The sequence below is a fragment of the Nicotiana tabacum genome, unplaced genomic scaffold (assembly GCF_000715075.1).
Source record: "Nicotiana tabacum cultivar K326 unplaced genomic scaffold, ASM71507v2 Un00125, whole genome shotgun sequence".
Lineage (NCBI taxonomy): Eukaryota > Viridiplantae > Streptophyta > Magnoliopsida > Solanales > Solanaceae > Nicotiana > Nicotiana tabacum.
The window spans coordinates 83,249-155,337 of NW_027438363.1; the positions used below are offsets into that span (position 1 = coordinate 83,249).

General features: G+C 36.1%; 7 protein-coding genes across 16 annotated transcripts; 2 read left to right on the top strand and 5 right to left on the bottom strand.

The window, feature by feature from the left end:
• Window positions 1–4,187: 4,187 nt before the first annotated feature.
• LOC107773318 (cyclic dof factor 4-like) lies at window positions 4,188–4,906 on the top strand. The gene has a single exon (XM_016592750.2). The coding sequence runs from the start codon at window positions 4,312–4,314 to the stop codon at window positions 4,831–4,833; it is 522 nt and encodes a 173-aa protein (XP_016448236.1). The 5' UTR covers window positions 4,188–4,311; the 3' UTR covers window positions 4,834–4,906.
• An 829-nt stretch (window positions 4,907–5,735) lies between these two features.
• Window positions 5,736–7,365, bottom strand: LOC107773370 (pollen allergen Sal k 5.0101-like). Its single transcript, XM_016592794.2, has 2 exons — window positions 7,107–7,365; window positions 5,736–6,348 (listed from the first exon to the last, which is right to left on the bottom strand). The coding sequence occupies exons 1-2, from the start codon at window positions 7,270–7,272 to the stop codon at window positions 5,999–6,001; spliced, it is 516 nt and encodes a 171-aa protein (XP_016448280.1). The 5' UTR covers window positions 7,273–7,365; the 3' UTR covers window positions 5,736–5,998.
• Window positions 7,366–10,187: 2,822 nt separating this feature from the next.
• LOC142178982 (plant-specific TFIIB-related protein PTF2-like) lies at window positions 10,188–16,658 on the bottom strand. 10 transcript variants are annotated; one of them, XR_012707134.1, is made up of 4 exons: window positions 14,982–16,657; window positions 12,482–12,619; window positions 11,049–11,099; window positions 10,188–10,963 (listed from the first exon to the last, which is right to left on the bottom strand). XR_012707134.1 is itself a non-coding variant. In XM_075248799.1 (2 exons), the coding sequence occupies exon 1, from the start codon at window positions 16,532–16,534 to the stop codon at window positions 14,993–14,995; it is 1,542 nt and encodes a 513-aa protein (XP_075104900.1). In that variant the 5' UTR covers window positions 16,535–16,658; the 3' UTR covers window positions 10,188–11,099; window positions 14,982–14,992. The 10 variants fall into 10 exon arrangements, 5 of the variants coding, with proteins under 5 accessions (XP_075104900.1, XP_075104902.1, XP_075104899.1 ...); XR_012707135.1 differs by lacking the exon at window positions 12,482–12,619; XR_012707136.1 differs by lacking the exon at window positions 11,049–11,099.
• A 5,800-nt stretch (window positions 16,659–22,458) lies between these two features.
• On the bottom strand, window positions 22,459–25,496 carry LOC107807477 (cytochrome P450 CYP736A12). The gene is made up of 2 exons (XM_016631890.2): window positions 24,666–25,496; window positions 22,459–23,422 (listed from the first exon to the last, which is right to left on the bottom strand). The coding sequence occupies exons 1-2, from the start codon at window positions 25,356–25,358 to the stop codon at window positions 22,610–22,612; spliced, it is 1,506 nt and encodes a 501-aa protein (XP_016487376.1). The 5' UTR covers window positions 25,359–25,496; the 3' UTR covers window positions 22,459–22,609.
• A 3,192-nt stretch (window positions 25,497–28,688) lies between these two features.
• Window positions 28,689–30,578, bottom strand: LOC107807487 (plant-specific TFIIB-related protein PTF2). Its single transcript, XM_016631899.2, has one exon. The coding sequence runs from the start codon at window positions 30,444–30,446 to the stop codon at window positions 28,905–28,907; it is 1,542 nt and encodes a 513-aa protein (XP_016487385.2). The 5' UTR covers window positions 30,447–30,578; the 3' UTR covers window positions 28,689–28,904.
• A 23,788-nt stretch (window positions 30,579–54,366) lies between these two features.
• LOC107772536 (senescence-specific cysteine protease SAG39-like) lies at window positions 54,367–56,338 on the top strand. Its single transcript, XM_075248803.1, has 2 exons — window positions 54,367–54,981; window positions 55,593–56,338. Exons 1-2 carry the CDS (start codon window positions 54,552–54,554, stop codon window positions 56,180–56,182), a joined length of 1,020 nt encoding a protein of 339 aa, XP_075104904.1. The 5' UTR covers window positions 54,367–54,551; the 3' UTR covers window positions 56,183–56,338.
• Window positions 56,339–57,123: 785 nt separating this feature from the next.
• Window positions 57,124–59,849, bottom strand: LOC107774021 (senescence-specific cysteine protease SAG39-like). Its single transcript, XM_016593465.2, has 2 exons — window positions 59,361–59,849; window positions 57,124–58,210 (listed from the first exon to the last, which is right to left on the bottom strand). The coding sequence occupies exons 1-2, from the start codon at window positions 59,800–59,802 to the stop codon at window positions 57,630–57,632; spliced, it is 1,023 nt and encodes a 340-aa protein (XP_016448951.1). The 5' UTR covers window positions 59,803–59,849; the 3' UTR covers window positions 57,124–57,629.
• Window positions 59,850–72,089: the final 12,240 nt, after the last annotated feature.

The window sequence follows — 72,089 nt, forward strand, 5'->3', positions numbered from 1 at the left end:
CCACTGATTCTCCATCCTTCATTTGAAATAGCTCGTAGTCTCGAACGAAAAGATTGATCCTTTTTTCTTTTACTTTGTTGGTTCCTTCGTACGTGACCTCCAGTTTGTCTCATATTTCTTTGGTTGTTTCACAACTTGATATATTTTTATACTCTTCTCCACTGATAGCATTGTACAGTAGATTTTTTACTTTGGCATTTACAGTTATGACAGCAGCTTGTCCATCAGTGTAGTCATCTAAGTCAAGAGGATCAGTTGATATGATGACTTGACCATTTGCATCCTTCTTTGGTAGGATTGAAAGATTTTTCTTTTTTATCACACGCCAAACTTTAATGTCATATGACATCGTGTATGTTTCCATACGCACTTTCCAATGAGAAAAATATTGTCCGTTGAAATAAGGAGGTCGAACCTGAGAGGTTCCTTCTTAAAATAGTGCACCAATAACAGTGTTAAATCCCATGATCTTTCTCTCACCAGCTGTTACGCAGAGATTGTGAGCCTTACTCCGATACCAATTGAAGGTACAAGAGAGGGGTGGATTGTGGTCTATTAAAAAAATAGTCGACTAACGATGATTTTAGTTGACTAAATTAAGAGCAGAATATAAGATAATAGTAAATGTAGAGAGAATAACACACAGCGATTTTATACTGGTTCGGTATCGGTGTGGTACTTACATCCAATTTTTCTTGGATCACAAGGGTTCCCTTTAGATCTTGAAAGTATTACAATACAGATGGTTTTGATTCGTTCACCACCAACGAAGTATAGCAACAATAAATTTTGAATAATGACACAACTCTCTTTTGTATTCTAATTTTTCCTATCTTTTGAGACATTGATAAATTGAGGATTACAGTGTTTGGGCGAAGAAGTAGAGAGATTTAGAAAATAATGTGTGTAGTTGCGCAAATCTTCCATTTGATCTTAGCAGACTTCTTATAGGAGAGAAGAGAGCCATTGAGCCTTGACTGAAAATAGGGGCACGAAATCTTCAAAGGGATTTGACCCAAGGGGTGCCTTTTCGAATCCTGCTCTTGGGAGGGACCAGATTCGATCGTGACTTTCCTTGTCACATGCTTACATTGAGGAGACATTCAAGCCTACGATTGAGCTTAATTAAGGATATTGAATATTTGTTGGCAATAGCTCCTTGATTTGTAATCTGATTTCCTTTGATTGAGGCCGAATGGATGTGCTAAAATTTGATTCCTTCTTCTTGTCCATTAATTCAGCAATCACATCTTTTGACAGCTTCTCATTAGTATTCTTTCCTTTTGATGATTTCGATTCCTGTAAACTAAGGTAAGTGAACATTGTCATCATTGAAACTTTAGAATATAACTTAACATGTTCGACTACTTACTAACTTTTCTCGAGAAAAAGAACCTTTCTCTTTATTAAGAGAGAAAAACCTTTCTCTATATGGTTTTCTCTAACTCCAGTTATCTTATTGATTTTCACAGGTGAAGGTAAACTCAAGATTTATTTTATTTTCTTTTAAGGAACAAAAAAAATAGGACTGGTTTTATTAAAGTATGCATGTAAATATTTTTTACACTTTTAATTCATTTAAAAGCTAATTGCGCGTAATTGTTTGTAGTAAGAATTGAGTGCGTTGATAACTTGAAAAAGACAATAAGAAGCCTGTTATACAACTAATTAAAGGGATTTTTACCTAGCTATACTATAATAGAAACTTATTTATCACCTTTATTTAGGTTCCTTGTTAATTACTTTATATATCTATATTTACAAGTTATATACAAAATCATAAAAAAGAAAAAAAAATCAAGATCCCTTAAATTTAGCCTATCATTTACATGACACCCGCCCCCATTTCCGATAATCCCTACATTTAAGATTATGTTCCTTTTCCAAAGGATTTAAAAAATATTTTCTCTCTTAATAATCACCCAAAATCTCTCTTAATTTCTTATATCCACTGTTATCCCCCAAAATTATCGATTCTTTCCCTTTTCCCCTTTCCAAAGCTTTTCAAACCCAATTTTTCTCTTTCTTACTAATCACCCAAAATTTCTCTTTCTTATTGATACATTGCAGACGAAATTCAGAATACTTCTCTAGAATCAAGTTGTGGGTAAGTTTTGAATCTTGTTTTCTTTCTTTCGAAAATCTTTATTGTATGTGACTTGTATATGATACATCAATACCCAAAATAATACTTGATATAATACTAATATAATTATAGTATGATTCTATTAGATTTTTAGTGTAGAGTTGTGATTGAAACTTGAAGAATATAAAGAACATAATTGTATCACAATTTTTCAGAAATGTATCACGAATATATTATAATTGTATATGTATCATAATTGTTGAATGAATTGTATTATAAATGTATGATATTTGTATATTCATTGTATATTGTTACGAGCAGTTATGAGTTCGTGACGAATTTCACAATTTGTAACACAAATATATATTAATTTATTAGTATTGTATCGGGTATTATTTTGGGTATTAATGTGTCATATACAAGTCAGATACAATTGTGAGACAAATATGATACAATTATGTTTTAGGCATTGATGTATCTGATATAATTCAAATACAATTATGATACAGTTATCATACAATTATTATACAATTCCTGAATATTTCTTCATTTTCAGTGTTATCCAATCTCCTAGCAAAAGAACGATACAATTGATGATTTTTTTAATAATATAAAGTTATCGGCAATGGTGGAAAAATGAAGATGGAGATTCTAAGCATAAATTAAGGGATTTTGATGTAAAAAGGAAAAGGAGAGAGAAGAGGAGAGGGGAAAAAAAGAAAATGATGTAATTGAATATCTTAATTGAAGACACTAATAATGGGGTGGGAGCATTTTAAGGAGCAATCTACATAATTTGTAAGAAAAACCTAAATACTTATTAAAAACTACAAAATATAGAGAAGATAGGTAATTAAGTTTCTAATATAGTATAATTGGGTAAAAACACTGAATAGTTTAAATGCATTTTTATATTGTCAGTATACAATAAATCTCACGTACATATAGTAATAAGGAGTTCAAATTTTATGTAAATGTGTATTTTTATATTGCAAGTAAATTTCTGCATCACCTACAAAGAAGATGGCTAACATAATAAACTGGTTAAATTAAATTAATTATGCCATTTTTTAAAAGTATTTTTTCTTATTTTTCTTCGTGTCGAGGGTCTACTGGAAACAAACTCTCTACATTTACTATAGGAGTAAGGTTTGCGTACTATCTTCCTTTCCTAAACCCTACTTGTGAGACTATATTGGATTTGTTATTGTTGTTATTGTAATAATTTAAAGCATCGGTGCGTAAAACTTAAATTAGTTAATACTCCCTCCGTTTCAAATTAGATGAGGTACTTTTCTTTTTAATCTGTTCCACAATAAATGACACATTTAAATAATTCAATTTTAAACTCTTCATTTTACCAATTTTATCCTTAATAAGAATCTTTTATAACCACACAAATATCATGACCCCACAAAATTTTTACCCCTTAAACTTTTAAGACCACAAGTTTCAAAAATCTTCTTATTTTTTCTTAAATTCCGTATCGAGTCAAACTATTTCATCTAAATTGAAATGGAGGGAGTACTAATTTTGGAGCTTCCCTCTTGAGGATTAAGATATTAAAACTATGATGTGTAAAGTTTATCAACATAATCTCAGTCCTCGTGAAATCTTTAGATTAAAGCTAATTAATTTGATTTGATATTAAAACAAAATATTTCCTTCATCCCTTATCTTTATGATAGCTTATTAGCCACTTTTGGAAAAATATACTATTGAGTAGGCAACCTACCTCTTTCTGGGCCCACTACAAGGAGAGACTTTAGTGCAACAAGATGACGTGGAGTAATGATGTGGACAAAAAGTTCAGCTTCAACATTTTATGCCAATTACTGTTTATCTGAATTACTAGTATTTTTTATGTATAATATAAATTTACATATAAAATTTTATCAAAATTATAATAAATACTATATATAGATTTATAATAATTGCTCAAACTTCTTTTGCAATTTTTTTTCGTGGTGGTGCGTATATAACGCCATAACCTTTCCCATATATATATATATATATATATATATATATATATATAAAAACAAAAAGAAATTAATTTAGGGAAACTGGCTGAAGTTCAAGAAAGTCCTAACCCACACCTATATTTCTTTTCTAAGCGCAAACTTTGTTCCTCAGCAAAGCGTTCACTTCTTTTTTTGTGGATTTTGAGTGTATTTGAATTCAGCCTCTCGTTAAGTCTTTACGGAAAGTTTGTCCTGTTTTCTCTTATGGTAATAAGGACGCCGGGCATCAAGTTGTTTGGAACAACAATAGAAGTGAAAGAAAAAGAAGAAGAAAATGATCAAATATCAAGCAAAAATGATGATGATTATGATCAACTTGAGAATAAAAGGCCAGACAAGATTATTCCTTGCCCTAGATGTAAAAGTATAGAAACCAAGTTTTGTTATTTCAATAACTATAATGTTAACCAACCAAGACAGTTTTGCAAAGGTTGTCAAAGATATTGGACGGCCGGTGGTGCCCTCCGGAACGTCGACGTCGGTGCTGGCCGCCGGAAAAATAAGCTGCCGCCGCCGCCTAGCGGTGGTGCGGCCGGGATATTAGGGTTATCGGGTAGTTGCTTCTTTGAAACTAATTCTAATAATTATGGGATTCATGAGCTTGACTTTGATGATAGCCGGATGTTGGCCGTGAAGGAGTGGCATGCGGCGGAGCAAGATGAATTCCGGCATCTTTTTCCGGCCAAGAGGAGGAGGAACGTCACCTCCGATAGTCAATCTTCTTGATTACTATTTGTCATGTAGACTGTAGTGCATGCGAATTAATTAATTTATTTGGAAATTAAAAAAATTTAGTTGAAAGAAGAAATATTTGCATGCTGACTTCTCTTTGTAGATTGTACGTATGTATCTATAGACTGTCTTGTTATCCATATTTCAATTTTCCCCGTCTCTTAAGAAAGATATTTATTTTTTTCTGAAAAATCCCTAGGATTCTTCGGTTGCGAACTGGATAACTTGTTCACTGTGCAATATCTCACAGACTACATAAAAGATGTAAATCGTGCTAGGCAAACCCTGTGCAACGAGTTCTAACCGAGAAGACTGCCGGTCATGAGGAGAATTGAAAGAAAGAAAATTTAAGAAAGATATTTAATAGTGTCAATCATGAGAATATTTATCTAGACAATCTTTTTATCTCCTGTAGACATCTCACTTAATTAATATTCACTTAATTAATTTCTATTAGTGTAGTGCTTATGCTTTCCTGAGCCGAGGGTCTATTGGAAATAGCCTCTCTATCCTTACAAGGTAGGGGTAAGGTCTGCGTACACACTACCCTTCCCAGACTCCACGGTGTGGGATAAGACTGGGTATGTTGTTGTTGTTGTTAATTGAAGTTAAAGAGAATTTGAAAAAAAAAATGTTTCTTGTTTTTCATAAACTTTAATCTTTTTGTTAACACATTTATTTTGTCAAAATCATTATTATTTGACATGGAATAGGAAATAATTAATCTACTTATAAATTATTCATAATGTCCCATGATTATATCCTAATCAATCATGTGGATCGCAAGCTTAAGATGTAGTAGAAATAATTGTATCAGTCAAAATGATAGATGTAGTAGATCGAACATAAACCAATCCAATGTATTTTGTGTTTTAAAAAAAACTAATATTACAACATTTAAAAGGGAAGTTAACATACAAAATTTTATTATTTCGTTTGCTTTTGTATTACATAAATTGAGATCTCTACACATTAAAGCTCTCAATCTACAATGTTAAGGCATATAACTCCGGATCCAAATTGACATTAAAACAACATATACTAAAATCTTCTCTTAGAACGTGCATATGTGCAAGTCCTAGAAATAATTTATATGTTATATTAACAATTACATTAAAAAAAAATTAACATGGGGAAATTGTTAATTAATTCAGTAAACTTAAGCTTGATCAATTTCTTCAGGCAACAATTCAAGTTCTTTAAAGACTTCAGCACACTCAGGGGCAGCTTCTTTCTTCACAAAAAATAAAGGGTTAGCGTGACGAATCGTCTCAGCCATGCCATTATTGCTAGTGATAGTAATTCTTGCAGATTCTTTTGCATGGCCTTCATTTGGGATCTCAGAGCAATCTTCCTTGCTGCTCTTCATTAATATCATCTCGCAGATCTCGTCCTCGTGGTCGCGTTCCACGAGGAGGCTGTAGACGCCGTTCTTGTCGGTTTGACCCTCAACCGTCAAGGTGACACTGTCGTCTGTGCTGTTTCTGCATTGCAACCGCACCTCCGCGCCTGCATACATGCATGTAAATACTTTTACAAGATTCAAGATTTAATCTTTATGGATTTAATCTTTTAAGTTTTTATTATTGAACTCGTTACACTTTTAAAATTTTGAAATAAATTAGTGTTGCTGAATATTAGTAAATTTTTACATATATATATCTATAGTCTGCGTTTAAAATATATGTTAGAATTTAGCTGAGCTCATTAAATTCATGCTCCATCCGCCTCTTTTAGCCACTTACTAATTAACGTCACAAATTATGAGATGATTTGATCGATGACCCTACCTTATTAATGGCAACTTCTGTATCTATTACTTTCTCATGTCCACAATAAGTGATTTTTTGGCTCTTTTCACACAGATTAAGAAATTCACTTTTTAACATTAATTAGCTCTTTTCACTATTTACTCCAAGGACAATGTGGGAAAAAAATAATTAATTCATTCTTGAAATCTGAAAAAAATCATTTATTTTGGACCACAAAAAAAGAGCCAAAAAATCACTTATTGTGGAGCGGAGGGAGTATTATTTTATTGTTGTTCTGTCTCCAGGTTCGAAATTTTATTTTATTTTTTCCTTTTAGATGCATAATAATAAGCTTGATTCTAAAAAAATCCTCCTATCTAAGTTGCACTATAAAATTAAAAACAAAAAAAAACAAAGAATAAAACATCATTCTTTTTTTATTTTATTATTTTCAGTTTTCATAACTTTTAAAAAACTGTTTACATATAAAATGGAAAAAAGAAAAATAATAAATACCTGGCATTGGCTTACTGAGCCGGTTTTCGAAGAGAGCACGGCAAAAATCACAATAAACTTTTCCTTCCACATGAAACTGAGCCTGAGCTTGAGCCTGAGTTATCCCAATAAGGGAAAACAAACAAATAGCACTGGCAATTAGAATAATTGCACCTGATTTTGTCATTTTTCTTTTTTCTTGCTGTAGATTGCAAATGATAAAAGTTAATAAAATCTACAAGGAGAGTTCCTGTATTTTTATTTAGAGGAAAGTGATGAAATTTGTAATTGAGAGGATGGTTTATATTTTGCATTTTCAGTTATTATTGTGAGGTTATCTTGTTCTTTTGGTATTTCTGTGGTTACATTTTTCTTTTTTTTAATTTTTACTTAATTGATAAAATTAATCCTTTTATTTTCTTTTTGTTTAATGGAAAAGAAATAGAAGTTCCTCCTATTTTCACTCATCTATAGAAAAATCAAGGGTATATTAGTGGAATCTTACTAAAGTTTAGCTCGGACGCTCAATTTCTTTTCCAAATAAATTCAACAACAAAAATAAATTTTGATGAAACAATAGCACAATTAAGGGTCACCAATAATCGTATCAGCATTTACGGAAACAGAAAATTCATCAAAGAGATTAAAAATAAAAAAATTAAAGACCTGAAGAAACCAAGAAGATTCAACATCTAATAACCTAAGTCTTTATTCTCTATTTTTCCACATACGTTATATAAGTTGTTTAAAAGGTCGAAAGGTGTCAAAATGGATAATTTGGTCAAGATTGACTATAGTCTTGTCCCACGTCGTCCAAACTTTATTTTGGTCAAATGTGATTGGTTAAATATGTTAAATGGAAAATCACAATCAATTCAAGACTTCTTAAAACTTTTTTTTGGGGGTGGTTACAATTGGATCAATGAAAAGTTTTTTTTATCTGTCTATTTCATTTTTATTTTAGTTAGAAAATTGAGTAAAATATTGCGTAAAACTTAACATGAGCTTATTCGCTTCAGCTACTAAAATAACTACCCTCTATAGCCCCTCAAAATTTTAATAACCCATGTTTTTTTTTACTTACACGAAATGGCCCTTCGGCCCAAACATATTACATCTAATAGCACGAAATGTCTATTTTATATATTTTTTGTATAGTGACAGTCTATTTTGTATAATGACAGTCTATTTAGTATATATTTTGTATGGTGACAGTCTATTTTGTATATATTTTGTATAATGACAATGTAGTGTATATAAATTGGATAGTAGCAGTCTATTTAGTATATTTTTGTATAGTGACAGTCTATTGTATATAAATTGTATAGTGACAGTCTATTTTAGTATATTTTTTGTATAGTGGCAGTCTATTTCGTATATACATTGCATAACATTTGTATATAGAGTGTATTCTTGCAATGTATCCATAATATATCATTAATGTATCCCGAACGCTTTTGTATATCCAAAGTGTATAGACCGTTCTACAATGTACAAATTTTGTATATATAAAGTGAACCTGGCTGACGGATTTGTTGTTATTTCTGCATTAAAACAGATGCAGATATGAAAACAACTCATACAACAAGCTCGCGCATAATTGTTCACTTCCCAAAATGCTGAAATATATTGAAGTATTGAACTCTCTACCGGTTGTTCTCTTTTAATTTTGATTTTTCTAAATTCTACATGTAGAAGTTAAATGATTTCCATGACCAGTGACCACAAAATGTAGAAATTAAAAGGCCATTAAAGTCTCAGACCAACAAACAACTATATATGTTGCCGAGGTAAGACTTAAAGTAGTAAAAGTTTCAAATATACAGACCATGAACATAGATAAGTGAGGCTTGCTCAATTGGTAAAAGTACCTCTACCTACGACCGTTAGGTCTTGGGTTCGAGTCACAGTAGAGGGGAAGTGTGGAAACACTATAGATTCTCCTAATTTGGGAGGGGTTTAAAAAAAACAATATAGACCATGAACATGAAAATCATTGCCAGCTGAAATAAAATGTCTGGTTTCCAGCTAGAGAGGTGAGAGTGTGACCACATATGAAACTTGCATTCTTGGTGTAAGCTTGTGGTCCATTTTAGAAAATTCCAGATTGGTTTGACTTCCATTTTTTTGGATCTCAACCAAGACCTGAATATATATCATCATATAAGATGTATGAATTAGTGGACCTTTTTCTACTAACTGAAAGTGCAGCCCTAGAATGTTACTGAAGCAAATTCAAGCTTTTAACTAATTTATTGTTGTTGGCTATAAACGGATTGATCTGTGGGTTTAAGTTATATTCGGGAGATTTGATTGATTCTGAATCAATATTATAGAAAAATGGAGGATAGGTACCGGGAGAGTTCCTCTAATCTCATATTTAGGCTAGTCATTATAATTTGTTTGGGGTTATAAATTGTATAGATCAACTCATGACTAGGAGATGATAATAGTTTGCACCGACCGGCTACAAATGATATTTGCTCAAAATTAATGCTAATGAAAGACCATAATTCTTAATAAGTCATTATATTGGTTATCAGAGATAAATTCAAGATGTGATTCTAAATTACGTCTCATAGGCTGCAAATGTTTTTGGTAATATTGCTATTACAAACTTGAGTCGTATCACCCTTTTTAAATTCCCTCCCCCTCTTCCCCCCTCAAATTAACTAATTCTAACTAACCAACATGACATTAATATTTAAGTTGGGTATACTATTTTTCTCCTTAATGACAATAATGTCTGGACCATCTTGCATACACCTCAATTATTCCACCCGGTATCTACTACCTCCCACCAGCATATATAGCAAGTAACTCTGCTTACCAAGGTTTAGGCAAATGAGAAAAAATCACCTAACATTTTTTTCTTCCTCTAAAATTTAAACCCGAGACCTCATGATACTGCTCCTACTTTATTGACCAATGGGCCCCACCCTTAAGTGGGGGGTCTACTTTTATAATCCAAGGGACCCTTAATTTTCATGGTTTAACTATGTCACAAATCCATGAACAAACCTATATAAATTGAACTGGAATTGGCATCTTATTCTTGGAACAATGCACCGGCAAGAAGTAAAAACCAGCAGCTTTGGTGGCTAATACAATGTTCATATCTTTGATTTCTCCATTAAGTTTTGTCTCTTACATACAATCACCATTTTATAAATTCAGTTTTCCCTCAAACAGATAACCAAAAACAGCAAGAAAAATCAATTCCTAAAGAACTTAAAAGTGAGGAAATCCATGGCAGAAAAGGAAGGAGCAATTGTGAAGAAGGGTCATGAGGAAGGTTTGAAAATGGCGCTTTCCCTTCTTGAAGAATATGAACTTCCAGCAGGGCTTCTCCCTCTAGCTGAAGTAATCGAAGTCGGATTCGCTAAAACCACCGGATACATGTGGATCCTGCAGCAGAAAAAAGTTGAGCATAACTTCAAGATGATAAGTAAACTGGTGAGTTATGGTACCGAAATAACAGGATACGTTGAGAAGAAGCGGATCAAGAAACTCAAGGGAGTTAAGGCTAAGGAGCTGATGCTATGGCCGCCAGTCGGTGACATCACAGTGGATACTCCTACTGGCAAGATTCACTTCAAGAGTCTCGCTGGAATCACGAAAACTTTCCCAGTTGAGGCTTTTGCCGCTGGACAGTAAGGGGAGAAAGCCTATCTTCTGATCCACCAACAACCTGGCATATCTTTAGATTTATATGTTTTTCTGTAATGTTTGCTTCCTTCCTACGCCTGAACCTGTTTGTCGGTCAGCTCCACGTTGAGCCAAATAAGAATTTGTCTTTAGATGCTTTTTCAAGAAAGGAATGATGAAAGAGACATCCTGTATTACCATGCAACATTCATTTCTGTCCAGTCTTTGAGCTGAAAATCACATAAAGTTACACAAAGTGAAAGAAGAATTCTAGATATAAACAGAAAGTAACGAATTATTTCAGCATAAGGTAACCTTGCTAAAAGGAGGAAGAGATATTCTTATCGTTCATTCTCGTCATGCATCCTGCCGTTGACAAACAATTTGTCAAACTAAAATCGTGCTTGCTGAATAACTAAAGCTAAAAAAATAACTGGTGTTGATCATTGCAGATGCTTCAAACACTTGATAACAGAAATAATCATACTACAGCTAAGGATTAAATCAGCATAATTAATCATACTACAGCTATGAATTAAAACAAGAAACCAAAATCTGTTATCCTATAAAAATCTATTTGATAATGATCTCTCATCTTATCGAAATCAAGAAAAACCAAAATATCTCATGCTACAGCCTACAGAAAAGTGATCGGTAAGAAAACACTTACTTTGTCATTATCTCCACAGAAACTGTCGTATTCTAGCAAATGCCGCCCATTTTTTTTTTGGGGGATAAAAAGCAAATGCCGCCCATTTTAAATCTAATAAAGCAAATTACAGAAACAAATAGATACTAGTTCTCTGCTATGCCAAAGTATGTGTCACCAACTCAGCGGAAAAAATTTCATATCAATCAGCAAGAGAACTTCAAATGAAAAGTGAAACACTAGAACCAAAACTGGCTTTGACTAGCTTATCTAGAGAAACTATAATGAGACTCGAGAGAAATAAAAATACAGGGTCTCAAAACGAACATAATGGCAGCACAGAGGCTTAAAAATCAACATATTATATGCAACATAGCGTATGGAACAGTCAATCTCTCCTGAAATGAACAACGAAAGATGAGAGCATACATAAGATATTTACTCCAGAAACTTAGGACTAACAAGAATTTACTCTCTTTTTTCCCGATTTCCACCCAGGCTCCGAACGCTTAGGTTAACCTTCTATTGATAATAAAAATAAAGATTAAAATGAATAATTGCAACTCGACAACAAAAATCTATTCTTATGCATGCTTCCAAATCCTATGACAAAACTCAGAAATTTGAAGGACATGACTGTATATTGAAAGTGAGATACTTCTTCCTTTTCTTTATTTTTTGTTTTTTGGATAATTGAGAAATCACCGGGAGCTAGTGGCGCACCGGTTCAAAACCAGGCAGACAATGAACTCGCCCCTCTACCCTTCTCCACTTAAATACCAGGCTATCTACGGCAGGGTTGGAACCCATGATATGCGCCTAACCCATACATCACATGATGCGCTCTTACCACTAGACCAAAGCCCTAAGGGCATGTTGACTACGCGATACTTTTCTTTCTTTTCTTTTCTTTTCTTTTTTTTGATAACCTGTTGACTGTGAGATACTTATCTTGCCGATACTCAGGTTAAGACATACTGGCAAGTGGAAGGTTAGTTCAGAGCTAGCAACAGATTAAGGATCGACTAAATACAAATTCATGGCAGTGGGAGCTTTAAACAGATTTTGACACTAAGAAATTTTGCATGAAAATCAATACCTATGCACTGGTTATTGCAGGTGCTTGAAGCAACCAGTTATAGTAAGAGATCTTTTTCACGATCAAATAGTGGCTTCTATTTAGTAGAGGCATAAGCTTATGGAAAAAACTGCTCCGAATAAGGCAGGAGAATGGCTGCTACAGACAAATAAAATAGACCAAATCATTTTGAGATATGATAAAACCTAATTATCTTTACTCATGTAAAAAACAGTGGAAAACAGCAAGCTCAACAGAAATTACAAAAGCAACACTAATATATATGAAGTTTAATAGTGCAACAGGCACAGCTACAGTTCATACCCTAACAGGTCCTAGGAAGTACTTTCGGGAAGTGAGTGAGTCTATAACAATAAGTACCTCAGTCACTTTGAAGATATCAAGAGATTTATCATCCACAACTTTTCAAATAAGAATAAAACATATATATTACCATCCCTTCCAAACAGTGGCTTTGAATTTTCATTGTAAAGTTCTTGATGTGGGCTTCTCTAGCTAGCTGCATTACCTATCTTGAATGAGGGCATTGATGTCTGAGAAACATGAGCGGTGCTCATAGCTTATTATGGGTGTGTCGACAAAGCTAACACTAGAAAACGCAAAACAAAACAAAACAAAAGAGAATGTAAAATCTGTTTATTTTTTCACAATGATGGGACTCTAGCTTCACAATCGTGGTATCGATAAATTTGCTGATCAAACGAATGAGTTTTAAGCTTGTCATGACGGAAATACAGCCCCGCCTTATTAAAATTCATAAACATCAACATCATTCAAGTACAGAAATGGTACTGTAGTTTTTATAACACCGGTTGGAGGAGAAACAGAACAGTAATGCAATTTAAGACAGATATGCTGTATTTTAGCAAGAAAAGAATCTCTCATTTAACTTAGCTACTTTTACCTTTACCAAAATCTAACTAAATGTGTATATTCTCTAACTCCATAACTAACTCTTTCAAAAACAGTAGCATCTTGTTGGGCATGTTCAACTGTGGGACTATGGAAGGAATAAACCAAATCACAACTGGCAAGCCAAGCTCATTATCAGAGTAAAGACTTGGACTGATGATGTATTTACATTCACAGTTTAGAATAATGGAGGAGTCAACTCATGCTGCTAAGGTTACATGGTATGAAGATGTCATGTCCCAGCATAGAGCGAGTCAGGTCTGCTAAAAGCTGGTGTTAAACAACCAGTATACACAACGATTTATGTGAGTGGAGTCACATTTCAATTCTATGTGATACCAGACTCTGTTATGCAGGGAATTCTACCTCCAGTTTAGAACTACTTTATCGCAATTCCTTACACGTTGCATCATCCTGATGCCTGGTATCCCCTTGCTCTACATCTCAGCACTCAGGAAGTAATACGAATTTGATATACCTTGAGAATTTAATCAGGATGACCATGAATCAGCGCAAGTATACATGACATATCACATATTCTGAGGCAAGGAGAATACATAGCAATGTTTTGATGTAACAGATACTCATTTCAAACACACAATGAGTATTCAATCTTTTCATATTTTTAATTAATTGACTATTAGGAAGTAAGCTGATTCAAGAGAAGAAAATGTATTGAGGTTGTTTAAGAAAATATACTTGCTTAAAACTAACTTTAAATATAATTTGAGCAAAGTTGCTATTCATGTCAAGGTTGTGACAAGAAAACAAAAGAAAATGACTCAAAATCTATACACTTAATAATGAAATTTTAAACTACCTCCTCCTCAAACCCTTCCTGGTTTTAATATTTCCAACTATATCAAGTTTTATTTTTTTTTAATTTAAAATCTTAACAAAAAGAATAACTGGAGTAAACTTATTTCTTAGTTATCAAAAGTGCCAGTCAATTATTTGACAATTTCCCAAATCAAAGTAGGAAAGATGGTTTCAACCATCAATCAGAACTAGCTCAAGCTTTAGATAATTCAAGTATTGACACATTTATTCAATGCTGCACAAGTTAGTCGGAAGATACTTATATATACACGAACTAGGGTGGGGTGTATAAAAACTCAGCATATAGTGATGAACAATTCAGCATTTGCTTCCTTTAGTAAATCAAAGATCCCCTTCTTAGCTCTTTCTCTTATAGAAGCATTAAAAAGCCAAGACTGTCTTTATACAAATGTCCAATGGTTTACTGGGAGAAACAGAACTTCTCTTCCCAGAAAAGAAAGGAAAAGCCAGAGTTATTAAAGTCAGAACATATACAGAGAATACAAAGAAAATATACGGCATAGATGACATGATGGAGTTAAGAGAGCAGAAAATCAAGATAGACACAGAAGAAACATAATTTGTTCATTTATATTCAACTACTATACTTCCCCCTTTTATATCAAATTATGGAATTCATGCAAATTTACAGAGCGAAAAGTTTAACAAAAATAGCTCCTATTCTCTCGCGGAATCAGTCAAAAAGAAAGGTCAAGTTTTTTGTCTGTGAATGTTGTTTACATAAATCAAAATTATGGTCTAAACTGACCAGTTATATCTTCAATAGTTGAAAACATGCAAGTCCAACAGCGCTTTATAATACCCCTTCTCTATCTCCTCTTCTTCTACCTGATGAAGGAGAAGGGTTTCAATAATGAAATCTTCCCAATCAACATCAACTTTCATTTTCCTTCTCCTTTTCTTTCCACCATTTACATGTTCAACGGGACATTGTTCAATCTTATCAATCGAACCAGCATCCGAAGGATACATTGTCTTATGGATTCGACACTTTGCAGCCTTTATTTTTGCTTTTCTCCTTTCATTTGCCGAGCAACCTCTATCAAACGAAGGAGGCGTAGTACTCAATCCCACATCCTTCTCCAGTATTTGCTTCACTAAAAGCTTTTTGCTCATTTCCGATTCGCCCTGCCACCAGTCATAGGTACTCTTCGTTTCCCTTTCTTTACTATATCTGCTATTTGCAGACTCCAGTACAGAAACTTGATTCTTAATCTTTGTATAAATCATCGCCAAACACTCTTGGGAAATCTGGAATCTATTCGGACTTTCAATACTCAAACTCGGGTCCATCTGAAAATATTGCGAATCACTTTTTATGTCAACAACATTTCCGTTGCTCAAAAAATCATCAATCAAGTAATCAAGATCAACTCCAACATCCTTAAAACTCTTCCTTTTATCACTATTCTTCGACATTGACTTCAACTCCATGTATTGAATAACAAACGGTGCATGCTTCATAATATTCTTAACCGTAACATCCTCACCCCACGGCAAACCTCGAGCAACCTTCACAAGCCTTTCCAAAAGCTCCTTATACCTCAACTTACAAGTAACAACCGCCACTTGTAACTCCTCCGCGACATCCTCAATCGTCAAGTCAACTTGATTCAACTGCGCAGCAAACACCAAAACCGCTGCCACTACGGGCAACGGTCTCCTCCCCGTCGTCACGTACCACTTAACCAAACATTGCACCAAAAACACACCTTGTTTCAACATCCTTCCTTTAATATCCTCCTCAACCCCACTAAAAATCGGGGCTTCTTTAATATAATGCTCGAAAGAATTAATAATATCAAATTCAGGCAACTTTATATCAAGAAAATCGACAACCCTATAAACCATTCGACCTAATTCATAAATATCACATTTCACTATCTCAGCAACTTTAACAATACTAATAGGCTTACTATCTTTCCTCATTAAAACATAAGCACATGCACCAATACATACTTCAAACCATCTACCTTGACCGAATTCACCTTCAGTAATCTCATACAACATTCCTCTAACATCACTGGATTTATTGGACAATCCTAATTGGGACATTAAATCATCAATTAAAATTTTGGCATGATAATCTTTGGATTCTTTGTAATTATAAACAGAACCTGAACCAGCAGATCCGTGACGTACGTAAGTTCCAACTGCACCAGTTATTCCACCAATTTGAGGGTCGTAATTATCGAAATCTTGGACTATTCCACATGATTTGCAGACGAGATTCCATGTTTCTTCATCTTTAGCTATAGTCCTCTTGTGACAATTTTTGCAGGGACGAGAACTCTCACTCATCTGAATAATTTAGCTTTGTTTGAGGATGGAAAATTGTGGCTGAATCGTGAGATTTAGAAGACGATTTTAGCGTTTTTTGTTGCCTAGGGTTTTTTGATAAATAATAAACGAATTCGTTGTCTTCTGTTTTACAACTAGATGATGTACCCGTGTGATGCACGGGCCCAATTATTTTTTATCATTCTTCTTGTTTTCTTCTTTTTAATATTTCTTGGTCTATTACTAATTACACACTTTCTGCGCCTTTAGGAAAAGAACAAAGAGAATAGGCTTTTGTGTAATAACTAATAGAACCACGATTACCTCTATTATTATTTATCTTTTACATTATATACATTTTAATTTTTATGAAATCATATTACTATACCAATCACTTTGTAATACTTGTCGAAGTTTGATACTTTATTATACAATGATTAGATAATAATTCAAGTACAGTTTAAATTAACTCTACATAGGATCTACACTTTTTTATTTTAAAATATTTTTGCACCATCAAACTTAAAATTAATTACTATAAAATAATGAATAAAAAGCCAGTTGAAAAATAAGTCGTGATGTATTTTTCTCATTGTTTAAATTGAAAAATATATAGTTTGTTTCTTTTAGTATTTTCAGTTGTGTTCATGTATTACTTTTTTCTTTTTATACTAATCAAAAATAGAATAATTAAACATATTAATTTTATTCCCAAATAGTTGATGGAAAGGTATTTTTTTTTTTTGGTTCTTTGAAATAATAATCGTGATTTTAGTTATTAAGAATTTTTAACAAAAATATTTGTATTTTGTTCTAGTTTAATGACATAATATTAAAAATAAATTAATCTTTCGATCACTCTAAATACTAATCAAATTGACCTTAAATTGAAATATTGTAGTTTATTTTAGTTCCATTTGATATGAATGAGATACTATTTAGGGTATAATACAATTTTCATCACAATAGTTATTTGTTGAGATTTTTAAAATAATTAATTGTATATTTCTGTATTTTGAAATTTATATAATGTTGAATTCTTATTGAACAGAGGAAGTACCCAACTAACTTCGATCATATAGGGAGAAGTATAGAGGCCGTTTGGATTAGCTGATATGAAGTAGCTGATAAGCATTAGGTATTGAAAAGCACTTTTAAGTGCTGAAACTGATTTAATAAATAAGCAGTTACATGTTTGGATACAAGTGCTGAAATTGATAATAAACTGTTGCTGTATTTGATAAAAAAAAGTGCTGATAAGCTCTTTTTCTGTTAAAATGACTTAAATAACCTTAGAAGTGTTTATACTTATAAGGGCGTAATTTATTCAAAATTTTAGATTCCAAATCGATCCAAATACAAAATATTCTATTTGTCATTTTATTTTAAATACAATTGTGCTTAGATAAGATAATTTTTATGATAAATATTATTTATTTTATGATAAGCATATAATCATAAGTTATAATAATTAATAAATTGATAAAAATTTCTCAGTAAAAAATAAACCTAAATAGGACAAAATATTTGAAGAGAAACAAACACTGTCTTTATCACCACAACATTTAGAAGCAACACACCAAAAATTTGATATGTCCTCATTTATTACATACAGTTCAAAGATTAATACACAATCACATAGATATAAATATGCAAAGGAATAAAGAATTTGCTTATCTTAAATAGTCAATGGACATTGCAGACTTGAAGAGAGGGGAGGTTAGGTTGAAATAGTACTTGAAGTAGTGAATATCGATGTAATAGTTTTGTTCTAAAAAAGAATATTTTAAGGATAAAATAATAAAAATTTTGGTCAAACTTAAAGTGCTTATAAGCTAAAAATTTATAAGTTGGGGGTGACCAGCTTACGGCTTTTGGCTTATTTTTGACTTATAAGCACTTTTAACTTTACCAAACGCGTAGATAAGCCGAAAAGTGCTTATAAGCTAGTTTGACCAACTTATAAGCTTAGCCAAACACCCTCATAATCTTGTATGACGATACTTCTCATACTTCCTAATATCTAATAATTTTTAAAAGAAAAAAATTCCACAAATTAATTGTCTTAAGTTTTACTTCAGATATTCTCAAATCATATTTTAGAGAGGGGATACTTATTATACAATTTGAACAAATTTCAATATTGTATAACAAAAAAGGGGACTTGAAATTATATTTTATTCTTAAATAATTTTTTCCTAATTTTATAAAGTATTCCAATTGAAATTGCAATTTAATGAGAACTTTGTATAAAATGATATCAATTGATAATAATATAAGAACATCTGAATGTAAATCTACATAAACTATCACTATTTTTTTTTAAATAAAATCTTCTTTACATGAAATAGTTAATAAATAAAATAATGTTTCTTAAGGAAATAATAGAATTGTCATATATAAATGTATGTTACCATAGTATTTTTAATTAGGCGAACATTTGAATTAAAAAATTATCAAAAAGATAATTTTTCTAGTTAAAAGTATTTATTGAAAAAATAATAATAACAATTAAGTAATGCATTTAATGAAGATAGGGAAGGTTGAGTGGAAAGTGGGGTCCACCTGAAGAATTTAATAGCATGTGGCCATGTTAATTTTGGTTTTTGTTGTTATTAAGAATCCACAACCAAACTTTTGAGCCTAGTATACAAGGAAACAATGAAACAATGCACTCATATATTTAAAATGACCATTATGCCCTTGGTCGACCTGTCTTCTCTCTATAACTATTTCCCAAATCTTTTACAACTCTTATAACATAAGCGGATTCAGAATTTTGACTTTATGAATTCTAAATTTTAAAAATAATAATTTATTGGGTTGTAAATAAATAATTTTAGGATTATGTTTATGGATTTTAGTACTACTTGTTCCATCCAAGAAAATCTAGCAAGTATACATATGCCATGGTTGTTGGGATTATGTTTAACTTTACTTGTTTCATCCAGGAAATCTAGTGAAAGTACATGCCATGGTATAGCATAAATCCCTCTTTGTGCTTGTGTTTTTGGTCTTATTTTTATTATTATCTTTGATCCATATTATTTGCCTTTTAAGATTCTTCCACTCCCTTTAAAAAATACTGTAATAACCTTAATTAAGAGTACATCTAACCGGAGGGGGATATATATATGCTTGTAAAAGAGGGGTCGGACCCGTTAACTTTGATACAAATTCTAAATATATACATATACATAAATAGGAAAAATGGCCATATATTTTGCTTAAAACTATTAAGATCAAAAGTCAGATGGGAACATTGATTGAGCAGTTCGCTCGGTTTTCCTGACACTTTCAAATCCTGGGTCCATCTCTACGACTGATCACCCTATTAATTGAAGAAGTAAAAATACTATATCTGAAGGAAAAAAAATCAATAAATGACTTCTTATATTTTTAAAATATCAAATATTTGAAACAAATTTAATTTGCTAAAAAGACTAAACTGAAACGGAGTTAGTAGAGAACAAATGAAGAAGAAGATTAAAAAGAATGGGAAAAATTATAAGTAATTTAAAAACATTTACGGCGTGTGGTTGTTCGTTGTTAGAAACTGTGGGCAGAAGAGAAGTGTGGGATTAATTGGGGACGATAATAGTAGCATATTAGATGGCAGTATTAATTGGAAAGTAGAAACTCATAATGTATGACAAGTTCCACTACCAAAAATAACTGTACTGAGGCATTGCCGTGCAGCAGCTAACATATATATGGTCCATGTCTGTATATAGTAATTAAGTTTACTCAGACAGTTGAGAAGTTGCATAGAATTTGATTTGATCACAACTTTGCATAGACCGTAATTAAAGTTATTCTGTGTGACCTATCGGCCATGGGTTCGAACCATGTAAACAACAATTAATGCTTGCATTATGTTAGGTTGTCTACATCACACCCCTTGGGGTGTTGCCGCTACTCCGGACACTACGTGATTACGGAATACTTTGTGCACCGGACTACCCTTTTTACAAATTTGCGTAGAGTTAGTAAATTAGCAACCGCTCTTATATAGGGACGGAGCCATAATTTAATTATGCGTTCAGAACTTGCACTCAAAATTATAACTCGTCTTAGTTACTGGGTTCTTGATTTACACATATTTGTTTGAATTTTTTAATACGAATACAGAGTCTAAACAAAATTTATTAGTTAAGTTCATATGAACTTGTACTGAATACTTTAGCACCGCCCTGCTCTTATGCATCAGCAGATTAAGCTGTGAATGCTCGATAATAGCTAAGCTTTAATATAATTATGGACAAAGAAATTTCGACGTTCTAATTTACGTATAGTTTATATTAAAGGGTTGCATACAATATAGTCTAATATTTGTGCAGGTAACAACAGATGCCAAGAAATAAAACAAAGTGCCCGCAAGATGAATTTGGCACCACCATAACAGAGGAATGATTTTTAACTATTTTTGTGATACTTATCAAAAAGTAGAACATCACTTTCTTCATATTTAATTAAAGGATGATGTACTTATAGATATGGCAGCTATAGTGGAGAACTGAAGATCATGCTAACAAGATTTGCTTTCCAAAAACATTTAAAATACTTTAAGAGTTTAGCTTTACGTGTCAGCTGGGGAATTATTCTGAAGATAAATATTGTAAGTATGGTTGCTTATTGTCCAGAAGCAAAAAGTATCAAGAAATTTTTGTACTCCCTCCGTTATAACTCATTTGATTGGATACAGAGTTTAAGAAAAGAAAAAAAAAATTTAAACTTGTATAAAATGAGTCACATATATTTTATGTGACTATAAATCATTGCATAAAGCTAAATTATTTTCAAATAGGGAAATAGATCATTCGTTTTGACACAAACTAATAAAGAAATAAATTTACATAAATTTAAACGGATAAAATATTTATTATATTCTCGTTAATCTGGGGTGGGAGAGACATCTGTCTTTTCTGTGTATACTAGATGAAACTGAAAAATAGGCCATACATTGGGATCAATTGTGGACACTGTCATTAGACCATCAGTGGGTCAACCGGTAGAGAGTCTAAGTGGCAAATTTTTGGGGAAGTGCGTAGCATTCATCGGGATTTTATTTAAAGATTAGCCAATACTTGTTATGTCCTGAAATTTTAAATTAAAAATCTTAAATTCGGGACAATTGGAGACATTTTTGTCCTGAAAATTTTGAGTCACTCCCACCTCCAGGACATGTCTCCAAACCTCCAGTCTCGCATTAATACCACCTCGCATTTTGCCAATCAGTACTATGTCATCAGCAAATAACATGTACCACGATACTTCCCCTTGAATGTGACGCGTCAAAACGTCCATCGCCAAGGCAAATACTGTGACATAATTTGATTCAGTAAAAAAAAGAAATTGAAACTTGTGGTCATATATATGTCCTAACAAATGAGTGAATATAAAACTTTTGAAACATGTGATCTTAAATATGTCATAATATTTGTGTGGCTATAAAAGTTTCTTATTAAGAGTAACATGAGAAGATTAAATTAAAGTATTTTCAAATATAAAAATATGTCATCCTTTTTGAAACAGACCAATAAGCACATAAACGGTAACAGATGCGGTAATAAACAGAAGAATGTGCAACAAGACTCAAATCCTTATAGTACTTGAAGAATCACAGTAACACACGGACAAGGGAGGAACTACAGTACGACTTATGCGTTCCGCGGAGCCTAGTAGCCGTGGTCCCAATTATGTATTATGTTAAAATACACTTAATATATACAAATAATTTATTCAGAATCCAAATGTATGAACCATTCCTCTCAGAGATTTTTGTGTCTTTGCACCACACTTGTAACATAATCAAATCATGTATTTGAGCTGTCGAAAACATGGCATTAATAATAGGAACTACGTTGTTTCCAGTGGCTATTATTTCCATAGGGATCATATTTCTTAATTCCTTATGATCAACATGTACAATTTTACGCTTAATGCAGCACAAAACAATGTCTTCTTGCTTATTGTAAACATACTAATTTATCATTACATAATAATCTAAGATTTTTCAAACCTAGAGGATGCATAGTTATTCCGATTTAATTAACCCTCTAGTAATAAGCTCAAGTTAATCACCTCTTAAGCTGGTTAAGAGTGGAGACGGTAAGTGGGAATAACAAGCAAATTTTGAGCTCTTGGAGCAGCCAAACCAAACTTTTCAGTCATATCCAAATCACCAGGTAACATGCCTTCAGGCAAATCCCAATTGAAGCAATGCACTAATTGTGCGACTATCAACTTCACAGTGATCAACCCCAGATTCATTCCTGGACAACTTCTTCTTCCATATCCAAATGGCAGCAAATGAAAACCATGTCCGCGAAGATCAATGTTCTTGCCAATAAACCTCTCAGGAACAAATTCCTCAACGTTGTCCGACCATATCTTAGGATCATGTCCTAACGCCCAACAATTTGTCATAACTCGTGATCTTTTAGGTATATAATACCCGTTTATGACAACGTCTTCCATTGACTCTCGGGGAACTAAAAGAGTCGCCACAGGATGTAGTCGGAAGGTTTCCTTGAGCACCAGTTCTAAGTATTCCAACTTAGGCAAATCTTGCTCCTCAACCATTCTGTCCAGACCTACTACAGATATCAACTCTTCCTGGAGTTTGTTCATTACTCTTGAATGCTTAACTATTTCTGCAAACACCCATTCAATCCAAGTGTGTGAAGTATCAATAGCTCCAACGATCATATCAGAAAGGATGGCTTTCATGGTTGCACGATCAATCGAGTAGGATTTCGGACAATTTTGATGTGATAACATGACATCAACAAGATCTTTGCTACCTTTGCGAGTACCATCCCTTGCATCTTGTTCATGCTCATTGATTATGGTATCAAGTACTTTCTGAACAGCCTTTCCAGTTTCCTTCAACTGCTTATTCAAGCCCTGAACATTCATTGTTTCAGAAATCATATATCACGAACAATTTTTTAGTCCAAAATAGAATCCACCAATTCATCTCTTGGATATCAAAAGGTAAATCTTATTTATCGCATGTTGAGTATTAATCACACGTCAGTTTAACCATGACGATTTTTTTTCTAAAAACGGAACTAGCTACTATGTACCATACAATCATACAGTACTACTTCACAAGTATATCTAAGCATTACGTCAATAGGAAAAGCACAAACTTCACTGTAATTTGTCGAATAATCAAAAGCATAAATTGTGTGTAAGTAAATGTTGAATATCAAATTTGATACCACATAGCATTGGTAGAATGTAAATAGCATGTTATATTGACTACTACTTAAATCCAATCTGACGCAAAAAAAAGAATGAAAAAGAATATGCTGAGACGTTCCTCACACGTACCCTTGACTAATCATGCCCCCTACACCTTAAAAAAAAGTAAAAATGCATTGCGTTCTTTTGGGTCTGGGATTTTATACGCTAGAACATAGTATATTTAAGTTTTCTTTTAAACATATAATTATAGCGTCTGTATTTTTCTCTACTTAAAAACTTTGATAACATAAATGTTATTCGGAAAATCTATTGTTATGCTCATAGTTAATCGACTTTGTACTTTACCTTTTGAACCATATACATTTTGGATATATTTTCTATATGTTTGAACATTGCGGGTCTAAGGAAGGGAAGGGGTAGGCCTAAGAAGTATTGAGGAGAAGTAGTTAGACAGGACATGTACCGAGTATATGACCCACGATAGAAAGGCGTAGAGGTCGAATATTAGGATTGTAAGTTGACAGATAGTAGTGCGTTCTTCCTAGGCTTACTGGTAGTACTAGGACTATTTTTGTGTTATCTTATTCATGTTTCTTTACTATTACATGTTGTGTTATTCTTGCCCGTTACCTTAATATATTGTTGTTATTATTATTTGCTACTTATTGCCTTATCTCCACTGTTCCTTGAGCCGATGGTCTATCGAAAACAAACTCTCTATCTTTATAAGGTAGGGGTAATGTCTGCCTACACACTACCCTCCCCAAACCCCATTTATGGGAATACACCGGGTTCGTTGTTGTTGCTGTTTGTTTCTACATGTTTGAACAATACGAACAATCATATGTTCAAATTCTGTCCTTTTAATGGTATCAAATCCAACTGAGACAAGCAAATTAAGCCCAATAACAGTATTAGTACTAGATAAGAACAATACCTGAATATCAAATGGCTCAAGAAAAGGCACATAATCAGCAATATTAAATGCTCCAGCCAATCGCACCATTTCCTGTACAATGTTCTTCAAATCAAATCTATCGCTATTGCGAAAATCCCCAAATAACATTCTATACGTTATATTCGCAATCAATTCCCCAACCTTCTCTCCAAGTTCCACCACCTCACCGCCAACAGCTGCCACCTTCAGTCGCCGCACCAAAACCCCAATTTCCTCTTTCCTCATCCCAGCAAAAGACTCAATTTTCTCCCCCGTGAGCAGCTCTTGTGTGCAGAATTTACGAGCATTACACCATTGTGGACCGTACGGAGCAAAAGCCAAACCCTTAGCACCGTCGCTTACGTACTCCACCGCCTTAAGCTTTGGGCGGCTGGCGAAAACGGCGTCGTGTGTCTTGAGTATTAGCTCGGCGGTTTCCGGCGATGAAACCACCACCGTTGGAACATTTCCGAGCTTTAGGAACATTATTGGACCGTATTTTTTGGATAGATCGTATAGGGTACGATGAGGTAGGGTACCTAGAATGTGGAGATTGCCGATTATCGGAAGACTTCGTGGTCCCGGTGGAAGTTTCCGGTGAACATTTTCCGGCACCGCCTTCCTTCGGAGGTGGATGAAGTAAAGGAGAAAACCGATGAAAATTGAAAAAAAGGCTATGTATATAGAGAACATTAGGAGTTTTGATTTTGGAACTGGGATAAGTTTAATCAAAATGGAATAGAAATATCAAACAACTTGCTGTTGCTGTTGCTATTGCTATTGCTAGTCAAAATGGGATAATATCGCAAACGTCCATGTACAGAGTATATGTAAAGTTGCCATTGCTACAGAAGAAATATCTTTTAAAAAAATAAAATTCATTAAAAAAGTTGTGGGACTAAAAAAATACTATCTTTAAACTATATGTATGAATTATTTGGGAGTGAGTTACTTGAGTTTTTTTTAAATTTAAATAAATTCGCCTTGATGTGGTGAGAGTTTGACTTGGATCCCAATTCTGAAAAATATGAGTGTCATTGCTCTAAATTATCATAAGGAATAGACAATGACATTTTCACACGTGAATAAAAGGACTCCTCTCTTTACAGTTTAAAGACAAAAATTAAACATTATGCTCATTGTTAGTAAGTTGTAAATGGATATTTAAAATCGACCGAACCGTTCGTATCGAATTAATTTTTAGATTTTTTTTGATAAATTACTTGGCCATGCAAATTACTTGCTTGAGTTCTAATCTGTTTGGCCAAACTTCTAAAATTTGATTATTTTTAGAAGTGTTTTTCAAAAAAGTACTTTTGATGAGAATCAATTTGTGTTTGGTTAATTAATTTGAAAAGCACTTTTGAACAGTAATTAGTGTTTGACTATTAGTCTATCCATAACATCTTGAGTTATATGCAAATTACTTGCTTGAATTACTGGCTATAAGAGTACTAATTAATTGAACATTAACAGTTTAGGGGTCGTTTGGTAGTCGGTTTGAGAGGTGTTATCCATGTATTAAAATTAGGATAACTTTATACATTCTTTGGTTAAAAGAAGAGGAAAAAATAATCTCCTCATAGAAGCTACCATAAGTTATTTTCTCTTTTCCACATAAAATGTAGCATTGCTAATACAATGTTTGATTCATATTTTTCTTTTCCGCATAACTAATACATGTATAAGTTATGAGGGATTTTATGTATTATTTATGCAAGGTAGAAAGTGGAATAACTTATACATGTATTAGTATTAAAACACAAAATGACAAGAATACCCTTTATTCAAACTTGTATTTTTTTGTTTAAAAATATATATTTAAACTATACTAACAATTTTAATAAAATAAAGTAAGCTAATAATAAATAACAATCACATTACATTTATATTACTAATCCTTATATAACTATCGCATAACTAATCTATGCATAACTAATCCCAACATAACTCAACCTTGCATAACTTATCCCTACATAATTAATACATGCATAACTAATTCATGCACTACTTATTCCTGCATAACTAATACATACATAACTAATACCTGCATAACTAATATATATATAATTAATACCTGCATAACTCTAACCGGCAACCAAACGATCCCTTAGTGTATACGAAAAACAACTAGTCTAACTTGTGAAGATAAGTTATTATAGTCGCAATATTCTTGTACCTATTATTATTTTGTTCTCTGTTTGTCTTTTGGCACTTTTGGTTAAAGACAACTTAATTGTACTCTGAATTCTTAATAACAATGGTGCTTTCAATTCCACTACAAAGAATGGCTATTTGGTTTTGCAAAAATGCTTCAAAATTCTTTAGCAACTCGAGCAGAGTTGTCCATGGATTGAAATTTCCTAAAAAGCTTGAAATGCTCCGTTGGAAAATCTCTATCGATTCTGATGTATTAGTAATTCTCTATCTTTTAAAAAATAACAATTCCGAGATCCTTCGAAATTTTTTTTTAGATATAAAAATTCAGTATCTTCCCACAAATTAGTGAATTAGACATGATAGATCCATCGATATATTTTCTTAACTCATTATGAGTATATATCTTCAGGAATGAAAGTAAAACAAAAATAATTTGATTGCAAGTCACTAATGAATGAGCTAGCTAGACTTGAAAAAAGATTTCTAAATAATTTAGAGATCTCGATCTTTGCACTCTCTAAATAAGAGTGGGTTGCTCTAGTCGTAAGCACCCTCCACTTTCAATCTTTTGTTCGAGTCACCCCAAGAATAAGGTGGAGAGTTCTTGGAGGGAGGGAGCCGAGGGTCTATCGGAAACAGCCTCTCTACCCAGGGTAGGGGTAAGGTCTGCGTACACACTACCCTCCCCAGACCCCACTTATGAGATTATACTGGGTTGTTGTTGTTGACGTTGATCTTGCACTCTCTCTCCTTGGCAAGGATTTAGTTGTATGTTAGCCGAATTAAGTGGCGGCATTTTGGTTAGATATTCGTAACAAAAAATATTCTACTTTCTCGAATTCCAGCAATTCGTGAACCATTAGATCAATAAATAGCTGGCAGCTTACAAGACTAATCAATTATTCTATAATCTAACACAATTGACTTTTTCTTTTTTAAAAAGAAGAAAAGGACAAGAAAAGAATACTTTAGCAACTCCTCCATGTTACGTATTATTTTAATAATTAAGTGTTACCACCAATGTTTATTTATGTTTATTGACGCATACATCTAACTAGACTAAGTAGGATTTGAAGAGTTGACACGCACATTTGTATAAATTCCAGTAAGTGAGAAGGTACTAGTTTGAGTTATAAGACTCTTACCTTCTATGTTATGTAAATATTTTTGTCACGATCCAAAATTCGCAAGTCGTGATGGCGTCTATCTCAATACTAGGCAAGCCGATAACCTCAATAAAACACTATAATCTTTTAAGTTTGAAAACATAATATTTAGATTTAATAGAAAATCCCACAAATACGGATACAAATACACTCCCAAAACCCGGTGTCATTCAAGTACAGAAATGTTACTGTAGTTTTTATAACAGTAACATATTTAGATATCAGGAGTAAACTTATTTCTTAGTTATCAAAAGTGCCAGTCAATTATTTGACAATTTCCCAAATCAAAGTAGGAAAGATGGTTTCAACCATCAATCAGAACTAGCTCAAGCTTTAGATAATTCAAGTATTGACACATTTATTCAATGCTGCACAAGTTAGTCGGAAGATACTTTTCTATACACGAACTAGGGTGGGGTGTATAAAAATTCAGCATATAGTGATGAACAATTCAGCATTTGCTTCCTTTAGTAAATCAAAGATCCCCGTCTTAGCTCTTTCTCTTATAGAAGCATTAAAAAGCCAAGATTGTCTTTATACAAATGTCCAATAGTTTACTGGGAGAAACAGAACTTCTCTTCCCAGGAAAGAAAGGAAAAGCCAGAGTTATTAAAGTCAGAACATATACAGAGAATACAAAGAAAATATACGGCATATATGACATGATGGAGTTAAGAGAGCAGAAGATCAAGATAGACACAGAAGAAACATAATTTGTTCATTTATATTCAACTACTATACTTCCCCCTTTTATATCAAAATATGGAACTCATGCAAATTTACAGAGCGAAAAGTTTAACAAAAATACCTCCTATTTTCTCGCGGAATCAGTCAAAAAAAAAGGTCAAGTTTTTTGTCTGTGAATATTGTTTACATAAATCAAAATTATGGTCTAAACTGACCAGTTATATCTTCAATAGTTGAAAACATGCAAGTCCAACAGCGCTTTATAATACCCCTTCTCTATCTCCTCTTCTTCTACCTGATGAAGGAGAAGGGTTTCAATAATGAAATCTTCCCAATCAACATCAACTTTCATTTTCCTTCTCCTTTTCTTTCCACCATTTACATGCTCAACGGGACATTGTTCAATCTTATCAATCGAACCAGCATCCGAAGGATACATTGTCTTATGGATTCGACGCTTTGCAGCCTTTATTTTTGCTTTTCTCCTTTCATTTGCCAAGCAACCTCTATCAAACGAAGGAGGCGTAGTAGTCAATCCCACATCCTTCTCCAGTATTTGCTTCACTAAAAGCTTTTTGCTCATTTCCGATTCGCCCTGCCACCAGTCATAGGTACTCTTCGTTTCCATTTCTTTACTATATCTGCTATTTGCAGACTCCAGTACAGAAACTTGATTCTTAATCTTTGTATAAATCATCGCCAAACACTCTTGGGAAATCTGGAATCTATTCGGAATTTCAATACTCAAACTCGGGTCCATCTGAAAATATTGCAAATCACTTTTTATGTCAACAACATTTCCATTGCTCAAAAAATCATCAATCAGGTAATCAAGATCAACTCCAACATCGTTAAAACTCTTCCTTTTATCACTATTCTTCGACATTGACTTCAACTCCATGTATTGAATAACAAACGGCGCGTGCTTCATAATATTCTTAACCGTAACATCCTCACCCCACGGCAAACCTCGAGCAACCTTCACAAGCCTTTCCAAAAGCTCCTTATACCTCAACTTACAAGTAACAACCGCTACTTGTAACTCCTCCGCGACATCCTCAATCGTCAAGTCAACTTGATTCAACTGCGCAGCAAACACCAAAACCGCTGCCACTACGGGCAACGGTCTCCTCCCCGTCGTCACGTACCACTTAACCAAACATTGCACCAAAAACACACCTTGTTTCAACATCCTTCCTTTAATATCCTCCTCAACCCCACTAAAAATCGGGGCTTCTTTAATATAATGCTCGAAAGAATTAATAATATCAAATTCAGGCAACTTTATATCAAGAAAATCGACAGCCCTATAAACCATTCGACCTAATTCATAAATATCACATTTCACTATCTCAGCAACTTTAACAATACTAATAGGCTTACTATCTTTCCTCATTAAAACATAAGCACATGCACCAATACATACTTCAAACCATCTACCTTGACCAAATTCACCTTCAGTAATCTCATACAACATTCCTCTAACATCACTGGATTTATTGGACAATCCTAATTGGGACATTAAATCATCAATTAAAATTTTGGCATGATAATCTTTGGATTCTTTGTAATTATAAACAGAACCTGAACCAGCAGATCCGTGACGTACGTAAGTTCCAACTGCACCAGTTATTCCACCAATTTGAGGGTCGTAATTATCGAAATCTTGGATTATTCCACATGATTTGCAGACGAGATTCCATGTTTCTTCATCTTTAGCTATAGTCCTCTTGTGACAATTTTTGCAGGGACGAGAACTCTCACTCATCTGAATAATTTAGCTTTGTTTGACGACGGAAAATTGTGGCTGAATCGTGAGATTTAGCAGACGATTTTAGCGTTTTTTGTTGCCTAGGGTTTTTTGATAAATTAGAAACGGTATCGTTGTCTTCTGTTTTATAATACGACGTCGTTCAAATATCTTGTGTTCTGTTTTCCTTGTTTCCTTTTATTCCCCCCCCCCCCCCCCCCCCCCCATTTTCCTCTATGATGCCAACATTGTATTACTGACTGGACCAAAATAAACATTCTTTTAGTGATGCTAAATACTAATTCTAATTCTAATTTATTATGGAGAATTATTATTTAGGAGCTAGGCAGTTAAATGTGTATACAGTCAAAATCAATTTTCGACCTTCGAATGATTAGTCATGATTGGAACGTAATGGACCGAAGGTCGTCTTCATAATATCGAAATGAGATCTGAAGCTAGGTTACCAAGTTCAAGTTTCGGGGACCAATTAAGTACCGAGCTCGAAGTCAATACCGAACTCGATTCCAAATCGAACTATGATGTGAGACGATGTTATCGAGCTTAAGAGCTAGAGACCGACCAATACCGAGCCAAAAATACCGGGCCCCGAACCAATATCGAGCTCTAAATCTGGAAATCGACCAACACCAAGTCCGATCAAGATCGAGCCAAGAGACAAGAGCCGTTACAGCCGCACTAAGGGAGAGAATCTCGGCGGGAATTAGGGAAAAGCTAATCTATCATGGAATCTTCACTATGTATTTTTAATTATATCTAAAGTAGGATCCCTCCACTATAAAAGGGATAGTTATTATTTCTGTAGAGCATCGAACATCAAGGCATTGATACTCTCTCATATTATTGATATTCACAGAGAAAAACATACTGATATTTATATTGAGATTATCCTCTTGTGAGCTATATATATTGATTCATCTTGCTTGTTCATAAAATAGTTTTCTATTTCAATTTGGTTGGTATTTCATTCTTCATACAGTCAATACCCAGTATATTTCTACTTACTTTCCGATTTATGCCAAGTTGTATCACGTATCCTTAGAACTACGTATAAATTCAACTCTATCCATTTTTCGAGTAAACAGTTTGGCGCCCACCGTGGGGCTAAGGATAACAGTGGTTGTTTGGTACGAATCTCTATGAAACACACCATTTTACACTTGCTCTTGGAAGTATCTTTAATTTCAGGTTGAAACGATGAATTCTCAATTAATGGCCCTACCTATCGACAGCGAAACTGGCCTTCAAGATGAGAACAACAACGTAACCCCCGGGGGTGGAAGGCCATTCGTCGATCCCGTTGGAGCTTGGATCGAAGAGCCAATAGACGTCAATTCACATGCGGCCATAGAGGCGAACCAACATTTCGACCCTGAAAATAGCATTCATGGTGGAGCTCAGTCTGCAACTCGAAATACCCAAAACGCTAAGGAAAACAGAATCAGTTTGCGTATGATCTTCGAGATGTTTCAAGCTCAACAAACAACAATAGCCCAGTTGTAGAGCCAAACAAAGGCACCGACCATACTCAAGCCCAGTCCACCCCAAGAAGTCACCCACAAAATGGGCCCAACTATAGTAAGGTCAAATGAGCAAGAATCGGGTACTAATCCCGAAATTGTTAAGATGCTCGAAGAACTGACAAAACGAATAGAGTCAGGAGAAAGGAGGATCGAGGCAAACGACAAAAAAATGAAAACATATAACTCCAAGGTTGATCAGATCCCGGGGGCGCCACTGATATTAAAGGGCTTAGATTCCAAAAAATTCATACAAAAGCCTTTCTCCCCGAGCGCGGCTCCTAAACCGATCCCAAAGAAGTTTCGCATGCCCGAGATTCCTAAATATAATGGAACGACCGACCCCAACGAACATGTCACCTCTTACACATGTGCCATCAAAGGGAACGATCTAGAGGACGATGAGATCGAATCAGTATTATTGAAAATATTTGTGAAACCCTGTCAAAGGGAACAATGATATGGTATCATAATTTACCGTCTAACTCTATTGATTCTTTTGCTATGGTTGCAGATTCTTTCGTAAAAGCACATGCTGGGTCCATAAAGGTCGAGACCAGGAAGTCGGACCTATTCAAGGTAAGACAAAAGGATAACGAGATGCTAAGAGAATTCGTATCTCATTTCCAAATGGAGCGAATGGATCTACCACCAGTCACAATGATGGGGATGTTCAAGCTTTCACTCAAGGTCTAAATGAACGAAGCTCGATGGCTTCACGGTGGCTGAAGCATAACCTGATCGAGTACCCAGCTATTACTTGGGCCGATGTGCACAATGGATATCAATCCAAAATAAGAGTCGAAGACGACCAGTTAGGTTCTGGGTCCGATATTAAAAGGGATATCGACCGAGAACCAAGGTCAAACAAGGATCGATACCGGCCGTATAACGGAGATCGTAGGGGTAGTGAACCTTCACACAACCCTGTACGAGGCGAAAAGAGAAATGATCGAGGCCAAGGGTATCGGGGGCTGATAAACATGAATGGGTTCGACATGCATAACAGACCTAAGGAAACACCTCGGTTATCGGAGTATAACTTTAGCATCGATGCATCTGCTATCGTATCGGCTATCGGACGCATCAAAGATACTAAATGGCCTCAACCTATGTAGACTGATCCTGCCCAGAGGAATCCCAATCAAATGTGGGAATATCATGGCACTCATGGCCACAGAACAGAAGATTGAAGACAACTAAAAGAGGAGGTAGCTCGGTTATTCAACAAAGGGAACCTTTGAGAATGTTTAAGTGACAGGGCCAAAAACCATTTCAAGAACATGAATTTCAATAGACAAAACGAATAAGAAGAGCCACAACACATCATCCACATGATCATTGGTGGGATCGATACCCCCCAAGGGCCGATGCTTAAATGCACTGAGATGTCGGTTGTAAGAGAAAAGCGATCCCGAACTCAGGATTACACCCATGAAGGAAGCTTTTCCTTTAATAATGAAGACGCGGAAGGAATCATGCAACCACATAACGATGCACTGGTAATATTTGTACTTATGAATAAAACTCAAGTTAAACATGTGTTAATTGATCTAGGTAGTTCGGCCAACATCATTCGATCGAGGGTCGTAGAGCAACTCGGTCTACAGGACCAGGTCGTGCCCGCAACCTTGGTACTAAACGGATTCAATATGGTACGTGAAACTACTAAGGGCGAAATAATCTTGCCAGTTAACGTGGCCGAAACCATCCAAGAAATGAAGTTCCACATGATCGAAGGCGATATGAGATACAATGCCCTGTTCGAAAGGCCGTGGATCCACACTATGAGGGCTATACCCTCGACCCTCCACCAGGTTTTGAAGTTCCCAACATCGGAGGGAATCAGAATGGTCTACGGGGAGCAACCGTCCGCAAAAGAAATGTTTGTCGTCGATAAAGTGATTCTGATGTCATCATTATCATCAGCAAAAGGATATGATTCGAAGGAGGAACGGAATACCAAATAGCAATTACAAACGTCAGCTTCGACCCAATTAGAGAATCAGAAGACTGATAAAGATGATGAACATAGGTCCCTCGATTTTTTGTGGTTCCTGATGATTCCGATGCCACCCAATCAACAATCGAAGAACTAGAGCAAGTCATACTAATGGAATATCTTCCCAAACGAAAGGTATACCTAGGCTCAGGGTTAGATCCCGAGCTCAGGAGAAAGCTTATTCAATTTCTTATAGCTAACATAGACTGTTTCGCTTGGTCCCATCTAGACATGACAGGGATCCCACCGGGAATCACCACTCATAAGCTTAGCTTGGACCCAAAATTCCACCCGGTAAAACAACAAAGAAGGCCCCAGTCCGAGGTCAAACACGCCTTCATCAAAGACGAAGTAACCAAACTTCTTAAAATAGGGTCCATTCGGGTAGTAAAAATACCCCGAATGGCTAGAAAATGTGGTGGTAGTCCCTAAAAAGGGGAACAAACTTAGAATGTGTATAGATTATAAAGACCTGAATAAAGCATGCCCTAAGGACTCTTTTCATTTGCCTAATATCGATCGTATGATCGATGCCACGGCCGACCACGAGACTCTCAGTTTTCTCGATGCCTATTCCGGGTACAACCAAATACAGATGAACCCGGAGGATCAGGAAAAAACCTCATTTATCACTAAGTACAGAACCAACTGTTATAATGTAATGCCATTCGGCCTAAAAAATGTTGTTGCAACTTACCAACGCCTAATAAACAGAATGTTCGAAAATCAAATAGGAAAATCAATGGAGGTTTATATTGATGACATGTTAGTTAAATCCCTGCGAGCAGATGACCATTTAAAGCATTTTCAAGAAACTTTCGACATACTAAGGGAGTACAACATAAAGCTCAATCCCGAAAAATGTGCTTTCGGGGTTGGCTCAGGCAAGTTTCTCGGTTTCATGGTGTCCAATCAAGGAATCGAGATTAACCCTGATAAAATCAAAGAAATCGAGGACATCACAGTGGTAGATAATGTAAAGGCCGCGCAAAGACTAACAGGACGGATAGCGCCCTGGGACGATTCATTTCGAGATCCTCGGATAGGAGCCACCGATTTTTCTCTCTGCTTAAAAAGAAAAGAAATTTTGCATGGACTCCGGAATGTTAGCAGGCTTTGGAAGAGCTAAATCGGTATTTATCGAGCCCTCCGTTGCTTCATACCCCGAAGGCAGACGAACATCTTTATATGTATCGAGCAGTCCCAGAGATAGCGGTAAGTGGAGTCCTAATTCGAGAAGAACGAGGTACGCAATTCCCTATTTATTATATAAGTTGAACTTTAGGTGAGGCCGAAACTAGATATCCACACTTAGAAAAATTAGCGCTTGCTTTAATAAGTGCCTATAGGAAACTAAAACCATATTTCCAGTTCCATCCGATACATGTTATAACAACTTATCCTCTACGAAATATTTTACACAAACCTGAGCTTTCAGGTCGGTTGGCCAAATGGGCCATAGAGATCGGCGGGTACAACATCGAGTATCGACCTCGAACCGCTATAAAATCTCAAATCTTAGCGGAATTCGTGGCTGACTTTACGCCGGCCTTCGTACCCGAGATTGAAAAAGAATTACTAATAAAATTGGGTACCTCTTCGGGAGTCTGTACCCTCCTTACGGACGGTGTCTCGAATGCAAAGGGGTCCGGACTGGGCATCGTACTAAAATCACCCACTGGTAATGTAGTTAGACAATCTATCAAAACTATAAAATTGACTAACAATGAGGTTGAATATGAGGCCGTGATTGCAGGTCTCGAACTAGCTAGAAGTTTGGGAGCCGAGGTCGTGGAGGCTAAATATGATTCCTTTCTCGTGGTAAATCAAGTCAATGGGACTTTTGAAGTTCGAGAAGATCGAATACAGAGGTACTTGGATAAATTACAAGTGACTCTACATCGATTCAAAGAATGGACTTTGCAACATATACTTCGAGAGTAGAACAGTGAGGCCGACGCTCTTGTGAACTTAGGTTCGTCGGTCGAGGATGACGAATTCAACTCGGGATCGTGCAACTCATGAAATCGATAATCGAAGAAGGTCTTGCCGAGATAAAATCCACAAGTCTAACTTGGGATTGGATAAACAAATATATAGAGTACTTCAAGAACGGAAAACTTCCATCAGATCCAAAAGAATCGAGAGCTTTACGCACAAAAGCTGCACAATTCACCTTATCCAATGATGGAACACTGTTTAGAAGGACCTTCGATGGTCTACTGGTAATATATTTGGGACTGGGAGATACTGACTACATCCTACATGAGATTCACAAGGGCACTTGTGGGAATCATTCCGGTGCTGATTCATTAGTCCACAAAATAATTAGATCAGGATATTATTGGATCGATATGGACAAAGAAGCAAGGGAGTTCATTCGAAAATGCGACAAATGTCAAAGACATGCACCCATGATTCATCAACCCGGGAAACTCCTCCACTCGGTCCTGTCTCCATGGCCTTTCATGAAATGTGGAATGGACATCGTCGCTCCCCCTCCCATCGGATTTTTATTCAATCAACATTAAGAACATAGAAACGGAAATAAGTAGAGAATACTAGAGGGAGAGGTCTTTGAAAATTGGAAAATTTTTCGGTGCCTCTTACAATGGGAATGGGGAGTCTTAAATAGACTAAGGAAAGATGCCTTTTAATCATAGGCGTACAAGTGTATGGTTTTGTTTCGTCAGACAGAGTTAAGTGGTCGACAAACAAAAGTGGGTGGTTACTTTTGAAAACTAAAGTGAGGCGGTTACTTTTTTAAAAGTAAAGCAAAGGATAAGATTCTTTTCTAATGCTGACTAGAAAATGACTCTTCATTCACAGTGGGGATCCATGTAGGCCAAAGCTATTCCCTTTGGGTCGCACATGTCTCCATTACTGCTTTCTCCTGTTGAAGCAACGTCTTCTATCAGTTGCATGATTTGACTTTCTTCATAGTTGTCAATGTCCTGCAAGGCTTGCTTAAGTTTCTCTCTGAGAGCTGCTTTGGATGATGAAGCTTTAGTGAATCTTTGTTGAATGTTTCTTGGGGGTTTTAGGACTTGCTGTTTGGGAGTCCATCCCTTGATCTTGATTTCTTTAGACAGATATTTGATTCTTTCGAATTCCCCCTTAGAAAAATTCCAACTAATAATGAAGGAAATTCTTTTTTGAATAAAATACTTGCACATTTTAATGTGCTCAGGTAAAGTAGATATGGCCTCTTTAGTCTGAAAATCATCAAATCTGTTGAGAAATTGTTGGGGAAGAATTTCCTTGTTTCCTCCGAAAATGTTCCACCATTCGTAGAACCATCTGGGAATTATAGCCTTAGTGACTTCTAGGATATATTTAACAAACGAAGTATGTCCTGGCCTATGGTATAGAAAATTGAACCAGGCAGCTTTGTAGTCATGCCAGTTATATGTCTGAGGTCAGTGCATCATAGACAGTGCTATCGGTATGTGCAGGTGATTGGCGAACCACTCAAATGGTGATAATATTTTTGTAATGGTAACCCTAGAGTAATTAATATACCCTGGACTTTTATCATTTAAATTATGTTCTACTTCTATGGAATCGGTGTCGATGAGGATGGCTTCGTAGAACCTTCTTATTTTATATGGATTTTCTGTATCCACATAGTTAAAATCGGTAAAACATGGTTTAATAAGGTCTTCAATCTTGAGACCTTCATACTCTTTGTCGAGTGCTAGTAGAGGTAATACCTGGAGGGTAATATATTCAAAATTTTCTTCTTTAGGAAGATCTTCTTGTGCTTTCTTAGCTGAAGGGCTGACGGCTTCTGCAAAAATTTCGGAAATTTTCATGGCGTAGCTCTCCTTAGTTTGTACTGAGGAGTTGGAAGTTGTTCCTTTTTCAAAAGGCTTTGGTGGCTGGAGTTTGGTCAGTTTCTCTGATGGAACTGGTATTGGGGCTGGTAATTTGGGATATTCAGCTAGAGCTGTATATTTGTTATGGAAAGAAAGTTAGGGGCTTTGAGGGGCTGTTGTTTTATTAGGAGTGATTGGAGGAAGGACTAATGGTCTAGCCATTTGCGGACGGTTGGTTTCTTTTCCTTTGGAAGATGGGTTAGGCTTGAAAGGCCTCATTTTTTCCCTGTAAAAATTCTCTTGTTAGAAAATCCGGTAAAGAGTTGTTTTCTCCTTTAATAAAATCTATTTTGAAATCAAAACTAGATAGTAGAGCTTGCCATCTAGCGAATATTTGTTTTGAAACAAGGTTTTTGACATCTTTTTGAAGAATCTCTTTGGCAAATTTACAATCTACTCTTACTAAAAAAGTTTTGTTTATAAGATCGTCTTGAAACTTAGTAATACATAGTACTATAGACAAGACTTCTTTCTTGAGTGTAGAATAGTTTTTCTGGGCGGAATTCCAAATTTCAGATGTAAAACGAACAAGTTGTTCAGATGATTCTATGGTCATCCATTGTTTAAGAATTCCTCCATAACCTATGTCTGAAGCGTCTGTTTCAACAATCATAAAAGCTTCTGGGTTAGGGATTCCTTAGCATGAGAGGTTTTGCACTAAACCTTTAATTTGGATGACTGATTGCGTTTGTTCAGTGCTCCAAGGGATATGATTCTTCCTAAGTCTTTTATAAAGAGGTTCACAGACCTGTCTAATGTTGGGGATAAAATCAGCTACGTAGTTGAGACTTCCTAGAAATCTTTAAAGCTGGGTTTTATCAGTAATCTCATTTGGAAATTTTGAAGAGAATTCTATAGCTCTATAAATTGGTTTATAAGATCCTTGGTATAGGTCATGGCCTAAGAATCTAATGGAGGTCTGAAAGAGTTTAATCTTCTTGGCACTAACCACTAGACCGTTTCTCTTAACAGCTTTAAGGAAAGTGTTGAGATGCTTAAAATGAGAATCTTTGTTTTTAGAGAAGATAAGAATATCATCTATATAGACAATAGACATATAACTATAGTCATTAAAGATGGAGTTCATAATATTCTGGAACTCTGAAGGGGCATTCTTAAGCCCAAATGGCATTATATTCCATTCGTATTGACCGAAGGGAACATTGAATGTAGTTTTGTATCTGTCTTTCTCGGCTACTTGAATTTGCCAGAAATCAGATTTCATATCGAACTTGCTATAAATATTAGCTTTATAAGTTCTCTTTAAGAGATCCCTTTTGTTAGGAATGGGATATCTAATCCATTTAAGGCAAGCATTCAAAGGCTTATAGTTTATAACAAATCGTGGTGCTCCTCTTTCTTTCTCTGCACTATTATTAACATAAAAGGCAGAACAACTCCAAGGGGATTTAGAGGGGCGAATAATGTTATTCTTAAGGAGATTAGAAATCTCAGTTTTGCAAGTTTCCATCACTTTGTAAGGAAGTTCGACTAAATACTTTTTTCTTTCCCAAAAAGCGTTAGGAAAATCCGAGCATATTTCTTTTTCAAAGATATTTTGAAGATTGGCTATTTTAGTAACCATCTCCGTGGTTTTTAAAATCTGCTCGATTGTCTTAACTTTTATTTCATCCTTTAAAAAAGTGACATGCTGAGAAAGTTTATTAATACAAAAAACAGTATTTTTTCTTATAAAATTACTTTCATCTAGTGAAAGAGTTTTAACAAAAGGAAAGTGTAAATCTTTTCCTAAAATATGTGTGGAGATACCGTCTAACCCAGTAATGAAAGGTTTTATTTGAGTAATAAAGGTATTCCTAAAATGATATCTTCATTCATATCTTCAGTTATAATAAAATTATTTGTCAAGCAAATACCATTGTTACAAATATGAGCTTTAGAAAGTTTGTAATTAATACGAAGTTGTTCTCCTGTAGCGGAGTATAATTTAGAAGTACTTTTTTCTAAATACTGGATAGGAACAATACCTTTCATGATACAGTTACGATCTGCACCGCTGTCAAGCAAAGCAATTTTGTAATGACAAAGTGTTTGCTAATAACAATTTTAATAGGAATATGATAACTCTGAGGTTTGATACTAGTAATAACTGTAATCCCGGGAGCCTGGGAGGATGAAGTCTTATCTTGAGTAAGACTAAAGTTGGTAGAGTTGTCATTATCTGAGTGATACTCATCTTCTTGAGGCTGAAACTCAGGTTCTTCATTCTCATACTTATGGTCGTAGGTTTTGACTTCTTTAAGGACCTGTTCTGTAAGAACATCAAGTTCGACTTTTCCAAGTCTGGATTTTATATCTCTGATTTCTCCTTTAAGTTCTGAGACTTCACGTCTTAGATCAGAGATTGATGGTTCAGAAGGTTTATAGAAATGAGACATGACTTGTTTCATGCTGAATGGCTCAACGACTGACCTTGACCTGGGTCTGTCTTCTTGATGAGTAAGGATGAGAGTTTTGAGTTCTAGTAGATAGCGTCTCCTAGAATCGTCATCGTTGATATGTTGGATAACATCGTAAAGAGCTTCTTTAGAGATATCAGACAAAACCTTAATAGAGGTTGTGGTGTTGTCATAGGTACAGTAGGCTCCGGAGCATTGGCATTCATTACTGGACTGGCTTGAATCAGAATTATAAGCGACATTGATGTTATCTTCATCGCTATATTCTTCTGACGAGTAATTGGGAGAAGAATCTGAATTGGCTTCTTCTAAGATAGAGAAGAGTTCCCTTTTGGTATCTTCACTAATTTCTAGGAGGTTGATTTTCTTCTTCTTTTTGTCAGATTTACATACATTGGCTTTATGACCGGTTTTTCCACAGTTCCAACAGACATCCTTGTTTTTGGAAGTTTTTGAAGGTCTACGGAATTTAGATTTCTTTCTGAGTGGATTTTCGAAAATTCTTCGAGATTTGCTATGGTGAATCTTTCTAGAAGATTTAGAGTTTTTGTCTCTTTTTGAAGAGTGAGTAGAGGGAGCGACAACATTTGTATAACCGAAGTCTTGACAGAAGCTTCCTAATTCTCTTCTAGAGGAGTGTTGCTCTTTTTTGAGCTGATTTTTGAGCTTGATGTCTGTGCAGAGTTCAAGACCTACAACATTGATGATGGTAACAAGGTCACCATAGGTCATCTGATGGTAAGGAATTTTACCTTCATAACGATCTTGGACTTTTGTTCGGACCTTGCTTGCGAATAATGGGGGAAGTCCGCTGATAAAGCGTTCTTTCCAAAAATCTAGATTACAGTCAGGTCTAATCATAACCTTACTGATGAATTAGTTTTTATACCAGATAAAGTCATCTAAAGATGGGCAAGATAGATTGTTCAAAATTTGTAAACTTCTATCTTGGAAGAGTTTGGGTTCTCCGATGAAGTGCTTTGCTATATGGTAGAGAAGTGTAGCACAAGCGTCTTCTCTAGTAATCTGAGAGGTAGTTTCCATGGCAGTACCTTCAATTTTAACTACAGTTTCGATGGCTGTAGCAGAGTATATGGCCTGTCTAACATCTTCGGTGAAATAATTATCCCACCAATGTTTCAACATGCCGGTAAATCCCGCTACAATCATAGAGGCAACTTCTTTGTCAGAGGAGCCTCTTATTTTGTAAGGAGTGATGCAAACACCCATTTAATGGAGTTTATGGTATATTTGATGTTATGCCAAAGCATCAATATTCCATTCTATTATGTTTCTTCCTTCATGGGACGCAGAGGCAAGAAAATGATTTTTCTCATACTGAATATCAGGGAATGAAGGACGCTTATGATAATTCTTGTAATTATGAAAGCGATCATTAGACAGTTTGTGAAGAAGGGCCTCCTTTTCTTGGATAATGGAGATTTTTCCTTCTTTGGAAATTTCTTTGGAAATACTGAAACTGGCCAATTGTTTATTGATTTTATCAAGAATGTTTCCAGAGACGTCAAACGTTTCATTGGGTTTTGGGTACTTATCTTTGGAAAATTCAGTCATTTTGAAACCTGGGTTTGGTTTGATATTTTGACTAGTGCTGGATTGTGAAAGGGTAGGTTTTCCACTAAATAAGAATTTTTCTTTGGAATCTTCTATCTGCCTGGAGGCGACATGAAGAAGTTGATTGGTATAGTTATTTTGTTCAATAATACGATCAATATCTGAACAGACAACCATACTATTAGGTTTCTCGCTTTTAGTTTTGAAAGGAGAGGCTAAGATAACAGTTTTTGATACTGGGATTTTTATTCCTTCTAGAGGAGGAGTAACAGATTCAACAACTTTGTTGTTAGCAGTATACCACTTATTGATAAGGACTTGTGGAGAGTCCTTTTGGTTTTCGATTCTGCCGGATATTTCAAACCATCTAAAGAAGTCAATTTCACATCTCATTCTCTTCATGTCTGACATCCAACAATCTCTGAAATTTTCTCTTTGTTTAAGAGAATAAGTGGCAACATACCATTTTCTTTTTGTTTAATTGTCAGGATGAGTCCAAAGACGATTGATGATCTTTGGATTTGGGATAAAAGAGTCTCCTGACTTAATCATCTTAAGGAATTCGGGTACATCTTCCTAAGGAGGATACATATCGCTAGGGGTTGGACTAGCGGGATGATTTTGGTAATAGACTTTCGGGATTGTATGGGAGAAATCTACTCCCGTGACTTTCCCTTTGTTGTTACTAGTAACTGGAACGGAAGCTGTGGTTTCAGTTACACTTTCCTCCGGGGTTTTTGAAGAAGAAGGTACGGAAGGGACTGTAGATCTTTTCCTAAAGGAATTGGTTCTGCTTGAAAGATTAGAACCTGATCTTAAAAAATTTAGATCTATAGATCCATCAGGAAATTGAATAACTTGTTCAATTTGAGATCTTTCAAGATTGAAAGTGGAAGGTTGAGTTATGGCATCGAAGTGCCATTCATCACTTGAGAGTATATCATTCTAGTTAAGAAGTCTAGGTACAAATACTGTACTATTCTATAAATGTGCTAAATCTGAAGTAAGTTGAAATTTTTCATGTGTTTAGTTTGTTAATTATTTGTACAAAAATTAAATTTTTATTCCTTTTAACCTAATTATCGTTAGAATGAGTCGTGTGGATATTGGGAATGGCAAGATGAACCCTTTCCGGATGGAGCGTTGATAGAAACCAATAAGTTGCAGTGTAAATTGGATGTTGCTACTGTTAAAATCAATATGTTGAAGAAAACGTTGGAGTTGTGCAAGTTAGAAAGGGACAAATTGTTGGAAAAAGTTGAAGATTTAGAGGTTGCAAAAAATGTTGAAGTGAACAAAGCAAGGGAAATCGAAGATAAAGTGGTTAAGATGAAGATGTGTATTTCGATTTCAGTTGCACATTTTGTTGGATTTGTTATGGCAACGTGGATGAAGTAAATTATGTAAAAGAAAGATGACACATGCTCCATATTTCTGTTCCTAGTTCTTGTAATACTTAGACGTTTCTATGCTCCTATCTACTGGCTTTTGATGTTCTTAGCCATCGTAAAACAATGACATCAATTGTTAATGTATGTTCCAAGTACTAGTGTTTTGATGTTCTATCTACTGTCCCTTTTTATGCTCCTATCTACTAACTTGTACTAGTTTCAGTTGTTTAATTCCTTCGCCAAAGTTGTAAATCAAATATGTTTTCTTCCAAATGCTTGAAGACACTTCGAAACATATGATCTCGTCCAAGTCACACCTCTATTCGGGGTTGTGAAATGGTAGATTGCAATAATAATACCCAACAAGGAGTCGGGATCGAATCCACATGGAGCTTAGATGGGAATAGGGGTATATATTTGGATAAAGCACGTGAAGTATCTTGGTTGCACTTCTACAAATAGGGTTTTGTTTTTACTTCTAAAATTACGTTAAGGATTATAATTCTAAAGAAATAAAATTAAAGAATATTGTTTTTGGATGGTTTTCAAATATATAAAAAGTCCTAAGTTTATGACCTTCACCTAGGTGTTTGCCTAACGAGTTGTAAACTTTAAAGCTTATTTTGTTGGTCGGGGTGTATTATAGCAATAAACACTCAAATACCCACTCAATATCTCTCGGTAAGAGAGTGATTTTGCCCAATTTGGCTTTCTCAAGTCCAAATGGGTATTGAACAAAACAGTTGATAAAATGCCCAAGTCGGATTTTACTATATCTAGGTTCAACCCTTTAATTGGGACTATCTATCTCTTGATTTTATCCCAAATTCTTGTTAGCCAAGTTTTTCTAGACTAAGTCTTTCTTTCTCAAGTAAAGACCAAGTCTAATAGGCATAAACTAATGTTTGTTACCATTAATTCTACAATTAAAGGCAAGAACAAGGCTAATTAATAAACACCCAACCATAAATAAGTCATAAATCAAACACTCATTAGGTTCACACACTAGGGTTAGGTCACAGTCCTAGCTAAAATTCTAGCTACTCATAATGGATATAGAGGAAAATAGAGAAGAAAAGATGATAAAACTCATATTGCAAGATTAAAAAAATATAAATCCAATGTTAAATCACCAAAGTAAGCTAAAGTTGCCTAAAGGGGTAAAGAAAAATTCTACAGGACTTTCAATATTCAAAACTTGACCTAATTTCGTGAAAGTAGTCTATTTATACAAAGCTGAAAGTTTCGGACAAAATTGCCCTTCGGAGGTTCTGCGGCCGCACAATTATATGTGCGGTCCGCCCTTCTCTTCAGATCTTGAGAGGAGTTGATTCTGCGGCCTTCTGTGTCTATTACAACCATGATACTGTACCTATTTCACCATTTTGTCTTAATCCAGCCAAGCAACCCTTTCAAAAGCCTTGTCGGGCACGCTGAGCATGTGATGTCCACAGATTTTCATCCAACAAAGGCCGGTCTCCTCAGCTCTTGTGATAGCAATGATGAGATTAGACTGTGGGATGTCGATGAGGGCGATTGCAAACTCATTTTTAAGGTTGGTATCTCTACTTCTTTGTTTTTAAAACGTTGATGAAGAGGTGCCTCTACTTGACATAGGAAGGGCCTCCATAATTTGTTCACAATTATGGATTGTGGCTACATCTCTCATGTTCTGCGGTCCGCACAATTCTGGGTGCGGCCGCACTGGGCTCTTCTGCGGACCGCACATTTCCTGAGTGCGGTCGCATAGTTGTTTGTGCGGCCGAACAATTATTGTGCGGTCTGCATTTCTTCTTGAGCTTGAGATGAAACTCTATGAACTTTGGCTCTTACGTAGCTTCTATGGTAATTGTGCGGTCCGCACTTTGCTCTAGGGCTCTGCTGATTTTCCTTCACATTCTACTGTCGCAGATAGAAATCTGTGGTCTGCACTTGAGCTTCTGTGCCTGATTTTTTTCCTTGTTCATATCACTCCTCCTTGAGTTGGATTTCATCATAATGACTCATTTTCTAATACTCCTGCAGGTAAGCATATTTCATCAGTTTTCGGGAATACAATTAGACACTTTTGGACTAAAACGAAAGCTAAAATGCGCTAATAAGTAGTCAAAATTCCCACTTATCAACTCCCCCAAACTTAAGCTTTTGCTTGTCCTCAAGCAAATAAGGTAATTCCCACCTTCCCAAGATAAGAGCTATTCCAGCTAATCTAAGATGAATCAAACACACATCAATTGGGACCAACAATTATCCACAACACTTATGAATTATCAACAAGGCAATGATTTGATGTTTTAAGCACAAATAATTCTAATGTGACACAAGAGCATCAAAAGTTGACTTTACTCATCAAGGAAGTTCGTTCTTTCATGTAGGTCATTGTGGATCCCAAACTCCTCCTCCTCTACTATCCGTTAGCATATCTCACTTAAGAATGTAGCACTCACTTCAAGGATTTGTGAAAAGTTCGCTCATCTCTCTCAAAAGAATGTCACAAGTATGGCTCTAAGTACCATATGCTTGCCCCTCATGTAAATCACCACTAATGTAAGTTCACTCATCTTGAAACCACGTAGGGCTTTTTTGAAATATAATGAAGGCTTTTGGAGTAAGGTAGGAACGAGTTCATCTTTCCTTAAGCACTCAATTTTCTCTTTTTGGCTCATGCTTTGCCGACTCTTTGAGTCATTTTCTTTTTCCTTAGGGGAACTAAAGAGACTTAACATCACTATTTCTTGGTCATGATATTCGTTTTCTCCTTCTTTGTTTTCTCCATGCTTTGTATTTTTGCTTTTCTTTGATGTCACGACCCAAAATCTCACCACAGGCGTCGTGATGGCACCTAGTCTCTAAGACAAGGTAAGCCGATTTCAATTACATTTTGAAGCTATTTTTTTTGAATTAAATAATTAATCAAAACTAACAGCGGAACAAATATGAATATACAACCTCATAAGATGGGTAGTACTGAATCACGAACTCTAACTGAATACATAGAATGATCACAAGGACCGAATATACGATACGATTTGATTAAAAATTAGCAGTACAATGAAATGAAAAGACTCCAAGGGACTGCGACGACCAAGCAGCTCTATCTTGAATCCTTACGATCCCGCTTTAACTCTACTCAAGTCCGATATCTCCAATACCTGGCTCTACACAAAAATATGTAGAAGTGTAGTATGAGTACACCACGGTCGGTACCCAGTAAGTATCAAGACTAACCTCAGTGGAGTAGAGATGAGGTACAATCAAGACACTCACTAGTCTAATAGCCTGTGTAATATAATATACAAAATAATAGGAAACAAATAACAATAAGGGCAACATAAAATAACCCGTGATATGCACAGCAAGACAACAAGAATACCATTAATAAATACAATTACACCCAATTAAATCAAGTCCTTCAAATAAATGTCTTTCACGTATAATTCTTCCAAATAACTCTCTTTAAAATATAATTTTCTCAAATAATTATCTTTCAAAATTAATTCTTTCAATAAATCTCTTCAAATATAATTTCCTCAAATAAATATCTTTCAAATACAATTCTTTCATATAATACTTTCTAAATAAAAGTCCTTCCAAATAAATATTTTGAATATAATTCTTTCAATTAAAAAATCACCATGTGACACCTCATTTCATAATCATAAAAATACAGGACTCAATCCATTTTTATATTTTTCGTAAACACGGGTCTCAGTCTATTTTTCATATTTTCGCGGCACCTCGTGCCCATAATTAAATCATCATATTTTTCCGGCACCTCGTACCCTCATTTCATATCACAACTTCACGGACAATTCACGTGCCAAATATCATTATCAATTAATCACAGCACCTCGTGCCCACATTTCATATCACAACTGCACGGACAATTCATGTGCCAATATTCTCATTATTTACTCACGACACCTTGTGCCCACATTTCATTTTATAATCCGCCTGGCAATAGCCACAGGCTCTCAATTTCAACATAAATCAGATTGTTATCTATTTATCAACAAGAATACAAATTGCACAAGGTATAAAAATAAACACAAAAAAATCACAACATCACATGAAAATCACCAACACCACAACTCCATATCATCACATATCGTCCATGACAATAGCCACCCTTATCTCTCCTATAGCCGCCCTTATCACTCCTATAATAGCCTCCCTTATCCCTCTCCCGTGACAATATCAATAGCCACCCTTATCGCTCCTATTGCCACCATTATCTCTCCTATAGCCACCCTTTTTGCTCCGCCCAGATAATATTCCAAGAAACACAACAACAGTGAAATGCCACCCTTATACCTACATAATAGCAACGGTGAAATGTCACCCTTATATTCTTAAAATAATAACTCACACAACACAATAATTTATATGAGAAATTATCACGACAACATAACAAAATCAGTTCATATCACAATTTGCCCAATGGCCACAACCAAAATTCCAAAGATACGACTAAATCAATTAATTTCACAAAATATTGCCGAAGGCTCCACACAATGTAGATAACACCTCAAAAATAATTAACAGAGATAGAAAACAATCAACATAAGGCACACCTTCATTAATCCAAATTTAGATAATTATATTAACACTTCTTCTGAGCATCGCTCTCACGTGCACAACCCAATCCTCAAGCTTGACACTCGCCTGGTGCATCCGCAACCCGACTTGCACCTCGCCCGAGTAAGGCAACCTTAATCCTTGGCCATTGTCATAGATAGCCCTCGCGACACACTTCCATCCCTTCTAGTGCAGTGTTGCCCCACAACTGCACGTTTAGGCCAACGGACCCTTGCTCGCATGGTTGAACCCAAGCCATTCTGGCTAACAAGAAAAGATTGAGATTGGAGAAGAGTGACCTAGAAAGGCTTAGATGTAGTTGTGATATTGTTGGTTGTCCCTTTGTTTGTTTAATATTAAAAGGAAAGTTTGGCGGGGTTAAAATCAAGACTTTAAATGATGAACATGATTGTGGCACTACATTTGATAACAAAACTGTTGATTTTAGTACCATTGCACAATATATCAAGAAGAAGTTACAAGATAATCCTAAGTACAAGGTAAGGGAGATGATGTTAGATTTGAAGAGAATTTTTGAGATAAATGTTAGTCATGGGAAGTGCAAGAGGGAAAAAAGGATGGTATTTGAGTTACTAGATAGTAGTTTTTCAGATGAGTACAATAAACTTGAGACTTATGCCAATGAATTGAGGGAAAGTAACCCTGGTAGTGATGTGGTTGTTACCCTTTCAAAGAGTGCACTTGAAGAAGGAAGAAGAAGGTTCTTGAGGATGTATGTGTGTTTACATGCTTTGAAGATGGGTTTCAATCTAGGATTGAGACCTTTTATTGGTCTGGATGATACTTTTTTGAAGGTCAAAGCCAAAGGCCAATTGTTATTGGGAGTTGGACAGGATTCACAGAATCATTTTTATCCTTTGGCATGGGCAGTTGTTGATAAGGAGACAAAAAATACTTGGAATTAGTTCCTGCAGTTGCTTCAATCTTCTTTGGACCTCAAGGAAGGGGAAGGAATCACCTTCATGTTAGATATGCAAATGGTGAAGTTTCTGAACAATACTGTCTGCTTCAATTCAATCTTCTATTTACTTTTTACTTGATATATGTTTCTGACCAACTTTGTATGTTTTGGATAACCATTGTAGGGACTACTTAATGCAATCAAAACAGTCCTTCCCCAAGAACATCACATGTATTGTGTTACACATATTGAGTATAACTGATGCAAACAGTACAACACTGGGGAAAACAAGAAGCTTTTATGGTGGTGTGCATGGTGTACATATGCAGAAGATTTCAAAGATCGGCTAGAAAAATTAGGGGACTTGAACAAAGATACTGTAGAGGCTTTGTTGAGGTATCCACATCAGGCCTAGTGTATAGCATATATGGACACAGTATGCAAGAATCAGTCGGTTGAACCATCCCGACTCTGGTGATCTAATGAAACTAGTGGTATAGCAAGGAGGCATTTCTGCTGACTTATAGACACAAGATCCAGTCTGTCAAGTGAGAAAAGTTTTGGAAGATTGAACCATCTCAAGCAATGGAGCCTCTAGAGCTTGTGAAGTTGGCTGGCAGACCTAAGGTTAAGAGAGATAGGAAGAAGGATGGGGCAATTAAAAGACAAGGAGTGTGGCCACAGTCCAGAAAAAGAAGAATCATGACTTGTAGCAAATGTGAAGAAACAACTCATAATGCAAGGACTTGTGGTCACGTAATTGTTTTACATGAACTTCAAAGCATTAAATACTAGACATGAAGAATATTTTCTAACTTGACTTTTTAACAGCAACCAAAGGGAAATAAGCAAAGTAAGAGTGGAAGAACTGAGCAGGCTGCCACCAATTCAGCACCTACTGCAACAAAATCAAAAGGAAAGTAGCAGAGGAAGAGGCCAAGTTGTTTGATAGATCATGAAACTGAACCAAGTCAGGACAGTTCAACACCTCAAGTTAAAAATTATATCAATTGTTCAGCACCTCAAGCCACTTAACCAAGTCAGGACAATGGACTTAGGTTCATGCCTATACTTGGAAGAATGCTTAGGCCAAGAGTTAGACATGAATGTTCTTAGGCCAAGAGTTATATCAGAAGTAACTACAAGGCTCAGGATGAGACAACAGGTACAAATACCAGCTGGAACAAGGTCAATCAACTTCAATGGTGATCACACTTGTGTTAGTGTGCCAACAGATCTACCATACTCAACACTGATATTACAGTGGAATGGGAAGGTTGTTGTAACTGCAAATCAGTCAGAAAAGCAAGGGCAAGAGAGAATTGGGAAGTTGAAATCAAGAAGAAACAAAATGAAGACAAAGCTGGAATTGTTTTGTTGTGTGTGGGATGTATTTACAGCAAACTTAATGATAGTTATCGTCCATTTAGTATTCTGTGATTAATGGTTGATTCTAAATGTTGTCACTGGATATCATATTATGATCCAGTGATGTAATTACTATAATTACAGTTTTTTTGTGTACGTTTTTGGTGATGTAATTACTAAAATTGGATGTCATATTAATCTAATTGTTTCGAAGTTAACTTGCCATATTGGAGTTCAATATTGTAAGTTGTTACTTCTAAGCTCTAAGTTGTAAGTTATATATTGTAAGCATTTGTCTTTAAGTGTCTATGTTAATAAGTGAGAATTTTAACTACTTATTAGCGCTTTTTAGCTTTCGTTTTAGTCCAAAAGTGTCTATTTGTATTACTGAAAACTGATGAAATATGCTTACCTGCAAGAGTATTGGAAAATGAGCCATTACGTTGAAATCCAACTCAAGGAGGAGTGATCTGAACAAGGACAAAAATTAGGCACATAAGCTTAAGTGCGGACCGCAGATTTCTATCTGTGGCCACAGAATGTGAAAGAAAATCAATAGAGCCCCAGTGCAAAGTGCGGACCGCACAATTATTGTGCGGCCGTAGAAGCTACGTAAGAGCCAAAGCTCAGAGAGTTTCATCTCTCCTTTGAGTCATCTAGGTAGGCCCTTGAGGTTTCCCCCAAGGTAACTCTTTCAATACGGCTTGGTGGCAGCACGTATGGGGGAGGCAGGTCGGAGCTTTCATCACCTATACCCCCCCTTATATATGCTTAAAATTAAAAAGTCCAAGTTACCTGAGTAGACAGATCTATGTCAGACAATCAGAAGAGCCTTTTCTCACCTGTTCTTGGCTGAAGTCACAACCCCAAAGTGCGAGTTGTGAATCTTAGAGGCATCATGTGTCGACTTGTGAGCATGGCTTGGGTTCAACCATGCGAGCAAGGGTCTGTTGGCCTAAATGTACAGTTGTGGGGCAACACTGCACTAGACGGGATGGAAGTGTGTCGCGAGGGCTATCTATGGGTATAGCATGAAAGACGCGCATGACAATGGCCAAGGATTAAGGTTGCCTTACTCGGGCGAGGCGCAAGCCGAGTTGCGGATGCACCAGGCGAGTGTCAAGCTTGAGGATTGGGCTGTGCACACGAGAGAGATGCTCAGTTTTAGGCAAGGGACAAGACATGTCCTAAGCCAACCCCAGTGCGCGCATGGATTATGATCCTAAGATGAGATGCGCCATGACATGTCTAGGGCCAAGTGCCTAGACATCTTACGGGCGACACAAGTTGGGGCGAGCCTCATGGGCGAGCTCCACCACAGGCACATGATCGTGGTTGAAAACCTGGGAAAGGATGAAGGCTGGCCTGCAACGAGGGAAACTGCAGGCGCCACACGGGCAATTCAGTGCCGCTGGCGAGCGTAAGAAAACAGGCCCATGACACGTGGTATCGGAGCTGATTAAGGCCATACTATGCCATGACACAATGTCAAGGCAATGGTGGAGATGGCGAGTGCATTTTGGATGTCAGTGCGTTAATCATGTCAAAGCAGAGATTGATGTTCATATGCCACCAGGGATCGAGAACCCGATACTGCTGGTCGAAGAAAGAAATGGGTGTTTCCACTTTCTTTCGAAAGTCTAGGTTTCTATTGAATGAGGTGATATGCCGATGAGTCGGATGGTCAAGAGAAGGCCATGTTTGCCAAGTCGTGCAACCATGTTACAAAGAGTGGGAGCCATAGACTATAAACTTTGGGCATGATCATGGCGGCGATCTTGTCAAGGATGCGTGCAACGCATCAGTTGAGTGGCTTTCCTACGGGATAGGATTTTGGACTGTGTGAGGGCATTGTCAAGGTGAGGAGATGAATTCGAGGGAATAGCGAAGCTTTAGAATTGGGCGGATTTCCAAGTTAGAAGGTGTCATCATTTTGGAAAGAGGTATGCCGAATGATCGGGGACCGTTCAGAGTCCAAGTGCGAGGCACAACCAGACCGGGAAGCCGTGCTAGCAGGACCAAGAGAGTACCTATCTATAGGGCGAGTATTGAAGTATTACCGGGAGCATTGGGTACTTGCTGAGGAAGTGACAGTTGGAAAACAAAGAGCTTTATTTGGGAATGCGGCGATGCTATGACTTTGAGAATGTAGTACTCACCAAGAGTCGTCCCAAGAGCTGGCCGAATGCCAAGTGGGACGACAACGCTAAGAAGTTCCTCCACATTGAGTGTGGGAGGATCCCGCCTATGCAAGAGGCATAAGGGCGAAGTTGTGAGTCCGGAAGCCAACACATCTTCAAAGGTACTGAGGGCAAGGAAAGCTATTGGAGCTATGCTAGAGGGCATTTTAAGGCTATGTGAGCGAATGAGCTACTAGAGCTGCGCCAAAGAGCACGTTGATGTGATTACCATTGAAGGAAAATCTTCAGACTGACATCAAGGCCGTGAGGGTCATGGTGTGATTGACTAGTATGGGCCAATCACAAAGTTAGACACCAGAGGGTGCAAGTGCGGAGGCACTTTCCAAGTGAACACCGAAAGGAGGTGAAGTGCAGAGGCACGCTTGGAAAATACTTGGGGGAGAAGTGCATGGGGTAAGACTCCTTTTGAGCAGGATTTCGAGGAAGTCCAACCCACAGGACAAAGGGAGCTAAAATATACATACATGAGGGGGAAGACTCTGGGATATCGTAGGCCATGATGTTTCATCGGGGCCGATGACATAATGAGTGTGGGAGGATGTCATAACCCGCACTTTGGGGTTGTGACTTCGGCCAAGAACTGGTGAGAAAAGGCTCTTCTGATTGTCTGACGTAGATCTGTCTACTCATGTACCTTGGGCTTTTAATTTTAAGCATATATAAGGGGGGTATAGGTGATGAAAGCTCCGACATGCCTCCCCCATACGTGCTGCCACCAAACCGTATTGAAAGATCTACCTTAGGGGCAACCTCAAGGGTCTGCCTGGATGACTCAAAGGAATATCCTAGGTATCCATACGAGTTAAAGAACTCTATGTACGGCGCGACGCCTTCGAGCTAGCGTTGGGCACTAAAAGGGCGCTGGAGGCTCGACGTGTGAAACGGTCTGCCTCGCAGGATGCCGAAATGTTGGAAGAGACCTCTGTGCCGATTGGATATTTGATGCACCTATCTTAGAGGCAGCATGTGTCGACTTGTAAGCATACCATGCGAGCAAGGGTCCGTTGGCCTAAACGTGCAGTTGTGGGGTGATACTGCTAAGGGCCTGGGCATGGTACGAAAGATGCGCATGGCAATGGCCAAAGACTAAAGGTTGCCTTACTCGGGCGAGGCGCAAGCCGGGTTGCGGATGTACCAGGCGAGTGTCAAGCTTGAGGATTGGGTTGTGCACGCGAGAGTGATACTCAGTCTTAGGAGAGGGACAAGACATGTCCTAAGCCAACCCCAGGGCGCGCATGGATTATGATCCTAAGACGAGATGTGCCACGACATGTCTAGGGACAAGTGCCTAGGCATCTTACGGGCGACACAAGTTGGGGCGAGCTCCACCACATGCATATGATCGTGCTTGAAAACCTAGGAAAGGATGAAGGCTGGCCTGCAGTGAGGGGAACTGCAGGCGCCGCACGGGCAATTCGATGCCGCTGGTGAGCGTAAGGAAACGGGCCCGTGACACTAAGAAAATTATAAAAATTAAAAATATATCAGTCTTGAAAATTTTATTATAATTGTAAAATTCTCAAATAATTGTAACCGCCCCGGAAAAATTTAAACAATTTTTTCACGAGTGTGGCCCTCCACAATAAGGACAAGGACGGTTACCTATAACGTCCTAATAACTCATATACATCGAAAAGGAAAATATTTAAATTCAGAGAGAAAATATTATTAAAAGTATGCGAGTGTATAGTAAGTCCTAATTTTGTCTTTTAAAATATCTTTCTTAAGTAACTACATTCGCATTCCATATTGATTTATACGGTACAGTTTGATGTAAATACTCGTTGCGAATAAGGGTAATATACCCATATAAAACATGAAGAGGGCAACATTCTCCCTCGTCTGAGGAGACATTCAGTTTTTTAATGTTGAATTGGTTTTGTGGTCACTAACTCATTCATTCTTTGTTTTCCACTTTGTTTTGCGTTCATTTCGGTTTGAAGAAACGTTCAAAATCCATATGCTAGATTTGTTTCTATTGTATTGTGTGGACATGCTTTAAAACATTATAAAAAAAAAACATGCAACAATCCAATTATCTATCTTTACGTGAATCATACAAGATTTAATTTGCCGTTCTTTTCGACTAATTAGGCAAGGGTTAATGTGAGAGAATCACTTCAAAGAACAAATAAACTGAGGTCTATAAATAGTCAAGAAATTCTAATTAGCTTATTCATTCCAAAAGTCAATTACCTTATTAAAAGTATTAGATTTTTTAAGTGTAAAACCCTCAAGTGGTAAATTATGGCTTTTATTTTCAATTGGAGACTCAATTTTGCTACTCTACTAGTGTTGGGATTGTGTATTTCACTAGTCACATCTCGCACTTTGTACGAAGCATCAATTACTGAAAAGCACGAGCAATGGATGAGTCAGTATGGACGCGTATACAAAGATGATACAAAAAAGGCAAAGAGGCTCGAGACGTTCAAACAAAATCTTGAGTATATTGAATCAACCAATAAGGATGTAACAAGAACTTATAAATTGGGTATCAATCAATTTGCTGATATGACAAATGAGGAATTCAAAGCTATTCGTAATGGATACAGAATATCGTCTCAGCAGAAGATAAAAAATACATCTTTCCAATACGAAAATGTGACAGTTCCATATAGTATGGATTGGAGAAAAAAAGGTGCAGTTACAAAGATTAAAGATCAAGGACAATGTGGTGAGTAAAACAATTCAATTTCAAATCTTGTTTGCATTTTACTTTTAAATTTTTGGTAATAAATCGTTAATATTATATTACATACTCGATAGACGCATTACGGAAATCCAATATAGGAATATCATCTAGGATACTTGTGTTACCAATCCTCTCGAGCCGAGGGTCATTCGGAAACAGTTTTTCTAGACCCTATCTTCCCAGGGTAGGGGTAATGTCTGTATATACATTACCCTTCCCAAACCTCACATGTGAGATTTCACTGGGTTTTCTTTTTTTTGTTATTATTGTTGTTGTATACTTGTGTTACCAAGTCTAGCCAAACTATTAGACATACTCAGGGGCGGATTTAAATGGTACACTTGGTTGAATGCTGAGTTATTTATGGTGCACTTAGTTGAATACTGAGTTATTTACGGTGCACTTAGTTGAATACTGAGCTATTTACCCCCAAAACATATATTGATTCCCACTTAATACAATTTTTCTCCTTTTTTTAATAGTGCACCCATATTCTCAAAATTTTAGATTTGCCTCTGCATATACTGGCGTAAATATTTTTTCCGTTTTACACTATTACTTGGAGAATTATTTAAGACAAGGTAAAAATGCAGGATGTTGCTGGGCATTTTCTGCTGTGGCTGCTACAGAAGGAATTAACAAGATCAAAACAGGAAAATTGATATCATTATCCGAGCAAGAACTAGTTGATTGCGACACAAATTCAAATCAGGGATGTGAAGGAGGTCTTATGGATGATGCATTTAAATACATTATTAAAAATCATGGTCTTACTTCAGAATCTAATTATCCATATAAAGGAATTGATGGCACTTGTAAAACTGAAAAAGAATCGAATCATATCGCGAAAATAAGTGGTTACAAAGATGTTCCAGAAAATAGTGAATCGGCTTTGCTTAAAGCTGTTGCGAATCAACCTGTATCTGTCGCGATTGATGCTAGTGGATCGGACTTTCAGTTCTACTCGAGTGGCATTTTTACTGGAAAATGTGGAACTGAATTAGATCATGGTGTCGTTGCAGTTGGTTATGGTGCAACTAAAGATGGTACAAAATATTGGATTGTGAAGAATTCATGGGGTGTTAGTTGGGGTGAAAATGGATACATTAGAATGAAAAGAGATATTGTTGCTAAAACAGGACTTTGTGGAATTGCTATGAAAGCTTCTTATCCAATTGCTTAAAATTATTACAAGTTTGATTGGGTTGTAGTGCCTTAAGCTAAGACAATTATTTGATTCTCATTATTATTATTATTCATTTGCAAATGTGATGATGGATTTGTTCAATGTAAAGAGGATTCAAACACTGAGAAATTATTGTCCTTGCGCGTTCCAGTAGCTTTAGTGCATTACTCAGTGTTATTCTTGTATTTTCTTATTTGTTAGATTTCTGTTATTACTTGTTATTTCTTTCGCTTCGATTTCTCATTGCACCATTCAGTGTTAGTCTTGTATTATCGATTCTGTTTTCTGATGGGTTTACTTGTTGTTGCTTCTTCCTTTTATCTTTCTTGAGACGAGGGTCTATCGGAAACAATCTCTCTGTTTTTCTATAGGTAAGGATAAGGTTTGCATATACATTACCCTCCCCAGACCCCACTTGTATAATTTCATTGGGTTTTTTGTTGTTGTTGTTGTTGTTGTTGTTGTTGTTGTTGTTGTTGTTGTTGTTGTTGTATTACCTACTCGTCACATTTCTGATACTGTTGTTTGCTCCTAGTGAATACGTTTATCCAAATATATAAATGCCCAAACTCTTCTAGCTTTCCAATTAAGAAATTTAAAAGTTCTATGGCGCTTACGCATCATATCTCAGGACTTACGTCTCACCTCATATTAAGTAAATGTGTTGTCTCACGCCCCTGCCTTTTGAAACACTGAAGTTGAGTACCTGGGGCCGGTCGATAGGCGGACTTTTGGGGTGTGACAGTATGAATTAGTATGAATTAGAATTAGAAAGTTTAAAATTAAATTCCAAATATAAAAAATATATCATTCTTTTTGAAACAAATCAATAATTAAAATATGTCACAAAATTGAGTATTATTAGCTAGCTATGAAATTACATGGTTTGATAAGGAGGACTTAATAAAGATTCAAGTTCATTTCTCTTTAAAACTACATAGAACATGACATTCTGTAATTCATCCTATAACAAGGACATTTAATTTGCATTGCACAAAAGCAATTTGAACTAGTACAACAGAAACCTGAAACAGTAACCAAACTAGCACTACAACAACAACACAACAACTCAATATGATCCCATAAGTGGGGTATGAGAAGGGTAGTGTGTACCCAGACCTTACCCCTACTATCGGAGGTAGAGGGGTTATTTTCGAAAGACCCTCGACTCAAAAAGATGGCCAGAAAGATAGTACCAGCAACCTAAGGATTAGAAAAATAGATGGAAAGAGCAATAACAATAACCAGTAACAATGATAAGATACTAAGAATCAGAGCGGAAAAATAGTATGGAAACAACATGTACTACTAGCACTAAAGGTGCTATATGCCTATATATATCCTATTGGCCAAAATAGATTAAAATAGGCAGTTCCGTGCACAACACATCCCTCGGTCATGCAGAGCTCGGGAAAAGGCCGAAATACACTGAAAATTCAACAATCTAAAGAACAGGATAGGAAGCTAAAGTGGTGATCCCACAAAGACCTCCTTCAATTCCAGTATCTCTAGCAATTTTCATGTAACCATTTTCACCCCAACTTGTCCCCCAAGAATTCTTGATCAACCAATATTTTGTACCATCATTTTCTGTCCCATAACCAATTACAGTAACTGCATGATTTAGTTCTTGACCCTCGCAATTTCCATTGTAAACACCATTTTGGTACAGATGAAAATCTTCATTCACTGCAATACCGATAGAGACCGGTTGTTTAGCTACGGCTTTTAACAATGCTGATTCAGTCGAGGGCAGAGTTTCGTAACGATTGATTTTCACTGCAGAGTTCATCTCTTGGCTTTTGCATGAATCTTGATATTCCTCGTAAGGGTAGTTGGATTCTGTGGCAATGCCGCCATTTTGAATGATGAAATCGTAGGCTGTGGTCATTAAACCGCCGTTGCAACCGTTATTTTCGGTGGTGCAATCTAACAGTTGTTGTTCGGAGAGTGAAATCAAGTTGTTCGTTGAGAGTTTGTTTGCTCCTTCTAAGGCTGCAACTGCTGAAAATGCCCAGCAACATCCTATATTTCATGCAATTTATTAATGAGTTGGAAGTTCTATGCACATATTTATACAAATCATATCACTTGTATTGTTTTAAAGGTTAACTTTTATGATAAACATACAAAAATAGTAACTATACTGCAAAGTAGGTCAAATACATTATTGGTAGTGTAAAACAAATTTAAATTATCATATATGATTTGTTGGGCTAAAATGGCTCAAAGATACTCTTAACTTAGTATGATATAGTCCGCTTTGGCCAAACTGTACGGTTTCCCCAAAAGGACTCACAATATTAAAAGTTCTCTACGCCTTATATGCAGGCTCCCAAACTTTTTAGCTATTAATGTGAGACTTTGTTTGCATACCCAATAATCCTTCTCTCGAACTAAGTTTTATGTGGCTCACTACCATGATCATGATCCACGGGTCTCCCCGTCGAACCAGTTTCATGTGGCTATTACCACGATCCACAGGTCGCCATCGCTATGCTCGTCCGCAGAACCTGGGATCTGATACGAGTTGTTGAGCTAAAACAGCTCAAAGATACTCTTAGAATAGTGTGATATTATCCACTTTGGATTAAGTCCGCACGATTTTTTTCAAAAGACCTCACACCATAAAAAAACTCTAAACCTTATATGTAGGCTTATATGTAGACTCCTAATTTTTTCAGTTACCAATGTGAGACTTCACACACTCATAATTTAAGTGCCTTGTCAACATTATTGGACAAGAAGAGAGTACTCTATGCATATCTTATTTTCCATTTTAGTCTATTACAGAAAGAATGTATTTTTATATTTAGTATGCTTGCTTCTAATATTCTCATTTTAACCTTAGTGATACTCCGTTATAATACAATGATAAAACATGTTTAAGATCACAAATTTGAAAGGAGTATGTAGTATTTTACTTAAATCCTTTCTCAATACTTAATAAAAAGGGCAGCTCAGTGCACTAAACTCTCGCTATGTACGGAGTCTGGGGAAGGGCCGGACCACAAGGGTCTATTGTACGCAGCCTTACCCTACATTTCTGCAAGAGAATGTTTCTATGACTTGAACCCGTGACCTGCTGGTCACATATCATCAACTTTACTAGTTACGTCAGCACTTAATAAGAAGAGAATATGAAACTTTTCTTGAATAGGAAACTGTGCCTTACCACATTGACCTTGATGTTTGATTCTAGTGACAGCACCACTCTTTCTCCAGTCCATAACAGATGGAACATCACTCAAGTTTTCATACTTAAATGATGATTGAATTTGAGAGTAGGAATTAGACAACTTAAGTCCAGTAGTATAATAACTCAAGAATTCCTCTGCAGTAAGATCAGCAAATGCATTGATGCCTAATTTGTATGGCTTTTTAGTCCCATTATTGTTGAAAGACTCAATAAATTTCACATTCTCTTTAAATATATTCAATCTCTTTTCCTTCTCTGCTTCATTTTTGTAAGTACGTCCATGACTTGACATCCATAACTCGTGCTTTTCTAACATGGATAAAGCTTGAATATTACGAGAAGTGACTTGAGATGTACACATCCCAATTATCACAAAAAGAAGGATAAATAGTATTTTCCATCCAAGGATCAAAGCCATTACAAAAAGAAAAAGATATTGTAATAGAAGTATGTTGTAATAAGATCTTGATTAATAGGCTTATAATTCTATCCTTTGGTATATAGTAGGGTATTTATAGGGGTGTTAGGAATATTACTTTTCAAAAATTTCCAAGAAAATGGGTCCTTAATTGATGTTGACATATGGAGATGCGTATTTAACAACCTTTGAAGAATGAAATAGGAAATTGATTTCCTTTAGGTTGAAAGCTACTTGCTAATTGGTCTACTGTATATTTATATTTAGTATCGAAAATATTGGAATTAATTGAACCAATTGACTATAAGTCACTACTGTAAATTGAACCCCCGACCTCACTTTAGAGGTGCACCTACTAACCGTTGTAACATAGTAAGATATTTTGAGCTTGGACGTATACACATATTAAGTACTCCCTGTCAGTGGCGGAGCGAGGATTTTCATAAAGGGGAATCAAAATATAAAGAAATAAACTCACCAAGAAGTTAAGGGGTGTCAATATATAGTAGATATATATTTTTTTTTAAATTACCTAGCTACATAGTGTAATTTTTCAATGAAGGGGTATCGATTGACACCCCTTGAGTGCATGTGGCTCCGTCACTGCTCCCTTCGTTCACTTCTAGTTGTCCACTTTTGACTTTGCACTCCTTTTTAAAAAAATGAATAAAGTTTGTATTTTATAGTTTTACCCATAATAATGATAGCATTTTCAAAAGTCTTGATAAATTATTTGAGGAATAAGTAGTTAATGATAAGGGTAAAACATGAAGAAAAAAAAAGAACTGTCTTTATCTTGATTTAGTATAGTGGACAAGTAAAAATAAAAATGTATTTTTAGGATAGTGAACAAGTAAAAGTGAACGAAGGAAGTAGTTTTGAGGATATATAATAATGTTATATATGGTCTAGAATGTGGAGCATGGGTGCACGTAAATCCACTCCCTTACACATAGATACGCCCCGGTCTCCGATGGTTGTTAAAAAGGCTATAGCATAAGAACTAAGTGGCTTCACCATTTCTAATACACGTTTGCCTTATATTATTCGAGCTATCAATAACTAAAACAATAATAATATATTCGTATGATTTCATAAATGAGGTCGACGATGGATGGAATATACATAAACCTTACCGCTACCTCGTTTAAAGTATAGAAGTTGTTTCTGGTTGACTCTCCCCTTATTATTTCAGCTATCATGTAAAGCAATTTGTTTTGGTGAGAGTCGGATTCTTATCCTATTTATTAAATACTAATTCCACAAATTCCCACTAATATAACTAGACTATGAATTGTTATTTCTTCTCCAATAATGTTAGATCCTGATAGCTGTCTATCTTTTAGCCACCCTCTAATGGTGGTTAAAAGGGGAGGTATATATAAGAACGAAATTGCTTCACGAATTCCAAAACAAGTTCCTTTAGCTTTTAGAAATTGGATCGTCTTTTACTCTTCTTTCACATTTGCCGCAATTTTCGCAAAGAAAGCATCTAGAAAAATGACATATATAGTTTACTCAAGAAGACTTATTGGTCTATTATTATTTGTTATTGGGTGTCCAAATAAAATTTCACATTCGTAATTAAAAAGATTGGGAGATTATATATAAGATGTAGCCGTGTAGAAATCTCTTAATAGTGTGTAGCTTTTTGGGAAAAACTGTATGGGTTTCGCGTAAAGCGGGCAATATCATATTATGTTAAGAGTATCTTTTGGCTAGCCTAACAACTGGTATCAGAGTCTAGGTTCGGCGGGACGAGTATGGTGATGGCGTGGGACTCAGTTTGCTTACCTTTACGCGCTTGAAGGCGCGCACACAAGAAGAACCTAGTTGAGGACTTCGGTTGTCATAAATGATCTAAAGATATGGATGACACACAGTAAATCTCGAAAACTAACCTGTAAGTAGTAGTAGTAGTAATAGGCCATGTGGAACTTAGTAGTGTCCATACTATGAGCTCTAGACGAAAAGCAACATTAAGTGGGCGTTTGGACATAAGAATTGCAAAATTTCGAAATAAAGTGAAAAATATTTTCAAGAGTTTTTCATATTTTCGAAAAATTCTAAAATTCATCTTCAAGTGAAAATTGAAAATTTTATGGTCAAACACTGATTTCGAAAAAAAGTGAATTTCTTTTTTCATGGCCAAACAGGCTCTAAGTCTTCGTCAAAATATCTAATTATACTCTGCCCTCTTGAGTATACTATGGTTTTAAAGTTGATTTATGATTATTCATTTGTCGCAATATTTGACATTTGCCCTAAAGTTGTATTATCTTTTAGTTATAGGAAATAATCTGAAGTTTTATATAATTTTACTAAGGAACACAAAAAAGAGAAGTCTCTGAACTTGACCAAAAGCAAGATTCACATTCATGTTGACTTCCTGGACTAATTAGACAACTAAAATCATATAATTCACAATTGCGACACTTCCCAATTCGCGATACACATTTGACAGGCAATCGTCTAATATGGCTAATTTCATAATCAATTAAAAGACAGATAAATTTTATCCCTTTTGATTTTGTATATGGTGGTAATTCACTAAACACAATGTTTAAGAATCTTGATTTGTGTAATAGGAATTGTGAAAGAATATATTGAACTAATAGTTGAAAAGTTAGCTTAATGGAGAACACGTCAGATTAAAGTTATAAGTTTGCATTGTAAATGAAATTGAAGTTGTGAGAGTTATTAGAATGGGATTAATTATTAGGGGAATAATGTCAAATATTATGAAAATTTGTGTCCTAGCCTTTTTTTCTTCTTCTTCTTCTTAATTAAGAAAAAGTTGTACCGGTGGTTAGGCTGGCCTCTGTCTTTATACATCAAATCTTTCAATAACAGTCTTGTTTCGATACTTTTTGATTGTTATAATAAAGTGTTGTTATATAGAATTTGTATTATAACACAATATAAAAAATTGATTCCAGTGTAAACTTGACTGTTATAGTGAAGCAGGGGCGACCCAATGGTAAAGCAAGTCAAGCAATTGCTCTGTAGGGCCCCCAAAATTTCTAATATTAAATAGTTGTATGTGATAATTTTTCTTTTAAAAAGATTTAGTATATCAAAGAAAAAACATATTTTTTCATGAAAAAAAAATAATTTGGGACCGCTAGAGATATTGGGGTGAAAATAGAACGGGCTAACCAGTTTTCGGACTGATAATTGAAAAATAGCCAACGTTTGCAAAGTCAATAAAAAATAGCCACTATTTTGCTACAACATAGAAAGTTCCAGCATAAACTTTATGTGTGTCCTTACCTCATTTATACACATCACCATTATCACATGACCTACATTAATTTTACCACGTTATTACTCACTCTTCAAACCATATTTTACTTCAATCTTTTATATTCTCTTTGGCTTCTCTACACTCACAAGTTCATTGTCTCGTAAATCATTCTTTCAAATAAGATAGCAGAAAACAATTGCCAACACTCTTTTTTTTCAAACTTTCCGCACGTTACATCTTTTGTTCTTAATTATATATTGTCTTTTTGTTTATTTATTAGAATTTAATATATACATATATATATATATATATATATATATATATATATATATATCAACAAGAAAATATGAATTCGCATATTTAAAACACCAAAAAAGGGAAGAATTAAAACTTTAATACTTTTCCAAAAAGGAGTTATTGATAAAATTTTAGCGAACTATACAAATTTTGAATCAGAAAATATGTAAGAATTTATGGTAGATGAACAAATCACTAACAAAATTGAGCGAGACGATAATGAAATCCAAGAAGAAAAAGAAGTTGGTGAGAAATCTATCATAAATCTTTCAGAAAATAAGAAAATTCTAAGAGAATGGAATAATATCCTAGAACATATATGATCCTAGTAAAAAGATCGATTATAAGTAAAATATTAATAATTTTGTATCTCAAAAAGCTAGAAAAATAAATTTTAAATAAAATTTTACTAATTTTTTTTTGTAATACCGAAAATTTAAGGCCCCTTTTTGAAGTATGGCTTTAGGCTCCAAATATCATTGGGCCGCCCCTGTAGTGAAGTACAATTATAACTAATGGTTGTTATAGAGATGTCTGACTAATAGATATATTATATAATATATTGAAGTTGAAGTCTTAGCTCTATCACGGAGTAAGTTAAATTGAATGGAATTCATTACCTCTACCATCATGGAGAAGTTAAATTGAATAGAATTCTTTGTTCGAGAAGAATCAGTATTGAGTTTTAAAAAAATAAAATTTATGAATAAAAAGAAGGTTAAAAGTACCAATAAACAAGTAGATCTCAACCTAAAACAAATCAATTTCTTATTTCATGCTGCAAAGGTTGTTAAATACGCATCTCCATATGTCAATATCAATCCAGGACCCATTTTCTTGGAAAATTTTCAAAAGTAATATTCCTAATGAATTTAAGTTAAATATCATCAGTGTAAATTTGTTATATTATCATATTACTCAAAGAATATTTACAAGTAAGTCTTCTTAAATGATAGGATTTGTAATATTTAAAAATAAGACATGTGTAAAGATAACCAGATGGTGTAAAGATATGACATGACATGGACGTTCTTACAAAAATGAAACAGACAAGCTAGGAAAAAAGATTGGATATATTCAAAGAGAACGTGAATTTTATAGTCTTTCAACAATAATGGGACTAAGCCATACGAATTAGGCATTGTTCCTTTTACTAGTTACTTATACTAAAAATAAATTCGCTTTTATTTATTTATTTTAGTAAATCAAGAGACATTTATTATTTTATTTCAATGTTACCCTTAATATTAAGTACCCACACTCCCCAAGTTTATTAGAGTCACAACTTTAATAACCATTAAGAAGGGTAAAATAGTAAATATATCTTTAATAAATATTTTTTTAAGGGGTATGTCTAGTCAACAGAGGACTGGTAAAAGGGAACGAGGGAAGTCGTACGGACAAGGGATTTAAGATATATCGGCTAACAACATAAGAGATTTATATTTTAATTATCAGTGTAGTTTAATTTTTTCTATTATTATAGGTTAGTTATTGTGATAACTCATCTTTAAATTTAATAATTATTTTTATATCCTAAGACCTCAAAAAGTATTATTCATCATTCCTCGACTGGCGTGCGCAGTCCGTATAATTTTTTGGAAAGTTTTTATATGAAAAATTGATTAAAATGAGAAATAGAGCCTTAAAACTCAACTGAGTTGACTTTGGTCAATATTTTAAGTAGACGGACTCGGATCAGTATTTTAACAGTTCCGGTAGGTCCATATAGTGAATTGTGACTTGGGCGTATGCCCGAAATTTAATTGGGAGGTCCCTAGCTCGAGTTATCGCATGTTGTCGAAATTTTTAAGTTTAAAGGTTTAATTACTTAAGAGATTTGACTAATATTTGACTGTGTTGATACCGGATCCGTATTTTAGTTTCGGAATTCCTTATAGCTCCATTACTATATTTATGACTTGTCTGCTAAATTTGGTGAGAAACGGAGCTAGTTTGACGTGATTCGGGTGTTCGGTTGTTAAAATAGAAATTCTAAAGTTTCTTAAAAATTTCATTTGATTTGGTATCCGATTTATAGTTTTAGGCATTATTTTGGTGTTTTGATCGTGCGAGCAAGTTTGTATGATATTTTTGGACTTGTGTGCATGTACGGTTTAGAGCCCCGAGGGCTCGGGTGAGTTTCGGATAGCCTACAGACCTTTTGAACTTTGGAAAAAATCTTGTTTTTGAGTTCAATTGTCATTTGGTGCATGGTGCTTCGCGATCGTGAAGCCATTCCTGCGATCGTGAAGAGGAAATTATGAGCCGTGATTTTTACCCTACGTGTTCGTGAAGATAGGCACGCGATCGCAGAAGGTTAGCTCCCAGTGCATCACGAACGCGTAGAGTTGATCGCGTCCGCGAAGAGGAAATGAGGCTAAGTTGGGGCACTCAAATTTGTTCTTCGCGTTCGCATGAAGCGGTCCGCGATGGCGAAGGCCTACGGGGTAATGCTTCGCGTTCGCGTATAGGATGTCGCGTTCGCGTAGTGCAAATTGACAACTTGTGCAAATTGTGTTTCGCGATCGCAAAGCTATTCCCGCGATCGCGAAGAGTAAAATGGACCTGGGCAAAAATAGTTCTACGCGATCGCGAACGAATTCTCGCGATCACGATGAGTAAAAATCTGGACAACAGAACTTAAGTTCTAGAAATGGAATTTTGTCCCATTTTCTACCATTTTCGATTTTGAGTTCGAGTAAGACGCTTTTTGGGCAATTTTTACGGGAAAATATTGGGGTAAGTGTTTCTTATCCTATATTGATTATATTCCATAATTCTATACTCATTTACATCATGAATCCATGAATTTATGGAAGAAAAATGAGATTTCTTATAAAATCTTTCAAAAATGTAAAATGAAGATTTAAAAGCCAATCCGTTATTGGAATTCGATAATTTTTGTATGGTTGAACTCGTATTGGAACGGGTGTTCGGATTTCGTAAGTTTTTCCGAGATTCGAGACGTGGGTACCACTGATGAGTTTTGAGATAAATTTCGGATTTTAATCCGGAAAAATTAGTAAATTCATATGAAATTAATTCCTACGATTTATATTGAGTATATTGAATTGTTTATGACTAGATTTGAGGATTTCGGACACGAATTCGCGAGATAAAGGTTAATTGGATTCTTGAATTTGGTTGCAAAGCGAGGTAAGTATCGTGGTTAACCTTGACTTGAGGGAATAGAACCCTTAAATTATTTGTTATGTGAAATGCATGTGTATGACGTATAGGCGAGGTGACGAGTGTCTATACGTCGTCAAATTAATTATTTGAATAATTACTTGAAAAAACATAAATTATTTTAAATCATGAATTAATTATTATATTAATTGTTTCTCTCGTGTTCTTTGCTCAATATCATGCCTTGAATCCATGCTATAATTGCTATGTGCTTATTTGATTTATATGACTTAATTTTCACTTGACGTTTAGCATACAAATTATTAAAATGCCTATTACATCCTTAATTTTCATAATTAATTGCTACTTGTCATCACTTATTTCTAATAAATCATAATTATTGTGTGCTTGTTGTCTTATAATTTCATATTAATTATTGCATTTATTGGAGTAATTTCTTTTATAAGAATTGGTAAATGAAAGTGAAAATATTGGAGGAGCGGGTTGCACGCCGCAATGGAAATGAAAGTGAATATATTGGAGGAACGGGTTGCACGCCGCAACAGAATTGATTGAAGTTAATATATTGGAGGAACGGGCTGCACGCCGCAAAAGAATTGATTGAAATGAATATATTGGAGGAGCGGGTTGCACGCCGCAACAGAATTAATTGAAATGAATATATTGGAGGAGCGGGTTGCACGCCGCAACAGAATTGATTGAATGAATATATTGGAGGAGCGGGTTGCATGCCGCAACATAATTGATTGAAAAGATATATTGAGATCGGGTTGCACGTCGCAACTGAATTGAATATGAATATATTGTGGGATCGGGTTGCACGCCGCAATGAAAATTGATTGAAATAATAATTGGTTATGACTGTTGAGTTGGCTTCAACTGTTAAAATGAGTTACCTAATTTATTTTTATTATTGTTGTTATTATTATTATTGCGTACAAGTTAATGTAAGTGACCTGCCTTAGCCTCGTCACTACTTCGTCGAGGTTAGGCTCTGCACCTAACAGTACATGGAGTCGGTTGTACTGATACTTTACTCTACACTTCTTGTGCAGATTTCGGAGTTGGTCCTAGTGGCGTACTGTAGATTTGCCTGGATACTGCTACCAGTAGAGACTTGAGATATAACTGCACAACGTTCGCAGTTCTGAAGTCCCCTTCTATCTTATCTTAACTGTGTATTATATTTCAAACAACTTGAATTTTATTCAGACCTTTATTTGTATTATTCTAGAAGCTCGTGCACTTGTGACTCCAAATTCTAGGATGGTATTTAGATATCGCGTCTATTATGGATTATTAACTTTATTTTCTCACTTGTTTTTTTTGTTATTAATTAATTTAAAATTGTGTTACATTGGCTAATTATATTCTAACGTTGGCTTGCCTAGCAAGTGAAATGTTAGGCGCCATCACGTTCCCGAAGGTGGGAATTTCGGGTCGTGAGAGTTGGTATCAGAGCACTAGGATACATAGGTCTCACGAGTCACGAGCAAACTTAGTAGAGTCTGAGGGATCGGTACAGAGACGTTTGTATTTATCTTTCATAGGCTATGAAGTTTAGAAACAATATCACTTCTTTTTTATCCTGTCGTGCGATTTATTCTATCATCGATAGTTGAATCATTCTATTCTTATTCTCTCACAGATGGCGAGAACACGTAATACATCTACTGACGGACAGGGACCATAGCCCCCGGTGGCAACTATGGCGAGGGGTAGAGGTCGAGGCCGAGGTCGTACTAGAGGCCGGGGAAGATGTAGAGCTCAGTCTAGAGCTCGAGCAGCCGCACCTGTTGTAGAACCTCAGGTGGATCTCCAGGAGGAGGTTCCAGTTCAGACTGTACCAGTTGGACCAGTTCAGGTCCCGGAAGGATTCATAGCTACTCCACTACTTCAGGATGCTCTAGTCCGTTTGGTAAGTCTTATGGATGGCGTGGCCCAGAATGGTACATTTCTAGTGGCACCAACCATCTCACATGCTGGGGAAGGAGCACAAACTCTCACTACTCCAGCTCCGGAGCAGATGGCTCCTCAGAATCAGGCTCCAGCAGCCCCGCCAGTTGGGGTAATTCAGCCAGTTGTTGTGACACAGGCCGGCGATAGGCCCGCCATGTCTTTTGAGGCCTTATTGAGACTGGATAAGTTTACCAAGCTATTTCCATTTCACCTCAGTGGTACACCTTCTGAGGACCCACAGGATTATCTTGACCACTGCCATGAGGTGCTGTGGAACATGGGTATAGTTGAGACCAATGGGGTCGATTTTGTTGTATTTCAGATAACGGGTTCCGCTAAGAGGTGGTGGAGAGATTATATATTGACCAGACTAGTTGGATCGCCTACATTGAACTGGGAGCAGTTTTCACTGCTATTTCTAGAGATGTTCCTCCCTAACACATTGAGAGAGGATTACCGCAGGTAATTTGAGCATCTACAGTAGGGCAGTATGACTGTTACGCAGTATGAATCTCGTTTTGTAGATTTAGCCCGTCATGCTCTCCTTTTACTACCTACTGAGGGAGAGAGAGTGAGGAGGTTTATTGAGGGACTCACTCACCCTATCAGGCTTCAGATGGCCAAGGAGACCGGAGGTGAGATTTCCTTCAGGCGGCTGCTAATATCGTAGGAGGATCGAGATGGTTCTTGCACAAGAGAGAGGGCAGAGGTCTGATAAGAGGCCTCGTCAGTTCAGTGGTTTTAGTGGTGCCTCGTCTGGAGGCAGGGGTAATTTTGGTAGGGGTTATCTTCCTAGATCATTTCATTCAGCACTTCAGGCATCTCCCGGTACTTTAGGGAGTCACGGTCCTGTTATGCCTTACTCTGGGCAGCCAACATTTAGTGCACATTCAGCTCCTATCAGTGCACCACCACTCCAGAGTCACTACAGTGGTTATCCAGCCTGTTCGGTTTAGTTTCAGCTTCAGCATCCACGACATCAGGATGGGTGTTGTGAGTGTGGGAACATTGGTCACATCAGGAGGTATTTCCCTAGGTTGTCGAGTAATAGAACTCGGCAGGATTCTCATGCCATCATCGCCTGCTTAGCCAGCTAGAGGTAGGGGTCAGGCAGCTAGAGGTGGAGGTCAGGCCGTTAGAGGTGGAGGCCATCTATTCAGAGGCCGTCCCAGAGAAGCAGTTCAGAGTGGTGGGGCCCAGCCCCGATTTTATGCTTTTCCAGCTGGGCCTGAGGCCGAGTCATTCGATGCCATGATCACAGGTATTATTTCAGTTTGCCATAGAGATGCTTCAGTTCTATTTGATCTAGGATCTACTTATTCCTATGTGTCCTCTTATTTTGCTTCATATTTGGTTGTGCCTCGTGATTCTCTGGGTGCTTCTGTGTGTGTATCTACACTGGTGGGAGACTCTGTTATAGTAGACCATGTCTATCGTTCGTGTATGATTCCTATTAGTAGTCTTGAGACTATTGTGGACCTTCTACTTCTTGATATGGTAGATTTTGATGTAATCTTGGGTATGGATTGGTTGTCACCTTATCATGCTATATTGAATTGTCATGCCAAGACGGTGACCCTAGCCATGCCGGGGTTACCTCGGCTAGAGTGAAAAGGAACTCCTGGTCATTCTACCAGCATGGTTATTTCTTATATGAAGTCTCAGCGTATGGTCGAGAAAGTGTGTCTAGTCTATTTGGATTATATTTGTGATCCCAGTGCGGATGTTCCTTCTATGGACTCAGTATCAGTTGTTCGTGAATTTCCAGAAATATTTCTTGCAGATTTGTCGGGAATGCCACCTGACAGAGATATTGACTTCTGTATTGATTTAGCTCCGGGCACTCAGCCCATTTCTATCCCACCATATATGGCCCCGCCGGAGTTGAAAGAATAGAAGGAACAATTACAAGACTTATTTGATCAGGGATTCATTAGACCCAGTGTCTCGCCCTGGGGTGCACCAGTATTATTTGTAAAGAAGAAAGATGGTTCAATGCGAATGTGTATAGATTATCGGCAGTTGAACAAGACTATTATCAAGCACAAGTATCCACTACCAAGAATTGATGACTTATTCGATCAGCTTCAGGGTGTCAAGATGTTTTCAAAGATCAACTTGAGGTCTGGTTACCATCAGTTGATGATTAGGGCATCTTATGTGTAACGACCCGACATGTCATTTTGAGAATCTGCACTTCGCTCGGAGTTTTGAGAGCTCGAGCATCTCCGCATGATGTGTTATGACTTGCGTAAATCGTCGGTGTTGGTTTTCAAGTTATCCGGAATCGATTTGGAAGGATGAATTTCAAGATTCAAACTCTAAGTTGGAAGAATTGACTAAGGTGGAATTTTGGGTAAACGATCTCGAAATTGGGATTTGAAGGTTCCAGCAGGTTCGTTTGATGATTTTGGACTTGGGCGTATGTTCGGATTGGGTTTTGGATAACCCCGGGAGCATTTTGGCGCATATTGTGGAAGTTAGCATTTTGGAAAAAATTCATCATATTTGGGTTGAAGTGCATTTCAATGTTATCGATGTCCGTATGGGATTCCGAGTCTGAGAATAGCTCCGTATGGTAATTTTGGTATTGGAAGCGCGTCCGAAAATGGATTTGGATGTCCGTAGGTCATTTTGGAGTAGTTAGAAATTTGAAGGTTTTTGAGAAGTTTGACCGGAAGTGGACTTTTTGATATCGGGGTCGGAATCCGATTTCAGAAGTTGGAGCAGGTTCGTAATGTCAAATGTGACTTGTGTGCAAAATTTAAGGTCAACCAGAGTTGATTTGATATGGTTCGGATGCTCGGTTGCGATTCTAGAAGTTCTTGAGGTTTAGTTGATCTTCAAGCGTTTTGGCATCCGATTCATTGTTTTAGAAGTTATTTTGATGATTTGAGCGCGCGAGCAAGTTCGTGTTGTGTTTCTAGACCTGGGTGCATGATTGGTTTGGAGCCCCAAGGGCTCGGGTAAGTTTCAGATTAGTTTCGGATTAGTTTTTGATTGATTCTTCATAAATTTTGATTGCTGGTACTGGTATCATCGCATTTGAGATGTATTGGTCGCAAATGCGACAGCCGCAATTGCGAAGCAGCTATCGCATTTGCGAAGTCTGGGTTGCTGGGGAAAGTTTGCATTTGCGAAGAACTCTGCCGCATTTGCGAAGTATAGGGTCGCAATTGCGACCAAAGCAGGAGGCCCTCTAGTTTGCATTTGCGATACATTGTTCCCATTCGAGGGTCGCATTTGCGAACCCTCTGTCATAAATGCAACATCTACAACCTGTTAAGTGCTGAGAATTCCGAGACTTAGCTTCATTTGGGTATATTTTTAACCCTAGGTCCGAGAAGAGGCGATTTTGTGAAGGGATTTTTATACCAAATCATTGGGTAAGTACCTTTAATCATTTTCCAACTACATTTCATGATTATATATATGATTTAACATCAAATTCATGAGACTCTAAAGGAAAATTTGGGGAAAATTGTAAAATCTTTCAAAAATGCAAAATGATGATTTGAAGGACAAATTGGTATCAGAACTTGATAATTTTAGTATGGTTGAATTCGTACCGGAATGGGTATTTGGATTTTGTAAATTTTATCGGGTTCCGAGGTGCAGGCTCAGGGAGTTG

Bases quoted from the DNA above. Each gene is read 5' to 3' on its own strand.
- LOC107773318 (XM_016592750.2), top strand. From the start codon at position 4,312: ATGGTAATAAGGACGCCGGGCATCAAGTTGTTTGGAACAACAATAGAA.
- LOC107773370 (XM_016592794.2), bottom strand. From the start codon at position 7,272: ATGACAAAATCAGGTGCAATTATTCTAATTGCCAGTGCTATTTGTTTG. The intron at 6,349-7,106 runs GTATTTATTATT...GCATGTATGCAG, and splicing joins GCTCAGTAAGCCAATGCCAG to GCGCGGAGGTGCGGTTGCAA.
- LOC142178982 (XM_075248799.1), bottom strand. From the start codon at position 16,534: ATGAGTGAGAGTTCTCGTCCCTGCAAAAATTGTCACAAGAGGACTATA.
- LOC107807477 (XM_016631890.2), bottom strand. From the start codon at position 25,358: ATGTTCTCTATATACATAGCCTTTTTTTCAATTTTCATCGGTTTTCTC. The intron at 23,423-24,665 runs GTATTGTTCTTA...ATGAATGTTCAG, and splicing joins TTGAGCCATTTGATATTCAG to GGCTTGAATAAGCAGTTGAA.
- LOC107807487 (XM_016631899.2), bottom strand. From the start codon at position 30,446: ATGAGTGAGAGTTCTCGTCCCTGCAAAAATTGTCACAAGAGGACTATA.
- LOC107772536 (XM_075248803.1), top strand. From the start codon at position 54,552: ATGGCTTTTATTTTCAATTGGAGACTCAATTTTGCTACTCTACTAGTG. The intron at 54,982-55,592 runs GTGAGTAAAACA...GTAAAAATGCAG, and splicing joins TAAAGATCAAGGACAATGTG to GATGTTGCTGGGCATTTTCT.
- LOC107774021 (XM_016593465.2), bottom strand. From the start codon at position 59,802: ATGGCTTTGATCCTTGGATGGAAAATACTATTTATCCTTCTTTTTGTG. The intron at 58,211-59,360 runs GTAAGGCACAGT...CATGAAATATAG, and splicing joins CAAACATCAAGGTCAATGTG to GATGTTGCTGGGCATTTTCA.